Source organism: Mytilus edulis, chromosome 12, assembly GCF_963676685.1.
Source record: "Mytilus edulis chromosome 12, xbMytEdul2.2, whole genome shotgun sequence".
NCBI lineage: Eukaryota > Metazoa > Mollusca > Bivalvia > Mytilida > Mytilidae > Mytilus > Mytilus edulis.
In genome coordinates, this window is record NC_092355.1 from 65,020,244 (window position 1) to 65,092,332 (window position 72,089).

The 72,089-nt window shown below is 32.5% G+C and overlaps 1 long non-coding RNA gene across 1 annotated transcript; it reads left to right on the forward strand.

Moving 5' to 3' along the window:
* Positions 1-27,502: 27,502 nt before the first annotated feature.
* On the forward strand, positions 27,503-30,542 carry LOC139497950 (uncharacterized). The gene is made up of 3 exons (XR_011657772.1): positions 27,503-27,568; positions 28,437-28,505; positions 30,337-30,542. It is a non-coding gene; the product is annotated as an uncharacterized lncRNA (long non-coding RNA).
* The last annotated feature ends 41,547 nt before the right edge of the window (positions 30,543-72,089 follow it).

Below are 72,089 nucleotides of genomic sequence, written 5' to 3' on the forward strand. Positions count from 1 at the left end.
TTGCACCTTTTAGAAAATGATTTTCAATTGTTTTCTTGTCTCTGGTGGTACCTATGTGTTCTAAGAGGGGAACAAACCCTATTAGCGCCTATGTACCCGTTTCAGCGCTACACTGTTATCCTGTTACTTATTCGTTCCTCATTCGCTTATAAAACGTGTGTTATACGTTCCAATTTTAAAAAGAAATATTTTCGTGTCTCTGGTGGTTACTGCCGGTTCTTAGAGGTGAAATAACCCTAATAGAACATATGTACCCGTTTCAGCGCTCGACTGATACCCTGTTACTTATTCGTTCCTTATTCGCTTTCAATACACGTGGTATACGTTGCACCTTGAAAAAAATCGATTATCGATTGTTTTCATGTCTCTGGCGGTAATTACGTGTTTTCTGAGGTGAAAACACCTATTAGCGCATATGTACCCGTTTCACCGCTACACTGACACCCTGTTACTTATTCGTTCCTTTTCGCTTTTAATACGCGTGGTATACGTTGCACCTTGAAAAAAAATCGATTATCGAGTGTTTTCATGTCTCTGGCGGTAATTACGTGTTCTTTGAGGTGAAAAAAAACTATTAGCACATATGTACCCGTTTCACCGCTACACTGATACCCTGTTACTTACTCGTTTCTTTTTCGCTTTTAATACGCGTGGTATACGTTGCACCTTTAAAATAAATCGATAATCAATTGTTTTCATGTCTCTGGCGGTAATTATGTGTTCTCTGAGTTGAAAAAATCCTATTAGCGCATATGTACCCGATTAGTGCTACACTGATATCCTGTTACTTATTCGTTCCTTATTCGCTTATAAAACGTGTGTTATGCGTGGCACTTTAAAAAAGAAATATTTGTGTGTCTCTGGCGGTAACTGTCGGTTCTTAGAGGTAAAATAACCCTAATAGAACATATGTATCCGTTTCAGGGCTCGACTGACACCCTGTTACTTATTCGTTCCTTGTTTGCTTTAAATACGCGTGGTATACGTTGCACCTTGAAATAAATCGATCATTATCGATTGTTTTCATGTCTCTGGCGGTAATTATGTGTTATCTGAGTTGAAAAAACCCTATTTGCGCATATTTACCCGTTTCAGCGCTACACTGATACCCTGTTACTTATTCGTTCCTTATTCGCTTATAAAATGTGTGTTATGCGTTGCACTTTAAAAAAGAAATATTGTTGTATCTCTGGTGGTAACTGTCGGCTCTTAGAGGTGATATAACCCTAACAGAACATATGTACCCGTTTCAGCATTCGACTGATACCCTGTTACTTTATCGTTCCTTATTTGCTTTTAATACGCGTGGTATACGTTGCACCTTGACATACATCGATTATCGATTGTTTTCATGTCTCTGGCGGTTTTTATGTGTTATCTGAGTTAAAAAAACCCTATTTGCGCATATTTACCCGTTTCGGCGCTACACTGACACCCTGTTACTTATTCGTTCCTTATTCGCTTATAATACGCGAGGTATACGTTGCACCTTGAAGTGAATCGATTATCGAGTGTTTTCATGTCTCTGGTGGTAATTATGTGTTCTCTGAGGTGAAAAAAACTATTAGCGCATATGTACCCGTTTTACCGTTAAACTGATGCCTCGATACTTATTTGTATATAAATAGGTCATTTTACCTCAACAAATTTAGAACTATAACCAGACATAAGAATATAAACAATTAAAAAGGGGGAAGGATATCAAAAATCGAATAAGTAACGAATAAGGAATAAGTAATAAGTAACGAATAGGTCATAAGGAATAAGTAACGAATAGGTAACGATTAGGGAATAGGGAATAAGTAACGAATAGGTAACGATTAGGGAATAGGGAATAAGTAACGAATAGGTAATAAGGAATAGGTAACGAATAGGGAATAAGTAACGAATAGGTAACGAATAGGGAATAGGGATTAAGTAACGAATAGGTAACGAATAGGGAATAGGGAATAGGTAACGAATAGGGAATAGGGAAAAGGTAACGAATAGGTAACGAATAGGGAATAGGTAACGAATAGGTAACGAATAGGGAATAGGGAATTAGTAACGAATAGGGAATAGGTAACGAATAGGGAATAGGGAAAAGGTAACGAATAGGTAACGAATAGGGAATAGGGAATTAGTAACGAATAGGGAATAGGAAATTAGAAACGAATAGGTAACGAATAGGAAATAGTGAATTAGTAACGAATAGGGAATAGGGAATAGGTAACGAATAGGTAACGAATAGGGAATAGGTAACGAATAGGTAACGAATAGGGAATAGGTAACGAATAGGTAACGAATAGGGAATTGGGAATTAGTAACGAATAGGTAACGAATAGGTAACGAATAGGGAATAGGGAATAGGTAACGAATAGGTAACGAATAGGTAACGAATAGGTAACAAATAGGTAACGAATAGGGAATAGGTAACGAATAGGGAATAGGGAATAGGTAACGAATAGGGAATTGGGAATTAGTAACGAATAGGTAACGAATAGGTAACGAATAGGGAATAGGGAATAGGTAACGAATAGGTAACGAATAGGTAACGAATAGGTAACGAATAGGTAACGAATAGGGAATAGGTAACGAATAGGGAATAGGGAATAGGTAACGAATAGGTAACGAATAGGGAATAGGGAATAAGTAACGAATAGGGAATAGGGAATAAGTAACGAATAGGGAATAGGGAATAGGGAATAGGTAACGAATAGGTAACGAATAGGGAATAGGGAATAGGTAACGAATAGGTAACGAATGGGGAATAGGGAATAGGTAACGAATAGGTAACGAATAGGGAATAGGGAATAGGTAACGAATAGGTAACGAATAGGGAATAGGAATAGGTAACAAATAGGGAATAGGGAAAAGGTAACGAATAGGTAACGAATAGGGAATAGGGAATTAGTAACGAATAGGTAACGAAAAGGGAATAGGGAATTAGTAACGAATAGGTAACGAATAGGGAATACGGAATTAGTAACGAATAGGTAACGAATAGGGAATAGGGAATAGGGAATAGTTAACGAATAGGTAACGAATAGGGAATAGAAAATAGGTAACGAATAAGTAACGAATAGGGAATAGGGAGTTAGTAACGAATAGGTAACGAATAATTGAAATGAATCGATTATCGAGTGTTTTCATGTCTCTGGTGGTAATTATGTGTTCTCTGAGGTGAAAAAAACTATTAGCGCATATGTACCCGTTTTACCGTTAAACTGATGCCTCGTTACTTATTTGTATATAAATAGGTCATTTTACCTCAACAAATTTAGAACTATAACTAGACATAAGAATATAAACAATTAAAAAGGGGGAAGGATATCAAAAATCGAATAAGTAACGAATAAGGAATAAGTAATAAGTAACGAATAGGTCATAAGGAATAAGTAACGAATAGGTAACGATTAGGGAATAGGGAATAAGTAACGAATAGGTAGTAAGGAATAGGTAACGAATAGGGAATAAGTAACGAATAGGTAACGAATAGGGAATAGGGATTAAGTAACGAATAGGTAACGAATAGGGAATAGGGAATAGGTAACGAATAGGGAATAGGGAAAAGGTAACGAATAGGTAACGAATAGGGAATAGGGAATTAGTAACGAATAGGGAATAGGAAATTAGAAACGAATAGGTAACGAATAGGAAATAGTGAATTAGTAACGAATAGGGAATAGGGAATAGGTAACGAATAGGTAACGAATAGGGAATAGGTAACGAATAGGTAACGAATAGGGAATAGGTAACGAATAGGTAACGAATAGGGAATTGGGAATTAGTAACGAATAGGTAACGAATAGGTAACGAATAGGGAATAGGGAATAGGTAACGAATAGGTAACGAATAGGTAACGAATAGGTAACGAATAGGTAACGAATAGGGAATAGGTAACGAATAGGGAATATGGAATAGGTAACGAATAGGTAACGAATAGGGAATAGGGAATAAGTAACGAATAGGGAATAGGGAATAAGTAACGAATAGGGAATAGGGAATAGGGAATAGGTAACGAATAGGTAACGAATAGGGAATAGGGAATAGGTAACGAATAGGTAACGAATGGGGAATAGGGAATAGGTAACGAATAGGTAACGAAAAGGGAATAGGGAATAGGTAACGAATAGGTAACGAATAGGGAATAGGGAATAGGTAACGAATAGGTAACGAATAGGGAATAGGAATAGGTAACAAATAGGGAATAGGGAAAAGGTAACGAATAGGTAACGAATAGGGAATAGGGAATTAGTAACGAATAGGTAACGAAAAGGGAATAGGGAATTAGTAACGAATAGGGAATAGGGAATTAGTAACGAATAGGTAACGAATAGGGAATAGGGAATAGGGAATAGGTAACGAATAGGTAACGAATAGGGAATAGAAAATAGGTAACGAATAAGTAACGAATAGGGAATAGGGAGTTAGTAACGAATAGGTAACGAATAGGGAATAGGGAATAGGTAACGAATAGGTAACGAATAGGGAATAGGGAATAGATAACGAATAGGGAATAGGTAACGAATAGGTAACGAATAGGGAATAAGGAATTAGTAACGAATAGGTAACGAATAGGGAATAGGGAATAGATAACGAATAGGTAACGAATATGTAACGAATAGGGAATAGGGAATAGGTAACGAATAGGTAACGAATAGGGAATAGGGAATTAGTAACGAATAGTTAACGAATAGGGAATAGGGAATAGGTAACGAATAGGGAATAGGAAATTAGTAACGAATAGGTAACGAATAGGGAATAGGGAATAGGTAACGAAAAGGTAACGAATAGGCAACGAATAGGTAACGAATAGGGAATAGGGAATAGGTAACGAATAGGGAATAGGGAACGAATAGGTAACAATAGGGAATAGGGAATAGGGAATAGGTAACGATACCATCATAACATATATGAGAAGAACATAACCCGTGTCATACCAACAACTGTATTTTGAATAAATGTGTTAACTTCCGATGCAAAGACCCCATTTAAGTGAATCAATATTAACGCCAAAATATGCAATCTTTAATGACCTGACAACAGTATCGTAACTATATCCCTTTTTAAATGTACTAAACTCTAGCTGATGATACTCTCTGGGACCGAATGTCCTTGATCATACAGCATATACTTTTTATTCCATAATTTTAGAGTTTCAAGCAACATTTAACTACAAGTTACCAGGAGAAGTCGATTTAAAAGGCGTTCTTACATCGTTCACCAGGCTTCAGAACACATATAATGTTACACCTGCAGAGATGGCAAGCGGAAATGTACTAGGAATACAAGTTCCAGTTTTAAGTGGTAGGCATTCAAACCCACAATACAAGACTGAAAGGGAAATGTATAATTGAAATTTCAATAGATAATAATAACTAGTCTTACACGATCATTTGATTAGATCATCTTCTGAAAAGTCTTAATATCACCTATTGAGTCGAGTTTAGTCTTTTAGTCGATATTCAAACTTATCAACTGCGGTAAATTGGAAACTCTTTAGACAATTAGCTTACAGTCGATTCATCACTGTGCAGTAGATTTTGAGACAAATAAACTCATCATAGGTACCATGATGAAAATTTTATAATTCCACCAGACGCGCGTCTCGTCTACAAAAGACTCATCAGTGACGCTCGAATCAATAAATGATTAAAAGACCAAATAGAGTACAAAGTTTAGGAGCATTGAGGACCAAAAATTCCTAAATGTTCTGCCAAATACAGCTAAGGCAATCTATTCCTGAGGTAGAAAAGCCTTATTTTTTTTTCTTCTAAAATTCAACAGTTAATTTATAATTATGATTATATCAATGTATAGTATGATGTTGTTTTGAACAGAATAAAAAAGCCACTGAATAGTCTAAGCATAGACTGAGAAAAGCGAATTATATGTACAGCAATGAACTGACTGCAAAAGACACGTCCAAAAATTTACAGACAGTATGAAAATGACTTAAACAATTCACTGTGCTTAAACGGCTGTGGGTAACTTAAGTTACCCACAGCCCAAGATGGAGCCGCCTTGCGTCGGTTAGATACTTCTCTTCTATAGAATAACAATACCACGAATGCATCAATTAAACAACTGAATTTAAAAGTTGTATCAATCGTTTAGGGAAACCCCTAAACTGGAAAGGTGATTAAATTCTACAAAATAAACGATCACAGCACGATTTTAAAAAACACTTAGGCTGTCCGTAACTTCAAAACAACTTGTCCGTAACTTTTTTCATCATACCGATAGAGATGTCCGTAACTTTCAAAGAATCGACATACGCGGATGTAATGTTTAAACTGATGATAGAGATTGCATCGAATACATATTCACAAAACGAAGTAGATGTCTAGTATGATATAATTCATTGTATCGATGGAAGACAAAATTGATAACAATATGAAAAAAAATCACGATAAATCCGCAAAACTCGGGTCTCATTTTGTATAACGTCGGGGCACCCGAATCGCCTAGTTCGGAGGGTTGTTTCCGATCATAGCAGATAAAGTGTTGAAACATCATTGTTCGTTTTTATTTTTGAACACGTAGACTACACAAGTATTTTTTACACATACATGTAGCATTATACACTTACTAATTTTCTGCCAGTAACGACAAGGATAGTGTGAATCCGGGATTTTGGAGGGGAACCCAAATTGCCCAGGCATGCAGTGGATAGACTATACGAGACTTAAGTGCACAAACTTTTTCCGGCTTTTTGAAAAAGTCAAAAACACTTTTCTCTCATCCCCACAAAAAACAAATACCATCAGCATTGACAGTAAAATAAAAGTGGTGTCAATCTGGACACACTGGGACGTTGCGCACGGTGATATTGCGGCACCCTGGCCAAGATTTACAGTAAATGGGAAAACTTAAAAAAAGGACATTTTGTATAAATGAATAAACCTAGTTTTACAGCTAGCTGCATATGTCATTTGTATGCAAGTTGCATTAAATCTCATTTAACTAAATAAAACTAAAAAACACAATAGGTAAAAGTCAGTGACAATAAAAGGAAAAGAGCAGTCAACATAGTGTAACAATTCGACATAGTACATGTATATAAAAATATAAATAACTACGTGAGACAACAGGGTAATTTAATAGTCTAACAACCCCTGATAACATACAAAGAGAGAAAATAAAAACATACTAGGAAACATATTCAAAAAATTATAACACTATAACTAACTGGTGGGATGTATAAATACCGAGCCGCGTCAAAGAGTATTCATCAAAATACACATAGAAAGAAACAGAGGTGAAGGTAAACCGCAAACATATAATTAAACTCAAAACATTAAAGAGTATGGAAAAGCCTTGGTCTGACAAGCAAAAAACGTCGACAAGACGCACACCAGTAAATAAAAGTTCAAACCATAACCAGGATGGAGTACCACAAACCCCACATAAAACTTCTGTCATAGCAGTGGTGTAAGTATGATGCGTTAATAAAATCACATTTGGTGGTGAATGAGTAGTATAAACGGCCGCGAAGGTTACAAATATGATGTTAATTGTCTTCTAATTGTTGAAATTATAATTCTTAAAATTTTAAATCAAAAGTTACCCACATCTAAAAATAAAGTTACGGACAGTCTGCTTAGTTTCGATCAAAAAGTTACGGACATCTTATGCATTTTTTAAAGTTGACCTTGCGCTTTAGTGAACTTTATATTAACAAATTTATGGTAATTGTTAGTCATTTCTTTATTCAATAATCCTATAAATATTTACATTCTGCATGAAGAACGTCGCAAAAGGTACATTTTGTATGAATTAAATATCAACGAGTTTAGAGTCCGCCATCTTGGGCTGTGGGTAACTTAAGTTACCCACAGCCGTTTAAGTACAGTGAACAATTGCTTGCCAATGGATAAAATAAGCAGATAAATAACTACAGTTACTATAGTTTAAATTTCTTAACCAGAAATTCACATATAAGAGTGAACATGTCATCATCAATCTTTTATATTCTTCATAATGCATACCTACAAATAAAAAGTAAAATCACAAAAATACTGAACTCCAAGGAAAATTCAAAAAGGAAAGTCCCCAATCAAATGGCAATATCAAAAGTTCAAACACATCAAACGAATGGATAATAACTGTCATATTTCTGACTTGGTACAGGCATTTTCTTATTTAGAAAAACACTTGACTCATATTTGAGGATAGAAGATACCTTATCTAGATGGTTGTTATAAAATGAGGAGTATCACAAAGGAAGTTTATCTTGGTAATCACTTCAATTAGTTAAATATTGAATCGACGAAAATAAGGAACAACTGTTTCCGAATGTGCTACTTATTGAAGAGTTCACCACATTAAAATTTTCGATCTATTATTATTATTATTATTATTATTATTATTATTATTATTATTATTATTATTATTATTATTATTATTATTATTATTATTATTATTATTATGATTATTATTATTATTAAAGATAGGTATTTCTTTAACATTATTTGCTTTTTTTCTTTAGCATACGATTGCTATGACATCGGTAAGTTTGTCTACGAGACAGGATACACAAGAATAGCTTTACAATGGATGCAGACATCAGTAGATAAAATCAAACATTTGAATTCCGCAAATTCAAGGGAATTCTTAGCAGATTTAAATGAATTCATAACAGAAATTAAGGGACAAGTAAGTTTTCTTATTTATGTTGTCAATGTTCATGGTTAAATGATTCATCAGAATATTAGAGGAGAAACGTTCTTCATTTAACTGATTTTCGTTAATTTCGTGGGTTAAAGTGAACCACGAATTCAAATGTTTAAGAATGTACAAATTTTCTATTGGCTTGATAGCAAACTCACGAAAAACAACGAAATCAAGTGTATACAATGATTCCTTAATGCACGAAAATTGGTATCCACGAAAACAAATGAATCTCAGTACACACGATATCATGAACGATTATTTGTTCTCAATCGATCATATTTTTGTTCTCTTTCCGGATTTGATAAGGTCCAGCAATAATGATATTTGTGACAGGCTTATAAGGCGGGAAAAATATCCTTGCCAAGTTCTTTCAAAAGTTTATGGTTGATACGAGAAATAAGGCTACTATTTTTGGAGTAAAATGTTCTGGAAAATTATGAATATCTATTTTTTAAATTCGTTTGAATAAAAAAAAAAAGAATCTAAGAATTTTTGGTCGGCTCTTCCTCACTTTCTCCATTTTATACTCTGAATTGGGAGTGAATCGTGTATGATCCTATGACACTCATTCCAATTAATAATTGACAGTAGATGATATTTAGTTCCCTTTCTAAGGAATGATGTCAATGCTAATTCCTTGACAGTGTGAAGGTACCATTTTCCAACATCAAAACTGCTGCATTACATGTATTCGGAATTACTGCAAATTAAAAACGTATGTGCATCGTCACTGATATTGATTTTTTAGGTAAACATAACAAGTAAGAGAGAGAGCTTATCAAAGTATTGCTGCTATCAATTGAGAAAAAAAAAGAATAAAAATTTATTCACAATTTTCCAAATTGGATATCAGGTGATTCAGTATTATGATAGTTAAAGGCAACAGTAGTACACCGCTGCACAATAGCCATTTATCAATTATAAAACCAGGTGCAATCCACCATTTTCTACATTTGGAAATGCTTGTACCAAGTCAGGAATATGAGAGTTGTTGTCAATTCCTTTGATGTGTTTTATTATATGATTTTGTCATTTAATTGAGGACTTTGCGTTTTGAATTTTCCTCGGAGTTCAGTATTTTTGTGATTTTACTGTTTATGCAAAAACAAAATCCATGTAACTAACTAAACACATCAACTATAAGGGGAAAACAACGAAACAAAGAAACAACGGAAACACTGAACAACACGAAAAGCAAACACCAAAATATATCAAATGAATTGTAGATAACAAATCTTCAATAGTTCAATAAGACTTAGCGATTGATAGTTGATGTTCAATTCCACAATAGATGTAGCAGAAAAAATTCATGCGACCGTCATCAGAAAATTTGACAAAATAAGAAAGTGTATAATTTTGTTGATTTAAAAGAGCTCAGAAAGAGACCAGAGGGACAATCAAACTCATAAATATCAAACTTAGAAATGGAAAAATATTTATCATAAATAGAAAATAAACTGACAACGTCATTGCTAAAAACTAAAAAAATTAATAAAAAATCAGACAAATAGACAGAACATAGAAAACAAAAAACAAATAATAGTACACAAGACATAATATAGAAAACTAAAGACAAATAAAATAGTACACAAGACACAACAAAGAAACTAAAGACAAATAATAGCACAAAAGACACAATATAGAAAACTTAAGACTAAGCAACACGAACCCCACCAAAACTGGGGGTGATCGCAGGTGCTTAAAGGGAGATATATCATTAGTGCTTTATTTACAGGATCGAATAGAGAGGGTACGAACAAGGATGCGAATAGTAAATTTTAGTGAGTAAAACATATCGAAATGCTGGCATGTTATGTTTATGAATATGAATAAAGGATGGTATGCGTAATGTTTCAAACACCTCTACGGTAGACATGATGAGTCAACAAAGATTACAGTTAAACTGCATCCGGGAGTCTAATATTCAACCTGAGTGTTGACAGGTTATAGAATTATTACAAGAGAAAAAAAGTAAAAACACAAAAATAATGCACTCCGAGGAAAATTCAAAACGGAAAGTCCCTAATCAAATGACAAAATCAAAAGCTCAAACACATCAAAAGAATTGATAACAACTGCAATATTCCTGAATTCGTACAGGCATTTTTTTATGTAGAAAATGATTGATTGAAACTGATTTTAAAGCTAGCTAAACCTCTCACTTGTATGACAATATCACCAAATTTTATCATATTGAAAATGAGGTATGAACAAAACAAACAGACACAATAGATACAAAAGAGGGACGAAAGATACTAGAGGGACAGTCAAATTCATAAATCGAAAATTAACTGACAACGCCATGGCTAAAAATGAAAAAGACAAACAGACAAACAATATAACACATGACACAACATAGAAAACTAAAGAATTAGTTACAAATAGAAAAAAAAAACTGACATTAACACACGACCAACGGGGCCCGTTTCTAACGAAGAAAGTTAACTACTGCGAATCCGATTGCGATTGTCGGACATAAGGTCCATTTTGGTATTATCATCTCTTCGACGTTTTTGAATCTGCTTAAAATAGCATCGAACATCACTGAAATTACATTAATAATTGCTGAATTGAAAAATAAGTTGGTATGAAAATAAATGTTTATGTCATTCCGTTTTATTTACATTTTGACTTATCCTATCACACACCTCAGAATAAAAAAAAAACTAAACATGAAGTTACTGATCCGTGTATTTTTAAATTTTAGACGCAACAGAAGTTGAAGAATTTCAGTCAATGGTTAAAAACAATTCCATGATATATTATGGGATAGAGTTTGATAGAAATGGAAACTTTACGAAGAGATATGAAAATACATGTCTGAACAGGGTAAGTTTAAAACTAAACGTAGCTTTGAAAACAAAACATATACAGGCCACGAAACAGGATGATAAAAGATCTTTCTTTTTGCACAAACATGCACAAACACAAATCCCAGAACAAATGAATGATTCTCTCGATTTATCATTAAAACTATTGTATGTGCCTTTTTTTTACCCTCTCTGCCGTTGTATTTGCCAATAAATACTTTATCCGACTGGACGCTTGTAACGTCACGATCATCAATGCGTTTTTGAACGTTAACATTCGGTGTAATTAAACAGATATAGCATGTTCTTAAGGGGTATTTGTGAAAAATACCAGTCTATAGAATGAATTTCCCTCGCCTTACGGCTTGCGAAATTTAACATTCTCTCGACTGGTATTTTTCGCAAATACCCCTCTTTAACATGATATATCTGTTCTAATTACACCTTATGTAAGAATCCGGGGTTTTGATTGGTTAATAGCCAGTGTATTTTTCACCAATTTGCTGTTATCAAATGAATATCGTTCATTTTTAACGCCGCCGGGGTATTTGCTAAAAGGATATGCCTTTTTTACCCTCTCTGCCGTGGTATTTGCCAAAAAATACTCTATCCGACTGGACGCTTGTAACGTCACGATCATCAATGCGTTTTAGTACATTAACATTCGGTGTAATTAAACAGATATATCATGTTATTGAGGGGTATTTGCGAAAAATACCAGTCTTGAGAATGAATTTCCCTCGCCTTACGGCTCGTGAAATTTAACATTCTCTCGACTGGTATTTTTCGCAAATACCCCTCCTTAACATGATATATCTGTTCAAAAATACCACGACAGAGAGGGTAAAAAAGGTATATCAGTTTAGCACATACCCCGGCGGCGTTAAAAATGAACGATATGCATTTGATAAAAGTAAATTGGTGAAAAAAACACTTGCTATCAACCAATCAAAACTTAGGATTCTTACATAAGATGTAATTAACTTAACAAACGTAATCTTTGGACGATGTTTGTTAAATGAATGCCTTTGTTAAACAAAACATATACACTGATCTTTTGTTTCAGAATTGGAATTTGATAGACATTAATGCATAAGTTACGTTTTTATACTTTAAAAAGCAACTATTCAAGATTTATACTGCAACTAGTTGTGTTTATTTCCTAAATATAGTAACACAGCTATATTGTGTGTAATGTCAATTTCATCATGGATCACTTTTACTACAATCAGGGGTTCCTTAAAGGATGAACATAAGTTGAAATAAGTTTTACAATAGCTATCAATGTATTAATTTAAGTTGCAGTATAAAAATAATATTAGTACAATATCAGAAAAATATAAACTTTTTTGTATTCGGCGCTAAACTTGGGAAGGGCTCTGTAGAACCTCGCCCTTCCCCAGTTTCTCAGCCTCATACAAAAAAGTTTATATTTTTCTGACATTGAACTCATATTGTATATATTTATTTGTCAATCATTTTAGGATACACGTTTTGGTGGAGTTTGTAAATATTTAGGATTTCAAGAATTAACTTTTTACAAGCAACCAATCAAAGTTGAGTACATAAATAAATCTCCAATGATACTGGTCGTCCATGACATCATTAGTCAGAATCTCATCGAGAAATTAAAAGGATTTTCAAACCAGGTAAGAAATGTAATAGTTATGGGCAGGGTAAAAAAGTTTTCTAATTTTACCAAGGTCAGGGCAAACAAAATTACTACATTATGTCTACAAAATTTCCAAACTGCAACTTTCGGATTGCATGTTAATAATGCACTACCAAACTTTTCTAATGGCACATCTATTTGAAAAGCAAGCATTTGAAACATATATTTATACACTTTAACACATACTGTGAATAACTAATTTTGAGTTTATTATGGCTTAAGTTTTGACACTTTATGAGTTCTCTGAAATGTGCGTATATTTATTGTTTAATTGGAAAATATTACAAAAAGCAATATTGAAAATTTGAAAAAATAAAAAAAAATATTCATTTTTCCACCGCTTTAGTTTTTAACAACATTTTGAAAATGTGGTTTGTGATTATATTTCTATAAATGATTTGACTTTCAATCTATTGTTATTCTGGCATGATTGCTTTTTTCTTACGGTGCATGCTGTTCAGTGTATCGATTGCATGGAAATAAAAATAATCAGTACAGAGTTTCAACATAAAGTGTTATTTCTAACAATTCACGAAGTCTGCTTTTTAAGGTAGATTCATGGTATACCGCCATCTTGGATTGCACAATCGCAGTACAAAATCGGTCTAATTATTTGCCTAAATCTGCAAATTTGGAGACAGATTTTCAATTCAATGGTTAGACTGTTTTTTCTATTTGAAGACAAATTGTTAATTAATCGTATTATTCAATATATTTTAACAAATATCAATTTTTTTGGTATAAAATTTTTTTTTTTTCAAATGAGCCATTTAAGGGGAAATAACTCTTTTAGTACAAAATTTATACTGGGCTAATAGGGAAATTTTTTATTTTTACTTGTAGCAAGAAAACAAGTTCGGTGACACCATGTTTTCTTTTTATTTTCTTAAAACATATAATGAAACCTTTCTTCTCACAATTTATTTCAAAATTCTATCTCATAGTTTTTTTTTTATGCACACTAATGTGTTTTTTCATGAACAAACTAACCAAATTTTGGCAATTTTCAACGACCCATAGCTTGAAAAATAGCACGGTGACCCATACTTTTTATTAAATTTTTGAAAGAGCATAATAAAATCTTCATTTTGGCAAATTATGAAAAAATTCTGTCTCAAAAAATATATACTTGTGATCTACCTTAAAGGGAAGCATTTGGTGTCCTTCGGAATGCCCACAATATGGCGATAAACCTTGAAACACCTTCATTTTGTACTAATAAGTTTATAAATTACTATGATACCCCCTGACAAAAAACGATTGGTTTACTTGAAGAGAAAAAAATAAAATCTGTTTTAACAAATGAACATGATGAGGGCTCTACGTTATATGATATGAGTGACGGATATAACCACCCCTTAAAAAAACCAAAAAAAAAAAACAAAATCAAAAAAACAACCCATCTACACCGAAGTTCGAATTGACCCGAAAAAGAGGTCAGAAAATAGTTTTTAATATATAAAACGAATGAAATAATATACAGAAAGGACTATCAAACATTGTCTATCTAAACACTTATTCTATATTTCCAGTTACACAGATCGAAAGTCCTGAGTGATGATTCGCTTTTGAGGCATGTTGATTCCAGTGACAGAACTAGCTCGACGTAAGTCTTCAATTTTAGTGTTAATAATTGATTCTTTATTTCCAGTTACAAAGATCAAAAATCTTTAGTGATGATTCACTTTTTAGGAAAGTTGATTCCAGTAAAAGAACTAGCTCGACGTAAGTCCTTCATTTAAATGTTAACAATTGATTCAAATGTATATTAAAAGTAAACGTAACAATTTGAAAAAAGAGCCAATCTTCTTATTCTTATACTGTATTATTTTACTAAGTTTTGATCTCACTACAACAGATAATCAATTGGGTAAATAAAAAAGTGGATTTCTATATTACACTGCACAATAATGTCAGAGAATAAACCAGCTTTTATGAATATTAAATTTCGGGATTTACCCACTAAATTAATGATAATTGATATCCCAGGAATAATAATAAACTCACAGTGGGTATATTATCAGCAATTTTATCATACCCTTATTTTTTCAGATAATTAACTTTACTCATTTCAAAACTGTTCCATTTGACTCTTGTTGTAGGTATAACTTTATGGATGATATGTCTGATCCTGATATGATTAAGTTTAATGATCTTCTAGAACGTCTGACTGGACTGAGAACAAACATTCGACAAGCTGACCACTTGCAGGTAAAAAAAGGTTGAATACTTATAAATAGATATAGAAAGATGTGGTGTGAGTGCCAATGAGACAACACTCCATCCAAATAACAATTTGAAAAAAGTAAACCATTATAGGTCAATGCACGGCCTTCGACACGTTGTCTTGGCGAACACCGAACAAGAAGCTATAAAGGCCCCCAAAATTACAAGTGTAAAACCATTCAAATGGGAAAACCAACGTTCTGATCTATATAAAAAAAAACGAGAAACGAGAAACACGTATAAATTACATAAACAAACGACTACTACTGTACATCAGATTCCTGACTTAGGACAGGTGCACACATTTGCAGCGGGATTAAACGTTTTAATGGTACCAAATTAAACCTTCTCCCTTTTTCTTAAAAAAAGCATAACAACACAACATAGAAAAACACACGATAACATATCAATTGGCAGGCTTAACTCAATCCAAAAACGTAAATTTAAAATACATGAGTTATCAAAGGTACCAGGATTATACTTGAATACACCAGACGCGCGTTCCGTCTACACAAGACTCACGAATGACGCTCATGCAGATAAAAAATGTTACAAAGTCAGACAAGTACAAAGTTGAATAGCATTAAGGAGCCAAAATCCCCCCCCCCCCCCAGGCTAACGTAATCTATGCCTGGAAGATAAAATTACGAAATACGGAATACATAGAGATATTTCAGACTGGAACACCAACAATCCTATAATAACTCTGAAAAAGTGTTCAGATGAAGTTACTTTTATAGTTGATATTCCGAAAAAAAACCACAATATATCTTAAGGGGATTTATAATTCGACAGAAAACCGCAAAAAAAAAATATATGAAAAACAACCAAAAACAACGAAAAAATGGTAACCAGTCTTAGAACACTACACAGAAAACTAAATGCTGAGTAAAAAAAAAATCGACCTGTTCACCTCCGTGATAAATCAGGCTTATATCTTCTGTACTCTTACCATGCTTACCATAGAAATGATCAATTTTTTTGGAATTTCTCAGAATATCGAGAAACGCTTCTACTCAGCATTTAGTTTTCTGTGTAGTGTCACGGTACCTGTCTATCCCAAATTCATGTATTTGGTTTTGATGTTATATTTGTTTTTCTCGTGGGATTTTGTCTGTTGCTTGGTCCGTTTCTGTGTGTGTTACATTGTAGTGTTGTGTCGTTGTTTTCCTCTTATATTTAATGCGTGTCCCTCAGTTTTAGTTTGTTACCCAGATTTTGTTTTTATGCCCCACCTACGATAGTAGAGGGGCATTATGTTTTCTGGTCTGTGCGTCTGTTCGTTCGTTCGTCCGTCCGTCGGTTCGTTCGTTCGTTCGTCCGTCTGTCCCGCTTCAGGTTAAAGTTTTTGGTCGAGGTAGTTTTTTATGAAGTTGAAGTCCAATCGACTTCAAACTTGGTACACATGTTCCCTATGATATGATCTTTCTAATTTTAATGCCAAATTAGAGATTTTACCCCAATTTCACGGTCCACTGAACATAGAAAATGATAGTGCGAGTGGGGCATTCGTGTACTGAGGACACATTCTTGTTTGTCCATGAATTTATGAGTTTGAACAGCGGTATACTACTGTTGCCTTTATCTATTCCATTGCTTTTTCATATGAAACATTGAGATACAAATATGCCGAATAGACTTATTATGGAACGCCGGAACTGTCTTATAGTGTAAATATTTAATGTGTTTTGTCGATTTGCCTTTACGTCCTGTCATTTCTTCTTTATGTTATGTGCAGATGCCTTTATTTCCTGACACGGCATCTCTTTGTTATGTAAAATTAGTAATTTGTTTGGTCAAACAATTATATGATATGTCATTGCTAAACTTTGTTGTGTAAAATATGCATTACATCATGCTGTAACTACTATATATTCTGTGAATAGTTCGAAACTTTATGATCAACCACCTTTTCATTCTCTTATATTTTATCTATGCTGCGTCTATTCTTCTTTTACGTAAGTCAGTTAATAATTGCGTCCTGTCTCAAGTGTTATTGTTATGTCAAATGTTCCAAAGCTTTTGTTTTGATACACCTTTGTTCTATGTAAATCAGATAATATTATAGTATTTTGACATTATGTTTTGTTTATACATATGTATCTCCAGTGAAAAACCCAATACATCATGGTATAATTCAAATGCGTTTTGCCGAACACTTGATACTCTCTGTGAGCATTCATTACGTCATGTGAAAATGCCTTTTACATTATGTGCAAACAACTAATACGTTTTGTGCAAACCTCGTTTACCTTATGTGCAAACATCGTTCACCCTGTGTGCAAACATCGTTTACCCTGTGTGCAAACATCGTTTACCTTATGTGCAAACACCTTTTAAGTTATGTATAAAAACTACATCATTATGTGCAAACACTATTACGTTATGTGCAAATACTGCTTACATTATGTGCAAACACCATGTAAGTTATGTGCAAATGCCTATTACGTTATGTCCAAACATCAATTACGTTATGTGCAAACACCTATTACGTTATGTCCAAACACCTTAACGTTATGTGCAAACACCTATTACGTTCTGGTAAACGCTTTTTTGACACAGATTAAAACAAAACGCATCAATGATATGCATTTTGAAAATGAAGAAAATTAAAAGTTTGACCTTTCTAACAAACTGTGGATTTTTATATTAATTATATTGATTGGTGTAAAAATGCTATATACATACAATGTATCTAGTTTGATGGGAAATTATTTGCTCTTCGCAAGAGTGTGCGTTATGCATCCATGCTTTGAAAATTTGTTTACTTTACTTGTTGAAAATTATAACAAATATACAGACACGACATTAGTTTTCAAGAGGTGCAGCCGGAAGAAACAATACGACATAAAAAGGAAGATGTGGTACGAATGCTAATGTGACAACTCTTCCCAAGAGACCAGGATGATTTGTTATTACCCTCCAAGTAGGGTTTTCATCTAGCGAGAAACGTGTACTAGATTAATGATACAAATGTAATGACGTCTCCCACGATTCATGTAGCAGCTAAGGAATCCTACAAATGTTTAAGATTTTTTTTTTCATATTAAAAACTGCATTATCCTGTAATCTACACAAATGATGCATACACATATTTTCTGTTTTTGAATGAAAGGGTTATCAGCCTTGTTTCACCTTCACTGGCCAAACTCGAAATTAAATCCCGCAACTTGAAACTCCAGAAAATGACTTTCATTTATCCGTATTTGGTCCGGTAACTTTTCGAACCGTGTCATCAAGAACGATACAAAAAATAAATATTATAGTAAATTGAAATGTTTTCTTCTATTATTTTTTTTATAAGTGATATGCATATCATTTATTTTGTTGTGTATAAGAATAAATAAATAATTTCGTTGCTAAAATGGTCATCTTAACACAATTTTCCTTTTGATTTTCAGAAAAAACCTGACTATCTATAAAAAAAGATGTGGTATGAATGCCAATGAGACAATTCTCCACGAGAGACCAAATGACAAAGAAATAAATAACAATATATAGATCTTCGTATGGCCTTTAACAAAACACCCATACCGCATAGTCATCTAATCTATTTATTTTTCTACCCCATTTAATTTTTCACCAGTTTAAAAAAATGGTTACAGTTAAGTAATTCGCTTTTATCCTGCAATTAGTTAGTTATTGTATACAAATAACAGATAAACAAAATTTTATCCTCAAAGTGCGGTTACAATCTTGAATTGATGCAATCTTGATCGCCTTGAAATCGACGTAACACATTTAGTTTAAATTCTTAAAATAAAATCACCTATATAACGAAAAGAAAACAGAGAAGACTTTAACACGAAAGGGAAGGCTTAAATTCTTCTGTAATTTTCCTGCTACCAATTATAAATTAAGAAAGTCATGTTTTGTATTGTTGGAATTTCGGAACCCTCTTATTCGTCCGTTTAAAGCACCATGAAATTGCCAGCTAACTCCCAGTTTTCAAAAATCTTTAAATGTGCAGTATGTCATTGATACGGTTTGAGTTCTCAAAATGAATCAAGATAAAATAAAAATAACAAGACATTTATGAAAAATATAAAACCCTTGTTATGTTTTATCAATTTTTGAGAACATCTTTAGGTTGAAGATATTAATCAAAGTACTGAAGTACTGAACATCGGATGACCGCAAGTTCTAGTGGACGGTCACAAGCACTTGTCTAAGAAAACCAAATCACATTTCTTTACCTGAACGTGACGTTAAAGTACAGATATATATTTTTTCTGTGCGTGGATGATAAATTCAACCTCATCGAAAAGGGATACAAATCAGTAAACTCTGTTTTTTTTTGTTATACATTATTTTAATATTTGTTAATTACAGTTACAGGTATATATAATTTTTATCCATTTGTATATCATTCTATTGCACTATATTAATTATAGTGCTGTGCAAGTGCATGGTGGACACTCTGCTGTAATAATTCGATTTTTCTGATAGATTGAATTTGAGTGGGCATTCATATTTTCCAGCAAAACATTCAATGTCCCATGCAGAGAGAGGGAGCAAAGACAGATAATTCTGCATGGGAGATTGCAAACGTTCTTATAAATATTAAAGATTTTTTACTCTATTTATGTTTCTAACGAGTTTAACGACATTTTCACATCATTAATTTATGTTCAAAATAATATATTTTTAGGAGTATCCATTTGAAATGAATTAAGAACAAGTGATAAGGAATGTAATTTTGCACATGATAACGTCCGCGTATTTATTGTTATCATGTTTATAGATCGGTTACAATCTCAAAACGAAGGTTACGTAATGGAAATGTTAGGCGACAGCAATACACATTAATGCCCTCACGGTCATCCGATGTAAAATGAATAAAGAAGTTGTTCATTAAGATATCATTAGATAAACAAACACACGGATATATTTTTTATTTCTCTTTTTGATTTCTTATTCAATGACGGAACCAGAATTTTGAAAATGATGGAGCTGCGTTTGTTGGTTCTATAAGCAGTTTGATTAAGAGGGGGCTCTCGGCTCAGTTTTGCCACAACTCCCTGCTGATTCAAACAAACACAAGATAAGAGGTGGCGGGAAAATATCTTCGTCCGCGGTCAATAACATCTGAATAGACACATATATAATGTGTTGACCTTGTCAAAAGTCTATAATTCATAAATGTAATTCGGCGCCTTCTAAAACCAAATGTTATGAATATGTATGCAAGATATGGCGACCTATGAAATGACCCGCTTGGTGCAGATGAAAGAGAACATTACAAAAATAAGGCCGTTAGTGCTTTCGTTTGAATTGTTTTACATAGTCTTTTCGATGCCTTTTATTGTTGACGATGTGGTATGGGCTTTGCTCATAGTTAAAGGCGTACGGTGACCTAAAGTTGTTAATTTCTGTGTCATTTTGGTCTCTTGTGGAGAGTTGTCTCATTGGCAATAATACCACGTCTTCTTTTTTAAATCAACACATTTTCCGTAAAGAAATGAGGTTGCATTTTGTTTTTTACATGTAGCCTTTTTTGCTTCGAATAACAGGACAGAGCTTTTAGTTTCAGTCTATACTAGAACACACCCGCGAAATCGCGGGCATTCAGAGCGTAGTTTAAAGTCAGTGATCGGGAAGGACGTGTGCCTTGCGCCTATAGCGCATATTGACCAGAAATGGCGCATACAGTGCCAAATTTAAGCGCCCACGTGGCACACGATATTTTTCACTTCGTTTCGAAATGTTTAGATATCGTCAAATGAATTTAGGATCGTGTTCCGTGCCGCCATGTGTGTGTACACAACTGTGTAATGTTCCTCCAATAATAGGAGCACCTATATATTTTTGGGACGTTTTTGGTGTTTCCCTATCATAATAATACAATACAATACAATACAATACAATATTTTTATTTTCCAAATTAAAGGGCCCATTAAGAGCATAACATTAATTACAACGTGACATAAACATTACAGAGTGATTAAAGAAACATAAAATAATAATTGAAATTCAAATGCATGAAGAAAGGATCAGTGGTCAAGGGGAGATAATTTTGATATATTTTAGAGTATCTAACTAATTTTCTGATTTTCTTAGTTGCAGGCCTTTATCCAGGAATGCACATAAAATACATAGAAATCTGCTATCTTCATTAATCATGATCCATGAAAAAAGATCATTAATATTTTAAGGAACCATGCGATTTAACGTCTCGGTGTTTTCCTATTGCAATAATAGAACCTTGCGGTCTAACTGATATCCCGAAAAACGTAGTTAGCCATCATTCATGATATATTTGTATATAAACATGATAAACAACTTTGAATTTGTGAAATTTGGCTAGTACAGACGAGATTTAACTCTAATAATAATCTCATTTAGTTTAGCTTGCTATTATTTCGATTGAAGAACCCCAAGACTTTTTAGGAATATAGTTTTTGTCTCCATAAAAGACGCCTAACTGTTCTTGTCATTTTTTTTATCTTTGGCTCGTTTTCACATTTTGTAAACATGACTTCAGCAATTTGTTGTTATGTTCTATGAATTAATGGTACTCTATACTGTTATTCTTGTCACAGTGATGAAGTTATAATAATACAAGTGCAGAGGAAATGCCTGAAATGTCCTCTGATACGGAACGTCTAGAATAAGTATGGTATCGACGAAGACCCAAATTTAATGTACAAAAAACAACCATGAACATGAACAAGGCAACAGTACCAGTTTAAACATTGTAAATAAAGGTTGACTAAAATATTGTTGGGGTTGGAAGAAGTTATTGTATATTCATTGAAATTGAAATTATAAAATCACAGGAACACTATCCATGATTGTATTTAAAATCATAAAGGTAAGTATCAACACCTCTTTGCCAAAATATACTGATATATTATTTTTTTTACAGAAGTCAATTAAAATGGCCCCCTCATTTGACAACATGGCCCATTATTTTTTTAAATGGCCCATTGAATTTATTTTTGAGGGGCCCTGGGCCCATAGTGAAAAAAACCTTCCAGATCACTGTAAAGTATGTTAAGTGTTGTTGGTAGAATTTTGTAAAATACAGAATGACTGGAGAATTTTAGCAAAAGTATCATAAGTCATAGGTTATTTGGGACAGGGAAATGTTTTTTTTCCCTCCACCTTTTTTTACAAAGTTTCCATTTTTTGGTTTTCTATCAATTTCAATATGAACATACATTAAGTATGTTATGAACATTTAAGTAAGGAGCCTGTAATTCAGTGGTTGTCGTTTGTTTATGTGCTACATATTTGTTTTTCGTTCATTTTTTGTACATAAATAAGGCCGCTAGTTTTCTCGTTTGCATTGTTTTACATTGTCATTTCGGGCCTTTTGGAGCTGAGTATGCGGTATGGGCTTTGCTCTTTGTTGAAGGCCGTACGGTGACCTATAGTTGTTAATTTCTGTGTCATTTTGGTTTCTTGTGGAGAGTTGTCTCAATATGGCAATCATACCACATCTTCCGCTTTTTTTGTAATCAATGAATTTTGTAAAAGATTTAATGACTGGAGAATTTCAGAAAAGGTATAAAAAAATTCACATGAATAATTTTAGCGTTTACAATCTGTATATTATGAACATTCATTACTATATAAATAAAGCGTATTTACTTCCAATTCTAAGTTTCCTAATCGATCCATGGTGATCATTGATATAATATACAGACCCTCTCTATTTAATACCCTCTGTGACCGCCGTGGATAGTAAACTTGAAAATGATAGCAGAAAAAAAAAAAAAATTCTGAAAATACACTTCATTCGTAGTATATGTATTTTCAAACACAGGTGCTTGAGGACAGGGTCCTGTATGAGCCCCATATAGTCCCTCCCCCTAATTATCATAAATCTCAAATTTTTCGATATATATATCACTTATTTGTACCATATATATACTAATATACCATATTTATACTCAAAATATGCATGTTTACTATCAACGTGAATCTCGACTATAGAGCGAAAAATCTCAGATTTATGACAATAAGGGGGAGGGACTATATGGGGATCATACAGGTCTGTCCTCAAGCGCCTGTGTTTCAAAGTATTACAAAAAAACGCAAACCGGAAGTCTAATCTGACTTAAAATTTCGTCCAATGACGGGACACTATCCGGATGCCTTTTTTCTCGTTTTTCTCCTAAAATAACTGAATCTGAATAATCATATGAATGAATGACAAATGCGACTATGCACTGTACCTATAGGACACAGAGGCGTGTTGATTAATTTATTGTGGAAAGAAGAGAAGCGACACATAAAATGAGGTCTTCTCGTTTAATAGTATAGAATACACGCCATCTTGAAATAATAAATTGTAACATATAAATTCTGTTTGTTTGCTTCATGATGGGGCTGATATTTAGTGGCTTAAATGCGATAAATAATTACAAACTGTTCTCTTCTGAGGATATTAAGCCATCAAATGCCGGAAATTTAACTATGTGTATTATATTTCAGATCAAATGTTATTAATTCATGGTCGTTTTATTATGCATTTATATTACACACTAAAATTGAAAATTGAAATATCAATCATTAATAAGTGTTTATTTGCATTGCTAATCTGCAATATGCACGATTTGTTTGCTAAAAAATGTTCCTGTACAATGTTTTCAAAAATGCATTAAATGTATTTTATGACTTTTGCCAATCTAGGCACTACTCCAGAGAGACACACCTCGAGAATCGTGTCTATATATTTGTAAATATTTTAATTTTCAACAAGTAAAGTGAACAAAATATAAAAAGAATGGACGTATAACGCACACTCTTTACATAGAACACAAAACTAAATATTTATATAACATTTTTATGTCAATCAATATATAAAAATACTACATTTCCAATACTAAATCAACATCCCGATGCACATATATAACCTTCAGTTCACATTCAGCATCCAATGGATATCACCTTGAAAAAGAATACAACGAAGTCGTTTAGAGTATTTAGAAAGCTAAAACTTATAATTTTCTTAATTTTCAAAATGTATATCACTGATGCGTTTTGTTTTAATCTGTGTCAAAAAAGCGTTTACCAGAACGTAATAGGTGTTTGGACATAACGTAATAGGTGTTTGCACATAACGTAATAGATGTTTGGACATAATGTAATAGCATTTGCACATAACTTACATGGTGTTTGCACATAATGTAAGCGGTATTTGCACATAACGTAATAGTGTTTGCACATAATGATGTAGTTGTTATACATAACTTAATAGGTATTTGCACATAACGCAATAGGTCTTTGCACATAAGGTAAACTATGTATGCACATAGGGTAAACGATGTTTGCACATAAGGGGAACGATGTTTGCACATAAGGTAAACGAGAATTGCACAAAACGTATAAGTTGTTTGCACATAATGTAAATGGCATTTGCACATGACGTAATGAATACTCACAGAGAGTATCAATTGTTCGGCAAAACGCATAGGAACTATACCATGATGTGTCGTGTTTTTCAGTGGAGATACATATGTATTAACACAACATAACGCCAACAGACTATAATATCATGAGGTTTACATAGAACAAAGGTGTATCAAAACAAAACCTTTAGAACATTCGGCATAACAATAACACTTGAGACAGGACGCAATTTTTAACTGACTTACGTAAAAGAAGAATCGACAGAACATAGATAAAATATGAGAGAATGTAAAGGTGGTTGATCATAAAGTTTCGAAGTATTCACATAATATATAGTAGTAAAAGCATGATGTAATGCCTATTGTACACAACAAACTTTAGCAATGACATATAATACTACTGTTTGACCAAACAAATAACTAATTTGACATAAGAAGAAACGACAGAACGTAAAGACAAAGTGACAGAACACATTAAATATTTACACTATAAGACAGTTCCGGCGTTCCATAACTTATCCCTAGTTTATATTTACATGAGCAACACAACGGGTTCTAGTTATGGAGGAGAATCTACCCTTCCAAATCACCTCGGATCAACCCAGTTTTTGGTGGGGTTCTTGTTACTCGGTCTCCAGTTTTGTATGCTGTTTTGTATACTTTTGGTCATTTTTCGTTTTTTTGTCCTAGCATTGTCATTTTGTTTTCAATTGATGAGTTTGATTATCACTTTGGTATCTCTCGCCTCACTTACAAATACAATGACGTATAATTCATTAACTTTTATTATAAAAAAGTTAAAAAGTTAAAGTTTGACAATTAAACGATCGATTTGTCCTTGTGATGATTTGACAGTAGTCATGTGATCAAGAATTTATAGATCAATTTTTTCTTTATAAACATAAATTTTGTGCGTCCGTTATCGAGGAAGTTGAAAACCTAGTTTAATTAAACATTACTCCCCTTTGAAAAACAAATGTACTAGGTTTAGCTCTGGCCTTCCGCGTTTTGATTCGGACACCAGTGATGAGTCTAAGGCAGTCATAATATGTGTCTGGCGCTATACAGTATACGCATATTATCTTTGACATGTGTTTGTACAGTTTGTTTTCTGCTTGTATTATGAAACTGTTTGGACCAATAAAAATCACTAATCCTGATTGTTTAACCGAAAATTCATTCCTCGAAAAGTTTGAACATTACTTATAAAGGAATTGTAATTTTTTACTGCGGTACACAAAAATACGCAAAAATCAACTACCGTAGATTCGGGTGTGGTAGAATAACGATACAATAAAAATAAACTGAGTAGTTAGGCATTTATGTACTGAGACTCGTTAGTTTCATAAGTGAACTTTCAACTCTGTGACAACTTAAGAGAGCTAGGTGTACTGGTGCTTTTTCTATAGTACACGGATATACATTCAATTATCTTTTCCCCCCTTTGTTTACAGTAGTCGTTGTTGTCTTTGACTTTCAATGAAATCTAGCGACATGCCGTTTGTTTTGTTTTTTAAACACTTATCTTAATTTATCATTTGTAAATATATATTATTTGTAAAATATTCATTACTTTAGTTATGTAGAAAATATTTGTTTTTAATTCAGATTGTAAATTACGGTATCGGCGGAGAATATCAGCCACATTTTGATTGGCTGGATGAAACATTGGTAAGATTTGAATTTTTCGAAATAGTTATGAAATAGTCAATGAAATAAAGAGGAGCGAAAAAGTTAAAAGAAAAAAATTCAAAGAAAATTCAAAACAGAAAGTCGCTTATCAAATTACAAAATTAAAAGCTCAAACACATCAAACCAATTGTAAATAACTGTCATATTCCTAGCTTGGGACTAGTATTACTTTATGTAGACCTACTGGATACAACCTTTCTATTTAATGTTTTTTTTTACCCCCAATAATTTTTTTATTTTATTTATGAAGCACATGTTAATCGTTTTGTTTTTATCTATAATATGTCACTCTCTGTATGAATGAGTTCCGACACAACAAATAGTGTGTTAGTTGGAAGCGTCAACAATCTTTCATTAAACCCACACATAAAGAAATGTTTCTTCTTATGCCTGTGATTAGATCTTATTATGCATATTAACAGTAATGGAATACAGAGAGAATATTTAAATTATAATGTTTGCTTTTTTGTGTGTTGTGATGACCTTATGTCTTAACCGTTGAAAATAAAATGAGCAATATCTGTAAGAACATATAAAAATGGTTGATGAAAATTAAATTAACCGAGAAAAGTTAAGGAAACTTCTCAACAAATGCATTTAAAATCGTCAGCTAGCGCCGAGATTTTAATAGTTACATTCTGAGTCAGCATTCAAGAAGGCATGGCTATCATGATATATATGCCACATGTAGTATTGAATAGCATTTATATGATTGTCATGTTTTCCTTGCAAAACCGTAATATTGCTTATAGGTGAAAGACTTATTATCATACTATTTTTGTAAGCAAACCCGTATTGTTTTAAATGACAATATAACATGTGTACAATATATGATAATGCGTTATCTGCACTGTTAAAAATGAATTATCATGAACAAACATTTTAATAAAATAGTTTTAAACTTGTAAACAGTATTTAAACAGTTATCAAAGGTACCAAGATTATAATTTAGTACGTCAGACGCGCATTTCGTGTACATAAGACTCATCAGTGACGCTCACATCAAAATATTTATAAAGCCAAACAAGTACAAAGTTTGAATGAGAAGCAAATATAAAAAAATGCCAATACAGTTGTCATCATTGATTATATTGCAGCTTTCTGGTGTTCTTCATACTGCAACAAACAGGGTTTTGACTATAATACTTTACGTAAGTATAACATTTTACCTAATAACTAACTAAACGTTTTGTGGAGACGCCATTGCCGTTTCTTGTATCACCTCGAAACTCTTGTATTTTATTGAAATGATATTTATTGATCTGTTTATATATCAGTCCTGATATCTACTCGAAAAGTCCATTTAATTACGGAACAGATGTTTTCTGCACCAAATGTGCATTTCGACAGGTGCCACATGTGGAGTAGGATCTCCGTACACATCCGGAGTCCTTGAGATCCCCTCGGTGTATGAAGGGTATCGTGCTGCATAATCTTATTTTTCTATGTTGTATTTTGTGTACTAGTGTTTTCTGTCTTTTTCTTTTTTAGCCATGAAATTGTCAGTTTATTTTCGATTTATTAGTTTGACTGTCCCTCTGCTATATTTCGCCCCTCTTTTATGCCACCCCAGAATTTAAATAACTAGTTTCAGTATTATGATTGATCACCCATACTACTTCTCTAAGGGAAGATGGCATGTTAAGGGAAACGCTGTTGACCATTTTATATGATGAATAGTTAATACAATAGTTTTCTGTCAATTTGTGTTTTCTTTCTGTTCAGGTATTTATTAAATCAGCCAATCACATGTCTGCCTACAAAATTAGACCGTTGGTTTTCGGGTTTTCCCGTTTGAATGGTTTTACACTAGTAATTTTTGGGCCCTTTATAGCTTGTTGTTCGGTATGAGCCAAGGCTGTACATTGACCTATAATGGTTTACTTTTATAAATTGTTATTTGGATGGAGAGTTGTCGCATTGGCACTCACACCACATCTTCCTATATTTACAAAACTTCTTATTTCATTTCAGTACATTATAATTTAATAACTAAATTATGCATTTATCGCATTACAGTTGAGTGACGTGGAAGTCGGTGGTTCGACAGTTTTCCCAGAATTAGGACTTGCTGTGTCACCTGTGAAGGTATATATATATATATGTAAATACAATATATTATTCTGAAAGTATTAAGATAACATTCCAGGGACTCTCTATCAGTGTTAGACGGGATAAGCAATATTTATTATAAAGATTTTAGATGTTATTGCTTTTTATGCTTTCAATTTCGTATCGTATTTTGGTTCAATTATTTTGATGTGAGCTGCAATGACGAGTCTCATGTAAGTATCACTCGAATTTGACATAATTGATCATAAGGCTGGTATCGTTGATGGAAGCCAGATAATTGAACTCTACTAATGTGTGTAACCTATTGATTGAGGTTGTGTACGTTCGTTCCATTTTAGAGTTAAAACAGATTTTATCTACTTTTTATATTTTTACATTTCTTAATTGTTTAATGAGAGGTAAAATTTGCCCAAACGGATATCCTAATTCATACGTCGAACATACTGACAATACCATTATCAAACAAAAAAACCCGACGAACAGACAAAGAACAGTACACAAAATGCAACATTAAATAGTAACAACTGAGCAATATAAACTTCATCAAAAACCGGTTTGATTACATTGTCCTTTGATACTTTTGATAATTTTTACAGTATTAGCGATCGAAATAAAAAGAGCTACAAAGTTATTGTCAGAAGATAAAACCAAAAAAAACATAAAAACAAGTTAACGATTTCCGAGTTGTCTAAAAAGTGCAATTACTGTATCAATAGCCTGATAAAACTTATTTTTTGAGTTTTTTTCCTACATGTGGCAGGAGCATTGGACCTTAAATGATTTAACTACAACCCCATCCTCTGTTCATGGATAAACTCATCACAGATAACAGGATTACTTTTTGTATTTACGCCAGACGCGCTTTTCGTCTACAAAAGACTCATCAGTGACGCTCGAATTCAAAAAAGTTAAAAATGCCAAATAAAGTACGAAGTTGAAGAGAATATAGGACCAACATTAGTGTGACCTACCTATTTAGACTTATCACCAGGTTTGTACTAACATTATCAATTTTTGACGGATGCGAAATGTGAAACTAGATCTGCTTACCCTTGAAGAGCACATGAGATAAACCCTAATTTTGACTTAGTTCGTGTTGCTTAGTATTTTGTTTTCCATGCTGTGTTTTGTGTTGTATTGTTTTTTATTTTTGTCTTTCTTTTTTTGGTCATGACGTTGTTCGTTTATTATTGACTTATCAGTTTGAATATCCGTTCGGTATAATTTGCCCCTCATTTTAAATATGAGTGATAGTTAACCCGCCGATGATCGCATTTAGGCACTTAGGTGTGCCCTCTATAAAAAAAACCATAACGATAAATCCAATATTACTTGCAATAGATTTAACAGCCTTCAATCAATCTTTTTATGTTTAATGGAAGTACATTCGATCATTTGCATTACAGACTATATTGAACTTTTAGTGGTAATGACTAAGAACTTCGTTAGAATGTTTATGAAATGCATTTATATATTCCGTTCAATCTGAATTATAAATGTTGAAGGAGTTGAAAATAATTGGATAAAATTGTTTGGTACATTTCAAACTTAAACTAACCATATTACCGACATCATTACGGAAGACGCGATAAAAGCTTCCTTCATGTTTGCTATGGGAAAATGGGATCAAATAGTTATCAAAGGTACCAGGATTATAATTTAATACGCCAAAATCTCAATAACCGATCGTAACAAACAACACACTTTTCATCAACCTTTCATCAGGTTTCGGATACATCCAAAGATTCAGACATTGATACTCGGTTTTGTAACTGCCGATAAAAGGATTTGTTGAAAGTACATGTATGTTAGATTGTAATTAAAACACAATCAATCAATTTTGTAGGGTTCAGTTTTAATTTTTACAAATTTGGACAAAGATGAACAGGGTGACAAAGCAACATTACATGCAGGATGTCCAGTATTTTTTGGATCAAAATGGATCGCCAACAAATGGATACATAAAAAGGACCAAGATATGAATTTTTTGCAGACCAATCCCTCAATCTGGAAACATTTTTAGTCCATGACTTCTTGGGACGTATTTTTGATAACCATGTTTTGTCACTATGCAATATGTTAAGCTTATAATTCAAGAATAATTCAGTTAACATAAGGATGTCATTTGAAGGTTACCGATAAAATTATGTGATATGAAATTATAAATAAAGAATATATGTATATGCTTATTTCTTCTTAAACAAGACATAAACAATATTGTTCAAATAGCAACATATGTATTCCGGGAGTATTAAAAATTAAAATTTGTAGTCTCTATGAAAATACATTTAACTACGAATTAAGGAAAACATTTATACTTAGAGGCTAAGCATGTTACAAAATTTATGAATAATGAATGCATCTATATATACGCTGATTTCTTGTATCAAAAGACATACTCGATATTACTAGAAGCGAATCACAACGCTCTGCATGTTTAAAGATTCGATCAAAAGAATGTACATGTATATGTTAAACATCCATTAAAATTAAAGATTGAACATTCAAGACTTTATGAGTCCGGCATTTACAGATGCTACACTACGGGTACAGCATAAAGAATAGGATATGCTAACACTTCAAGAGTACCTGAGATCACCCTCGACTTGTTATGTTTTCCAAAAAATAATCAATACCATGATTTTCGTTACCTTTATTACAAAACATGTATAATAACTACTTTGATAGTATTACACGTATTAAGGGATGTAGTTAAGAATCACTGACAGATAAGTAGCAGAACACTCACTAGAAGCGAAATGATGAAACGGAATTGCAATGGTTGCTTGTGTAGTTCGGAGGCTTTAGACTGAAGATTGGGAGTGATATGATTGCTATGCGGCTATATAGATTTACATAATTAAATGCTTATATGGTCAGTTTTGGTTGTTGCGGACAAATAATTTTATTATATGAGTCAGTCTGAGGTATGAAAACTACTGAATTTTGTTTACGATTCAATATTTTAAATAAAAAAAGGACATGCTGGCACTCTAAATTGATGCGAACAAAATTTTTTAGTCATAATATTCAAATATTGCTACCTATTTTCTTATACAATCAATCCTTACATGAAAATATAACTCATTTACTATGTGGCTATATAGATTTACATAATAAAATGCTTATATGGTCAGTTTTGGTTGTTGCGGACAAATAATTTTATTATATGAGTCAGTCTGAGGTATGAAAACTACTGAATTTTGTTTACGATTCAATATTTTAAATAAAAAAAGGACATGCTGGCACTCTAAATTGATGCTAACAGAATTTTTTAGTCATAATTTTCAAATATTGCTACCTATTTTATTATACAATCAATCCTTACATGAAAATATAACTCATTTACTATGCGGCTATATAGATTTACATACTAGAATGCTTATATGGTCAGTTTGGGTTGTTGCAGACAAACAATTTTATTATATGAGTCAGTCTGAGATATGAAAACTACTGAATTTTGTTTACGATTCAATATTTTGAATAAAAAAGGACATGCTGACAGTCTAAATTGATGCGAACAAACGTTTTTAGTCATAACATTCAAATATTGCTACCTATTTTCTTATTCAATCAATCCTTACATGAAAATATAACTAATTTACTATGCAGCTATATAGATTTACATATTAAAATGCTTATATGGTCAGTTTTTGTTGTTGCGGACAAATTATTTTATTACATGAGTAAGTCTGAGGTATGAAAACTACTGATTTATTTTTACGATTCAATATTTTGAATAAAAAAGTTCATGCTGGCAATCTAAATTGATGTGAACAAAATTTTTTAGTCATAATATTCAAATATTGCTACCTAATAATAATTATATATTACGAGTTAGTCTGATGTATGAAAACTACTGAATTTTGTTTACTATTCAATATTTTAAATAAAAAGAGGTCATCGCCGTCAGGCTGGTACAAACATTGCTGTCAATTGTTTTATATGGTCAATTATGGCATAAAAATATAACTGAATTACTTCTATATAGAATAAGATAACTTGTTATAGTGTGTGATAACATTGTGTGAGGGAATTCGACGTTTGCTGTACCACTGTTCACTCCAACACAATTTATGACAATACCACTGCATCAATCTGTATGATTATTTTTGCAGTGTTTTAAAAAATGATTTTACTTTGTTGTCGCGTATTATTTTTGAAACATTCAATGTTTTAAAAAGGCGAATTTTCTGTATAAAGTCAATAATTATGTTGACTTTTGAAGCCCAAACTTTCTACAGCCTTAAATACGCAAATAAAAGATCCAAAAACTATACCAATACAGAACGACATGTTTATGGAATTATAGCAAATCTTTTGGTTTACAAATTTTTATTCGTTATTGCAAAATAATGAACTTAAAATATCTGACATTTTCTCCCTACCCAGTTTACCCCTATTATTTTTTATGATGTGGACTGGTCATTGTTATTAATTCGTACGCAATTTGATTGGATTAACTTGTAATTAGTTTACCTTCAAACTTGTTTATGCTTTTCATACATGACTATTGATAATAAGAACGTGCATGCATGTGTACGGTAACTAAAATGACCTTCAAACTGGACACTGGACGAGTCAATATTATGTTTTATCAATGAAAGTTAAGGTATGAAAGGTAAGAATTGCCACTTCTTCTATTTTCACAAAATTTTCCGACTACACAGATGATAGATTATTTTTTAAAAGCCTATTGTGGAGATAAAAGAGAAAGTTTACAAATAAAACGTTTTGTTCCATTAAACAAGTCATTTTCTTAAGAGAAATGCCGAAATACATTTTACGCACAGCTACGGCAGGTAAAGTTATTATTTATCATAACAAAAAAAAAAGCATTATTCAGTCTCATTAGAATATGTTAATTACAATAACTCCCAAACTTAAGTAGTAGGTATATGAAGTCAAAATATGTCCGATCTGCCTATTTTTGGACATCAAAAGTCAATACGATCGTTTTAAAGTCAATTTCGTCTACCTCACAAAATCTTGTTAGGCACTATAAGAGGTAAATATTGTCAGTTGTTGTGAATGATATCAAAAAGTTTTGTTTTACGAGTCAGTCTGTCTAAGATGAGAAAACTGTTTAATTTTGGTGAGGATTAAATAACATGTATTTGAATAAACATACTTAAACTATTATTTGCGAAGAACAAGAAATTTACTATAATTATTGTTCAATTAAATACAAATGTGTGACATTTTTAAATAACTGTAATCGTCAATATGTCAAGCAGAAATGACCAGTTGGTCAATTAATTTTGATGTTCCTTATCATTTCATATTTTAGGTCAGTGTATCCAAGTTACGATGACAATCTGCGTTAACGGGCATTTACTACAAACAGTAAACGCGCGTTTACTTATTACAAAAATAGAAGACGCGCCTTTTCCCACGTTAACGCGGAGGTAAACGGAAAAGTAAACGCCCGTTTACTCTTTACAAAATTAGAAGACTCGCCGTTTTTGCGTTAACGCGGAGGTAAACGCGAAAGTAAACGCCCGTTTACTTTTAATGTCTACTGCAATTTCGGAGTAAAAGCACAGTTAACGCGGCGTTTACATGAAGTGCACGCGAGTAAACGCCGCGTTAACTTTTTCGGCCCGTCTACATGTAATGCTTGGTCTGCACCCAACTGTATATCATTTGTAAAATATTCATTACTTTAGTTATGAAGAAAATATTTGTTTTTAATTCAGATTGTAAATTACGGTATCGGCGGCGAATATCAGCCACATTTTGATTGGCTGGATGAAACATTGGTAAGATTTGAATTTTTCTAAATAGTTATGAAATAGTCGATGAAATAAAGAGTAGCGAAAAAGTTGAAAAAAAAACTCACAAGAAAATTCAAAACAGAAAGTCGCTTATCAAATTACAAACTTAAAAGCTCAAACACATCAAACCAATTGAAAATAACTGTCATATTCCTAACTTGGGACTGGTATTTCTTTATGTAGATCTACTGGATACAACCTGTCTATTTAATGTATTTTTTACCCCCCCCCCCACCAATATTTATTTTATTTTGTTAATGAAGCACATGTAAATCGTTTTGTTTTATCTATAATATGTCACTCTCTGTATGAATGAGTTCCGACACAACACATAGTGTGGTTTATTGGAAGCTTCAAAAATCTTTCATTAAACCCACACACCAAGAAATGTTTCTTCTTATGCCTGTGATTAGATCTTATTATGCATATCAACAGTAATGGAATACAGAGAGAATATTTAAATTATTATGTTTGCTTTTTTTGTGTGTTGTGATGACCTTATATCTTAACCGTTGAAAAAAAAATGAGCAATATCTGTAAGAAGATATAAAAATAGTTGATGAAAATTAAATTACCGCGACAATTTAAGGGAACTTCTTAACAAATGCATTTAAAATCGTCAGCTAGCGCCGAGATCGTAATAGGTACATTCTGAGTCAGCATTCAAGAAGGCATGACTATCATGATATATATGCCACATGTAGTATTGTTTATCATTTATATGATTGTTATATGTTTTCCTTGCAAAACCGTAATATTGCTTATAGGTGAAGGACTTATTATCATACTATTTTTGTTAGCAAACACGTATTGTTTTAAATGACAATATAACATGTGTACAATATATGACAATGCGTCATCTGAACTGTTAAATATGAATTATCATGAACAAACATTTTAATAAAAAGCAATGTTTTATAGTATTAAACTTGTAAACAGTATTTAAATAGTTATCAAAGGTACCGGGATTATAATTTAGTATGTCAGACGCGCGTTTCGTCTACATAAGACTCATCAGTGACGCTCACATCAAAATATTTATAAAGCCAAACAAGAACAAAGTTTGAATGAGTAGCAAATATAACAAATGCCAATATAGTTTTCATCATTGATTATATTGCAGCTTTCTGGTGTTCTTCATACTGCAACAAACAGGGTTTTGACTATAATACTTTACGTAAGTATAACATTTTACCTTATAACTAACTAAACGTTTTGTGGAAACACCATTGCCGATTCTTGTATCACCTCGAAACTTGTATATTATTGAAATGTTATTTATTGATCTGTTTAAATATCAGTCCTGATATCTTCTGGAAACTTCCATTTAATAACGGTACCGATATTTCTGCACCAAATGTGCATTTCAACAGGTGCCACGTGTGGAGTAGGATCTCCGTACACACCCGGTGCACCTGAGATCACCCCTGGTGTAGGAAAGGTATCGTGCTGCCTAATCTTTATTTTTTTGTGTTATGTATTAGTGCTGTCTGTCTTTTTATCTTTTAGCCATGCAATTGTCAGTTCATTTTCGATTTATTAGTTTTACTGTCACTCTAGTATATTTCGCCCCTCTTTTATGCCACCCCAAAATTTTTAAGTAACTAGTTTCAGTATTATAATTGATCATCCATACTACTACTATCAAGGGAGGTGGCATGATAAGAGAAACTCTGTTGACCATTTTATATGATGCATAGTTAATATACAATGTAATAGTTTTCTGTCAATTCGTGTTTTTTTTCTGTTCAAGTATTTATTAGATCTGCCAATCACATGTCTGCCTAAAAAACTTCTTATTTCATTTCATAACATTATAATTTAATAACTTAATTATGCATTTATCGCATTACAGTTGAGTGACGTGGAAGTTGGTGGTTCGACAGTTTTCCCAGAATTAGGACTTGCAGTGTCACCTGTGAAGGTATATATGTATATACAATATAGTATTCTGAAAGTATTAACATAGCATACCAGGGACTTCCTTCCATCAATGTTATACGGTATTAGCAATATTTATTATAAAGATGTTAGATTTTTTGGCTTTTTATGGGTTTCAATTTCGTATTGTATTTTGGTTTAATTATTTTGATTTGAGCTGCAATGACGAATCTCATGTAAGTCTCACTCGTATTTGACATAATCGATCATACGGCAGGTATCGTTGGTGAATTGTAATATTGTGGTTTCCTAGACACTTAAAAATGTATGTTTCACCACTACGATACTACAGAGAAATATTTGACGATAAAGCTGTGCATGACTTATGAATTGCTAAAATTAAGATCACTACTGTCATGCAAGCCAGATCATTGTACTCTACTAATGTGTGTTAACCTATTGATTGAGGTTGTTAACGTTCGTTCCATTTTAGAGATAATACAGATTTTATCTACATTTTATATTTTTACATCTCTTCATTTTTAATGAGAGATTAAATTTTCCCAAAAGGATATCCTACTTCAAAAGTCGAAAACAAACTGACAATACCATGAACAAAAAAAAACCCGACGAACAGACACAGAACAGTACACAAAATGCAACATTAAATAGTAACGACTAAGCAATATGAACTTCATCAAAAACCGGTTTGATTACATTGTCGTTTGATACATTTGATCATTTTTACAGTATTGGCGATTGAAATAAAAAGAGCTACAAAGTTATAATCAGAAGATAAAACAGAAAAACATAAAAACAAGTTAACGATTTCCGAGTTGTCTAAACAGTGCATCTACTGTATCAATAGCCTAATAAAACTTAGTTTGTGAGTTCTTTTCCTGCATGTGGCAGGAGCATCGGCCCTTAATTGATTTAACTACAACCCCATCCTCTGTTCATGGATAAACTCATCATAGATAACAAGATTACTTTTTGTATTTACGCCAGACGCGCGTTTCGTCTACAAAAGACTCATCAGCGACGCTCGAATTCAAAAATTTTAAAAATGCCAAATAAAGTACGAAGTTGAAGAGAATATAGGACCAACATTAGTGTGACCTACCTATTTAGACTTATCACCGGGTTTGTACTAACATTAGCAATTTGACGAAATGTGAAGCTAGATCTGCTTACCGTTGAGATAAACCCTAATTTTGGCTTAGTTCGTGTTGCTTAGTCTTTTGTTTTCAATGCTGTGTTTTGTGTACAATTGTTTATATGTTTGTCTTTTTATTTTTGGCCATGACGTTCTTCGTTTATTATTAACTTATCAGTTTGAATATCCGTTCTGTATAATTTGCCCCTCATTTTACATATGAGTGACAGTTAACCCGCCGATGATCACATTGAGGCTCTTAGGTGTGCCCTCTATAAAAAAAAAACATAACGATAAATCCAATATTACTTGCAATAGATTTAACAGCCTTCAATCAATCTTTTTATGTTTAATGGAAGTACATTCGATCATTTGCATTACAGACTACATTGAACTTTCAGTGGTAATGACTAAGAACTTCGTTAGAATGTTTATGAAATGCATTTATATATTCCGTTCAATTTGAATTATAAATGTTGAAGGAGTTGAAAATGATTGGATAAAATTGTTTGGTACATTTCAAACTTAAACTAACCATATTACCGACATCATTACGGAAGACGCGATAAAAGCTTCCTTCATGTTTGCTATGGGGAAATGGGATCAAATAGTTATTAAAGGTACCAGGATTATAATTTAATACGCCAAAATCTCAATAACCGATCGTAACAAACAACACACTTTTCATCAACCTTTCATCAGGTTTCGGATACATCCGCAGTTTCAGATATTGATACTCGGTTTTTGTAACTGCCGATAACAGGATTTATTGAAAGTACATGTATGTTAGATTGAAATTAAAACACAATCAATCAAATTTTGTAGGGTTCAGCTTTAATTTTTACCAATTTGGACAAAGATGAACAGGGTGACAAAGCAACATTACATGCAGGATGTCCAGTATTTTTTGGATCAAAATGGATCGCCAACAAATGGATACATAAAAAGGACCAAGATATGAATTTTTTGCAGACCAATCCCTCAATCTGGAAACATTTTTAGTCCATGACTTCTTGGGACGTTTTTTTAATAACCATGTTTTGTCACTATGCAATATGTTTAGCTTATAATTCAAAAATAATTCAATAAACATAAGGATGTCATTTGAAGGTTACCGATAAAATTATGTGATATGAAATTATGAATAAAGAATATATGTATATGCTTATTTCTTCTTAAACAAGACATAAACAATATTGTTCAAGTAGCAACATATGTATTCCGGGAGTATTAAAAATTAAAATTTGTAGTCTCTATGAAAATACATTTAACTACGAATTAAGGAAAACATTTATACTTAGAGGCTAAGCATGTTACAAAATTTATGAATAATGAATGTATCTATATATACGCTGATTTCTTGTATCAAAAGACATACTCGATATTACTAGAAGCGAATCACAACGCTCTGCATGTTTAAAGATTCGATCAAAAGAATGTACATGTATATGTTAAACATCCATTAAAATTAAAGATTGAACATTCAAGACTTTATGAGTCCGGCATTTACAGATGCTACACTACGGGTACAACATAAAGAATAGGATATGCTAACACTTCAAGAGTACCTGAGATCACCCTCGACTTGTTATGTTTTCCAAAAAATAATCAATACCATGATTTTCGTTACCTTTATTACAAAACATGTATAATAACTACTTTGATAGTATTACACGTATTAAGGGATGTAGTTAAGAATCACTGACAGATAAGTAGCAGAACACTCACTAGAAGCGAAATGATGAAACGGAATTGCAATGGTTGCTTGTGTAGTTCGGAGGCTTTAGACTGAGTATTGGGAGTGATATGATTGCTATGCGGCTATATAGATTTACATAGTTAAATGCTTATATGGTCAGTTTTGGTTGTTGCGGACAAATAATTTTATTATATGAGTCAGTCTGAGGTATGAAAACTACTGAATTTTGTTTACGATTCAATATTTTAAATAAAAAAAGGACATGCTGGCACTCTAAATTGATGCGAACAAAATTTTTTAGTCATAATATTCAAATATTGCTACCTATTTTCTTATACAATCAATCCTTACATGAAAATATAACTCATTTACTATGTGGCTATATAGATTTACATAATAAAATGCTTATATGGTCAGTTTTGGTTGTTGCGGACAAATAATTTTATTATATGAGTCAGTCTGAGGTATGAAAACTACTGAATTTTGTTTACGATTCAATATTTTAAATAAAAAAAGGACATGCTGGCACTCTAAATTGATGCTAACAGAAGTTTTTAGTCATAATTTTCAAATATTGCTACCTATTTTATTATACAATCAATCCTTACATGAAAATATAACTCATTTACTATGCGGCTATATAGATTTACATACTAGAATGCTTATATGGTCAGTTTGGGTTGTTGCAGACAAACAATTTTATTATATGAGTCAGTCTGAGATATGAAAACTACTGAATTTTGTTTACGATTCAATATTTTGAATAAAAAAGGACATGCTGACAGTCTAAATTGATGCGAACAAACGTTTTTAGTCATAACATTCAAATATTGCTACCTATTTTCTTATTCAATCAATCCTTACATGAAAATATAACTAATTTACTATGCAGCTATATAGATTTACATATTAAAATGCTTATATGGTCAGTTTTTGTTGTTGCGGACAAATTATTTTATTACATGAGTAAGTCTGAGGTATGAAAACTACTGATTTATTTTTACGATTCAATATTTTGAATAAAAAAGTACATGCTGGCAATCTAAATTGATGTGAACAAAATTTTTTAGTCATAATATTCAAATATTGCTACCTAATAATAATTATATATTACGAGTTAGTCTGATGTATGAAAACTACTGAATTTTGTTTACTATTCAATATTTTAAATAAAAAGAGGTCATCGCCGTCAGGCTGGTACAAAAATTGCTGTCAATTGTTTTATATGGTCAATTATGGCATAAAAAAATAACTGAATTACTTCTATATAGAATAAGATAACTTGTTATAGTGTGTGATAACATTGTGTGAGGGAATTCGACGTTTGCTGTACCACTGTTCACTCCAACACAATTTATGACAATACCACTGCATCAATCTGTATGATTATTTTTGCAGTGTTTTAAAAAATGATTTTACTTTGTTGTCGCGTATTATTTTTGAAACATTCAATGTTTTAAAAAGGCGAATTTTCTGTATAAAGTCAATAATTATGTTGACTTTTGAAGCCCAAACTTTCTACAGCCTTAAATACGCAAATAAAAGATCCAAAAACTATACCAATACAGAACGACATGTTTATGGAATTATAGCAAATCTTTTGGTTTACAAATTTTTATTCGTTATTGCAAAATAATGAACTTAAAATATCTGACATTTTCTCCCTACCCAGTTTACCCCTATTATTTTTTATGATGTGGACTGGTCATTGTTATTAATTCGTACGCAATTTGATTGGATTAACTTGTAATTAGTTTACCTTCAAACTTGTTTATGCTTTTCATACATGACTATTGATAATAAGAACGTGCATGCATGTGTACGGTAACTAAAATGACCTTCAAACTGGACACTGGACGAGTCAATATTATGTTTTATCAATGAAAGTTAAGGTATGAAAGGTAAGAATTGCCACTTCTTCTATTTTCACAAAATTTTCCGACTACACAGATGATAGATTATTTTTTAAAAGCCTATTGTGGAGATAAAAGAGAAAGTTTACAAATAAAACGTTTTGTTCCATTAAACAAGTCATTTTCTTAAGAGAAATGCCGAAATACATTTTACGCACAGCTACGGCAGGTAAAGTTATTATTTATCATAACAAAAAAAAAGCATTATTCAGTCTCATTAGAATATGTTAATTACAATAACTCCCAAACTTAAGTAGTAGGTATATGAAGTCAAAATATGTCCGATCTGCCTATTTGTGGACATCAAAAGTCAATACGATCGTTTTAAAGTCAATTTCGTCTACCTCACAAAATCTTGTTAGGCACTATAAGAGGTAAATATTGTCAGTTGTTGTGAATGATATCAAAAAGTTTTGTTTTAAGAGTCAGTCTGTCTAAGATGAGAAAACTGTTTAATTTTGGTGAGGATTAAATTACATGTATTTGAATAAACATACTTAAACTATTATTTGCGAAGAACAAGAAATTTACTATAATTATTGTTCAATTAAATACAAATGTGTGACATTTTTAAATAACTGTAATCGTCAATATGTCAAGCAGAAATGACCAGTTGGTCAATTAATTTTGATGTTCCTTATCATTTCATATTTTAGGTCAGTGTATCCAAGTTACGATGACAATCTGCGTTAACGGGCATTTACTACAAACAGTAAACGCGCGTTTACTTATTACAAAAATAGAAGACGCGCCTTTTTCCACGTTAACGCGGAGGTAAACGGAAAAGTAAACGCCCGTTTACTCTTTACAAAATTAGAAGACTCGCCGTTTTTGCGTTAACGCGGAGGTAAACGCGAAAGTAAACGCCCGTTTACTTTTAATGTCTACTGCAATTTCGGAGTAAAAGCACAGTTAACGCGGCGTTTACATGAAGTGCACGCGAGTAAACGCCGCGTTAACTTTTTCGGCCCGTCTACATGTAATGCTTGGTCTGCACCCAACTGTATATCATTTGTAAAATATTCATTACTTAAGTTATGAAGAAAATATTTGTTTTTAATTCAGATTGTAAATTACGGTATCGGCGGCGAATATCAGCCACATTTTGATTGGCTGGATGAAACATTGGTAAGATTTGAATTTTTCTAAATAGTTATGAAATAGTCGATGAAATAAAGAGTAGCGAAAAAGTTGAAAAAAAACTCACAAGAAAATTCAAAACAGAAAGTCGCTTATCAAATTACAAAATTAAAAGCTCAAACACATCAAACCAATTGAAAATAACTGTCATATTCCTAACTTGGGACTGGTATTTCTTTATGTAGATCTACTGGATACAACCTGTCTATTTAATGTATTTTTTTACCCCCCCCCCCCACCAATATTTATTTTATTTTGTTAATGAAGCACATGTAAATCGTTTTGTTTTATCTATAATATGTCACTCTCTGTATGAATGAGTTCCGACACAACACATAGTGTGGTTTATTGGAAGCTTCAAAAATCTTTCATTAAACCCACACACCAAGAAATGTTTCTTCTTATGCCTGTGATTAGATCTTATTATGCATATCAACAGTAATGGAATACAGAGAGAATATTTAAATTATTATGTTTGCTTTTTTTGTGTGTTGTGATGACCTTATATCTTAACCGTTGAAAAAAAATGAGCAATATCTGTAAGAAGATATAAAAATAGTTGATGAAAATTAAATTACCGCGACAATTTAAGGAAACTTCTCAACAAATGCATTTAAAATCGTCAGCTAGCGCCGAGATCGTAATAGGTACATTCTGAGTCAGCATTCAAGAAGGCATGACTATCATGATATATATGCCACATGTAGTATTGTTTATCATTTATATGATTGTTATATGTTTTCCTTGCAAAACCGTAATATTGCTTATAGGTGAAGGACTTATTATCATACTATTTTTGTTAGCAAACACGTATTGTTTTAAATGACAATATAACATGTGTACAATATATGACAATGCGTCATCTGAACTGTTAAATATGAATTATCATGAACAAACATTTTAATAAAAAGCAATGTTTTATAGTATTAAACTTGTAAACAGTATTTAAATAGTTATCAAAGGTACCGGGATTATAATTTAGTATGTCAGACGCGCGTTTCGTCTACATAAGATTCATCAGTGACGCTCACATCAAAATATTTATAAAGCCAAACAAGAACAAAGTTTGAATGAGTAGCAAATATAACAAATGCCAATATAGTTTTCATCATTGATTATATTGCAGCTTTCTGGTGTTCTTCATACTGCAACAAACAGGGTTTTGACTATAATACTTTACGTAAGTATAACATTTTACCTTATAACTAACTAAACGTTTTGTGGAAACACCATTGCCGATTCTTGTATCACCTCGAAACTTGTATATTATTGAAATGTTATTTATTGATCTGTTTAAATATCAGTCCTGATATCTTCTGGAAACTTCCATTTAATAACGGTACCGATATTTCTGCACCAAATGTGCATTTCAACAGGTGCCACGTGTGGAGTAGGATCTCCGTACACACCCGGTGCACCTGAGATCACCCCTGGTGTAGGAAAGGTATCGTGCTGCCTAATCTTTATTTTTTTTGTGTTATGTATTAGTGCTGTCTGTCTTTTTATCTTTTAGCCATGCAATAGTCAGTTTATTTTCGATTTATTAGTTTTACTGTCACTCTAGTATATTTCGCCCCTCTTTTATGCCACCCCAAAATTTTTAAGTAACTAGTTTCAGTATTATAATTGATCATCCATACTACTACTATCAAGGGAGGTGGCATGATAAGAGAAACTCTGTTGACCATTTTATATGATGCATAGTTAATATACAATGTAATAGTTTTCTGTCAATTCGTGTTTTTTTTCTGTTCAAGTATTTATTAGATCTGCCAATCACATGTCTGCCTAAAAAACTTCTTATTTCATTTCATAACATTATAATTTAATAACTTAATTATGCATTTATCGCATTACAGTTGAGTGACGTGGAAGTTGGTGGTTCGACAGTTTTCCCAGAATTAGGACTTGCAGTGTCACCTGTGAAGGTATATATGTATATACAATATAGTATTCTGAAAGTATTAACATAGCATACCAGGGACTTCCTTCCATCAATGTTATACGGTATTAGCAATATTTATTATAAAGATGTTAGATTTTTTGGCTTTTTATGGGTTTCAATTTCGTATTGTATTTTGGTTTAATTATTTTGATTTGAGCTGCAATGACGAATCTCATGTAAGTCTCACTCGTATTTGACATAATCGATCATACGGCAGGTATCGTTGGTGAATTGTAATATTGTGGTTTCCTAGACACTTAAAAATGTATGTTTCACCACTACGATACTACAGAGAAATATTTGACGATAAAGCTGTGCATGACTTATGAATTGCTAAAATTAAGATCACTACTGTCATGCAAGCCAGATCATTGTACTCTACTAATGTGTGTTAACCTATTGATTGAGGTTGTTAACGTTCGTTCCATTTTAGAGATAATACAGATTTTATCTACATTTTATATTTTTACATCTCTTTATTTTTAATGAGAGATTAAATTTTCCCAAAAGGATATCCTACTTCAAAAGTCGAAAACAAACTGACAATACCATGAACAAAAAAAAAACCCGACGAACAGACACAGAACAGTACACAAAATGCAACATTAAATAGTAACGACTAAGCAATATGAACTTCATCAAAAACCGGTTTGATTACATTGTCGTTTGATACATTTGATCATTTTTACAGTATTGGCGATTGAAATAAAAAGAGCTACAAAGTTATAATCAGAAGATAAAACAGAAAAACATAAAAACAAGTTAATGATTTCCGAGTTGTCTAAACAGTGCATCTACTGTATCAATAGCCTAATAAAACTTAGTTTGTGAGTTCTTTTCCTGCATGTGGCAGGAGCATCGGCCCTTAATTGATTTAACTACAACCCCATCCTCTGTTCATGGATAAACTCATCATAGATAACAAGATTACTTTTTGTATTTACGCCAGACGCGCGTTTCGTCTACAAAAGACTCATCAGCGACGCTCGAATTCAAAAATTTTAAAAATGCCAAATAAAGTACGAAGTTGAAGAGAATATAGGACCAACATTAGTGTGACCTACCTATTTAGACTTATCACCGGGTTTGTACTAACATTAGCAATTTGACGAAATGTGAAGCTAGATCTGCTTACCGTTGAGATAAACCCTAATTTTGGCTTAGTTCGTGTTGCTTAGTCTTTTGTTTTCAATGCTGTGTTTTGTGTACAATTGTTTATATGTTTGTCTTTCTTTTTTTGGCCATGACGTTCTTCGTTTATTATTAACTTATCAGTTTGAATATCCGTTCTGTATAATTTGCCCCTCATTTTACATATGAGTGACAGTTAACCCGCCGATGATCACATTGAGGCTCTTAGGTGTGCCCTCTATAAAAAAAACATAACGATAAATCCAATATTACTTGCAATAGATTTAACAGCCTTCAATCAATCTTTGTATGTTTAATGGAAGTACATTCGATCATTTGCATTACAGACTACATTGAACTTTTAGTGGTAATGACTAAGAACTTCGTTAGAATGTTTATGAAATGCATTTATATATTCCGTTCAATTTGAATTATAAATGTTGAAGGAGTTGAAAATGATTGGATAAAATTGTTTGGTACATTTCAAACTTAAACTAACCATATTACCGACATCATTACGGAAGACGCGATAAAAGCTTCCTTCATGTTTGCTATGGGGAAATGGGATCAAATAGTTATTAAAGGTACCAGGATTATAATTTAATACGCCAAAATCTCAATAACCGATCGTAACAAACAACACACTTTTCATCAACCTTTCATCAGGTTTCGGATACATCCGGAGTTTCAGATATTGATACTCGGTTTTTGTAACTGCCGATAACAGGATTTATTGAAAGTACATGTATGTTAGATTGAAATTAAAACACAATCAATCAAATTTTGTAGGGTTCAGCTTTAATTTTTACCAATTTGGACAAAGATGAACAGGGTGACAAAGCAACATTACATGCAGGATGTCCAGTATTTTTTGGATCAAAATGGATCGCCAACAAATGGATACATAAAAAGGACCAAGATATGAATTTTTTGCAGACCAATCCCTCAATCTGGAAACATTTTTAGTCCATGACTTCTTGGGACGTTTTTTTAATAACCATGTTTTGTCACTATGCAATATGTTTAGCTTATAATTCAAAAATAATTCAACAAACATAAGGATGTCATTTGAAGGTTACCGATAAAATTATGTGATATGAAATTATGAATAAAGAATATATGTATATGCTTATTTCTTCTTAAACAAGACATAAACAATATTGTTCAAATAGAAACATTTATATTCCGGGAGTATTAAAAATTAAAATTTGTAGTCTCTATGAAAATACATTTAACTACGAATTAAGGAAAACATTTATACTTAGAGGCTAAGCATGTTACAAAATTTATGAATAATGAATGTATCTATATATACGCTGATTTCTTGTATCAAAAGACATACTCGATATTACTAGAAGCGAATCACAACGCTCTGCATGTTTAAAGATTCGATCAAAAGAATGTACATGTATATGTTAAACATCCATTAAAATTAAAGATTGAACATTCAAGACTTTATGAGTCCGGCATTTACAGATGCTACACTACGGGTACAACATAAAGAATAGGATATGCTAACACTTCAAGAGTACCTGAGATCACCCTCGACTTGTTATGTTTTCCAAAAAATAATCAATACCATGATTTTCGTTACCTTTATTACAAAACATGTATAATAACTACTTTGATAGTATTACACGTATTAAGGGATGTAGTTAAGAATCACTGACAGATAAGTAGCAGAACACTCACTAGAAGCGAAATGATGAAACGGAATTGCAATGGTTGCTTGTGTAGTTCGGAGGCTTTAGACTGAGTATTGGGAGTGATATGATTGTTAACCATGTATCAACTTTCTTTGCGCGTACGAACTGAATGTAGACGAATTGATAATTTCGATATGGAGTGCTTTTGTGTAGTATATTCGTCACAGCAGCAGTACATTATTAGCTGCTTTGCTGCCGGTACGAACCCAAAACCGCTTTTCGAGTAATGAAGTTTATTATTTATTCTAGAATTGGGTACGTCTTGACCATTTTGTTAATTTTCGAATTAGTATTTAGATATACGAATATCAACATTTTTTATAATTTTTATGAAATAATTGTCTTGAGATCTTTTATCAGATTTGCCACGTTAACCCCAATTTTTAGAGTATACAGACAAAACGTCTTTAGCGTTAGTATGTTTTGTGCACTGTTGCTTTTCTGTTGATGATCTTGTTTCTGAACTAATGACATCAAATCAAAACATTATTAAGACACCTTTACAACAAAACTGGTATCGTGACAGTGACCATTAAACTTATTTAGTGTCGATTTCAGTTGAAATTCCTTATAACAGTGCTTAAGAAGTGTTTGTGTGTGTGAAGACAGACCCCTCGCTAAAGAAGTTTGAATAATGTTTGAGTATTACATATCAACATATATATAACTTATTTTAACAGTATTTTGTTAACGCCATACGATGGTATTTGATGGCTGATCTGTATTTATAATAATTGTAAGATCTAAACGGATTGTAGATTCGAATGGACAGGGTTGCACTAATATGACAGGAGTGAGGTTTTTTACTTGATTGGTCTATTCTCAATCGATGTATGAAACTGCTTTAGCATTATTTGGTTTTTCCATTTATCTGTGGAAAGACCAATTGTATTTGTTTTGATTTTTTTTCTACCGCCTAATTTTGTTCTTGCGATAAATATTTGTTTCGCAATGTGTCGCTTAGATATTTCTCATATTGTATCGTATAGCGTATGCGCTTTTAAATTTCTCCCTACTAAGACAAACAATTTTCTTTGTAAGAGTTATCTCCCCAAACACTGTTTTCCTTGTAACTACATCTCCTCCGTAACCGTAAAAGAAACTGAACAAATTTATTCTATAAAATTGGTTGTTATATCCTTCGCATGATTTCTCCTGTTTTGACCGAAGCAATATGAACACTCCATATGAGAGTTATTTAAGAAGTGACCTTTGAAAACCAGAAGTTGCTTTTTTTGTACTGATTTAGTGTAAAAGTATATTAAACAATATATTTTGGAAATCAGTATCAAGTAAACTATCAAATATAACCAGAAGTGACACATTTCAAGCCGGGAGTTACAATGTATCTCCCTTATTTACCAAAAAAATATATTTTTGGAATAAGTGTACAATATGCTATCATTTGACGCAGGATATAATATTTCAAACTGAATTTTCATAGTTCTATATCAAAATTGATCTTAATGGGTGGTAAGACCTTCAATTGTTCTCTGAACAATTTTTGAACAATTGTTTTTTTTCTGCCTAAATTTGTTCTTTCGATGAAAGTTTCGGTTTGCAATACATCTCCCCAAACACTGTTTTCTTTGTGACTATATCTCATCCGTAACCGTAAAAGAAAGCGACAAATTTATTTTATAAAATTGCTCCTTATATCCTTCGCAAGATTGTCCTGTTTTGACCTTAGCAATATGAACACTCCATATGAGACTTATTTCCCCTTATGCATGTGATATAAGTGATATGCATTTCCATCTTGTAAACCATTAGTGATAGAGACCTATAATTTTTTAATTTGAGGTTCTTGATCCAAAAATAAGAAAATAAGGTCAAGGTCAGAGATCAAGGTCATTTTTTAAATTTTGATTTTGGCATATTTTTAATTCTTTTCAAAAACCGTATCAGATATCGACATCATATTTTTACTTTATTGTAAGTTGTGACATTTCGTAACACATTAATTTTGGTTGAAAGGGTACGTTAACATTAAATTTGAGTTTTTTTCTCCTCTTATATAAAAAATTAGGCATACAGTGATATAACTCATTGACCATTTATAATTAAGACCTATGGTCTTTTGATTTGAAGCCGTTTGTTCATGCCCTTGAAATTGAACTCAAGGTCATATGTTAAATTGACGCTCTAGATTTTGACCTTTGTTTTTTAGCTCAAATGTATACATGATAAAGCCATGGACCTTTTGCATTATATTGCAATACACTTGACCATGGAAAATCCAACCGGAAGTTACCTTGTGTAAAACCGGAAGTAGCCATTTGTTGAACTTATTTAAAGTCAAAGTATATTGAACAATTTTTTGAATCAGTATCATGTTAATTATCAAATAAAACCTTAATTAGAAAAAAATGTATCGAAACCATTTATTATTGGAATCAGTGTACAATAAGCTATTATTTGACGCTGGATATGATATTTCAAACTGAATTTTCATAGTTCTATATCAAAATTGATCTTTAAGGGTGGAGAGACCTTTAATTGTTCTCTGTACAATTGTTTTTTAATTTAGACTTGTTTGTCTTTTTTTCTTCTACTTTTTTTACTTTCTTTTCAATGAATGTATCATGTCTCTTCGATATCTTATTGATCTTAATGAATCTTCGGTATTTTTTTACAGAAATTTCTATTAGAAAAAATCTCTAAATACCTGTCGGTCTGTATTTCTAATATCATTTCTAGATGTACATTTAAAACGGAGTTTTGCCTATAAAACCGAACACCATTACAAACATAACAAACATTATCTATAAGTAAGAATAATTTTTCATGTATATGTAGTAAACAACAAAGTCAACAGTAGTATACCGCTCTTCGTAACTTATAAATCGAAAGACGAAAACAAACAAATCCGGGTAACAAATTTGTCCCTTTAGTAAAACATGCTTCCTGTCACTTGAACAGACTTAAACAAAGCATTTTTATTTAATACAATAATAAAATGGCATTGTTAAGATTTTTTTTAGTTTTGATTGTCTTATATTGATGGCTGAATCTTCCAAAAAATAGATTGCAACTGAAGAGTTAAAATTGAAAAACAAGTATTGTCCGATTGATACATATAAACGTCAATATAATTGATTTAAATTAAGTTTTTAATAAATCCATATTAATCTGATTTATTATTCATTTTGCAGTTTAATAATCCAGGACGCATTTTCACACTGACAATAACAAATAATTAATTTTGGTAATCAACAAGTTATGGGTTAATGAATTGACCGTGAGGCCAACAGCTCAAATGTTTATTCGTTATTTTATAAAATGTAAACATGAATTGAGTTATTTTAGTCAAAGGTCTTTCCGTTGCATTTGATTTACCGATACTTTTATTGATTCTTAAATGGCTAGTATGTTCATAAATAGCACCTGCCTTATTTTATCAAAACTTTGATTCCTTGATACATATTGGCTTGATAGACCAAATGGTCAACTATGTTAATTATTGACAAAATGTGGGATATGAATTAGACTATAACACATAGAAATTTGGATTGAAATGATTAATCATTGAAGATTTAAAGAACTCTATATGATTTCCTTGCTAGTGTGTTACTGTTTACAAGGGAGTGATCGAACCAAGGATTCCGAGTAGGGAAGTTCACATCGTCCTTTGGAAGTTCTATGGACGACTTATCCAGTTGGCTATCAAATACACACTCATGATGGTTCACCGTTATGAAATATCTGTCAATGATGATTATGAATATGTTTCAATTAGCGTATCATAATCCCGTTCTGGTTTCCAATATTTTGAGATCACTGAATGGAGTTATCATTTGCACTTCCCAGGAGCAATATCACGAGTGTACCACGATGATCTGTCTCTTATTATTCCTCCATTCTACCTGTTTTTCTTGTAGACTTCCAGTTGCTCAGTCTCTAAATTTCTATGTAATGTTTAATAGACTTGTTTATCTCATTGTCGGATTTCGTTTTTGTCCACTGATTTTTTAGGTCAGTTTTTAGTCTGAAGTAGTGAGTTTTGACTGTTTTCTTTTCATCATTCGTCTTATTTTCCATATAACTTTAAATCTGATAACAACTCTTCATACTGACCAATTTGTATACCGGATACCAATGCTATTATAAAACCAGTCTTCGAAACGGATAATTGACTTTAAATATCAAACATTATTTTAAAGGTTTACCTGTGTGTGTATCAGAAACATTATAAGGTCAATCGTTAAAGTTGTACGTGTAATTGTATAGGTTGATGGATCGATAATAAAAGATGGCAGTCTAAAACGTAAGTTATATGAACATGTTTGCACTTGTTTATATAATTTGTAAAGTTATTTGATTTCCGTCACTTTATAATACTTGGAGCAAGCATTTTGGTTTTTCTATTTAACAAAAAGCTAATGATATATATACACAGCGTTCATAAATTCTAACTTTGATAGCTATAAATTAACAAGATGAACACAGGGTTTAAAGTTACGAAAGTAAATATAGTTTGTTTTTGTTTAGGAAAGGTAAGACACAAATAATCACATCGTTCACTTTAAAACTTGTGTATCATGGTCATATACAGTACATTATGTATGTCCATTTGTGTAATTCAGATTACATAAAACATACAAAATTTATATATATTGATTAAAGGACCTTATAATAAAAAAATACCAATTACTGACAGAACATTTCGCAAAAATTATATCGTTCGCCTCTTTTATGACAGTTCGTTTTTAAGATAGAAAATAGAATATAAATGCAATAATTTTTTTTTTGCAATATATGAAATTTATTAGGGACTTTCCGTTAAGAATTTTCCTCGGAGTTCAGTATTTGGGATTTTACTTTTTTGATACATGTTACTTTATCATTAACGCTTTTTAGACCTCAACATGATTTTCTGGATAGTAGGATGCTGTTTATGTACAGTACAATGGATTTGTAAAAATTGATGAGCATCTAAACAGTAAGTTTATTCAAAAGTTCCACACTTATTTATGATTGTAATGTTATTTTGCTTAATATCACTTTGCTTAAAAGTAGATTAGAATGAAAAATTGTGTTTCAAATACAATTACGTTTGGAATGTTTTAATAATTTTTGTCAAAATGATAAATGCACGACTGCCGTCCTAGCATCTAACTGGTGAGTTCACACCCATTAATAATATTAGTAAATATATTATAAGATCAATGAAAGGGATGAAATGTCTGTTATTTCCAATATACACTATTTATGATTGAAATATCAATCCTTAAATATGATGCTTCAAAAATTCTCGAAGCATGTCGTTTTTTAAACTGTGAGAGTGGTTATAGCTACAGTGTGAAGTCGTTGAAATCGTTTCCATGATAAAGCTTACTAATTGAAAGCTCTTGTCAGATCAACATTAATTAATAAGGTTAAATTTTACAATGCGTGCGAGGAAGTACACAGATATCTTCAAATGTATTTGTCGAAATCGAAAATTTGATTTTTTTGTGCATTGAAAAAAGGCAATATTTTAATCAGTTTTCTTTGTCTGTATGGTTTATCTGCAATACACACTTTTAAGATATTGTGTTATTTGTCAAATTATTGATTGCAATGAAAATAAAAAAAATCAATTTCTTAAAATTTGTTTTTAAAAATATGCAAAATGTCCCGGATGCAGGCTGACATGTTTTTTAATCTGTATATGTTTATATTTTTGAGAGGTAAAGGTGACTTTGTATTTTAAACAAATGTTACATTTGTCTCAATCCTTTAATTACAAGAAAAGAAAATATTAAATTGATAAACAATTTTAAAAATTTTGATTTAAGAATTAAATAAACGGTTTCATTACAATCTCAAATATACATTATAAACTATAAAGTTTAGCAATATTTTACACAAATGTTTAAATTTCATTCTTATAGAAAATTAGCAATGCGTGCAATGAATTTAACACAAATGTTAAAATTTCACTCTTATAGAAAACTAACAATGCGTGCAAAGAATCACAGTGATCATCAAATTTCTATTGCCAAAATAATATATAGTTTTATTTGCGTTTAAATGCACAAACTTTAAATATTTTTCGTTGCTTGGATAGAATATACTCTATAATTAAAATACATATATCTTTTATGTGTTGTAGTATAGTAGTAAAGTGGCTTTGAATTAATATAATACAAAAAATAGTTCAATTCATTCACAATACACCCAGGTACTCGCTAGTTTTAGTGTGATATTTACTTGGTATTGCTTTAAATTCGCCTCACAAAATAATAACACAAACAGCAATTTATCCTTTAAATACAATTTTTTAACTTTCTAAGAGTGGGACAGTTGAGAATGAAATGTTCCAGAAAAAAATACCATTACGTTTGAACATAATTAATACTTTGTTTTGTTACAAATGAACATATGAACTTAAATGATTAATCAAATTATAAGCATATTCTGCTGCTAGTTTTAAAGAATATAATGATAAGTCATATCGGTAGATTTCAATTGAAACCGTTATCTCTGTGCAAATCTCTTGTTATTTATCTGGTTTATTGCAACGGTAGACAGTATGGAAACGTAGACACATATTTAATTGTTGCAGTCCTTACATTAAACCTTCTGATACTACTAGACCATGAAACTAAGACATGCCAATATGCACACTTTCAGACAAATCAATATAGCAATAAATGTAAAATTCATCAACGTGATATATTGGACTCGTGTTATATTATCTTGATAATCAAAACAATTGATGATTGTTTTTTCTCAAACAGAAAATTAAATACAATAAAACCTTCCTTAACAACTACCTGTATTGAACGACCACCTACTGTTTAAGACCACTTTTCAAGTCCCTCTCTAGTAGAACTCCCTATTTATTTTAACTGTATTAAGCAACCTCCTGCTACGGCATTAATTTGTTTAAAACCACCACATGCACTGTCTTACACGACCGCAATTTACTTGGAAGGAGTAGCGACTTTCGGAAAAGTGTAATCGTACTGTCATTTTGAACTCGTTCAAATTCGGTCGTTTTCGTTGCGATAGTTGCAGATTCTCTCAAGAATCTAAAATTGTAAACATTCAAACAATCGATGATCCTTGCGTGAATTCGCTAGAACGGAATCGACGGGGTATGAACGATTGATAACCACAAAGTTCAACAATCAGGACGTCTTTTACAGAGTCCAGAACGCATTTGAACACTGACAATAATAAATAATTAATTTTGGTAATCAACAAGTTATGGGTTAATGAATTGACCGTGAGGCCAACACCTCAAATGTTTATTCGTTATTTTATTAATGTAAACATGAATTGAGTTATCTTAGTCAAAGGGCTTTCCGTTGCATTTGACAAATGTTTGATTTACCGATACTTTTATTGATACTTAAATGGCTAGTATGTTCATAAATAGCACCTGCCTTATTTTATTAAAATTTTGATTCCTAGATACATATTGGCTTAAGAGACCAAATGGTCAACTATGTTAATTATTGACAAAAGGTGGGATATGAATTAGGCTATACCAAATAGAAATTTGGATTTAAATGATTAATCATTGAAGATTTAAAGAACTCTATTTGATTTCCGTGCTAGTGTGTTACTGCTTACACGGGAGTGATCGAACCAAGGGTTCCGAGTAGGGAAGTTCACATCGTCCTTTGGAAGTTCTATGGACGCCTTATCCATTTGGCTATCAAATACACACTCATGATGGTTGACCGTAATGGAATATCTGTCAATGATGATTATGGATATGTTCCAATTAGCGTATCATAATTCCGTTCTGGTTTCCTATATTTTGAGATCACTGAATGACGTTATCATTTGCACTTCCCTGGAGCAATATCATGAGTGTACCACGATGATCTGGATCTTATTATTCCCCCATTCTACCTGTTTTTCTTGTAGACTACCAGTTGCTCAGCCTCTAAATGTCTATGTAATATTTAATAGACTTGTTTATCTCATTGTCGGATTTCGTTTTTGTTCCCTGTTTTTTTTAGGGTCAGTTTTCAGTCTGAAGTAGTGAGTTTTGACTGTTTTCTTTTCATCCTTCGTCTTATTTTCCATATACATTTAAATCTGATAACAACTCTTCATACCGACCAATCTGTATACCGGATACTAATGCGTTTATGAAACCAGTCTTCGAAACGGATAATTGACTTTAAATATCAAACATTATTTTAAAGGTTTACCTGTGTGTGTATCAGAAACATTATAAGGTCAATCGTTAAAGTTGTACGTGTAATTGTATAGATTGATGGATCGACAATAAAAGACGGGAGTCTAATACGTAAGTTTATTTGAACATGTTTGCATTTGTTTATATAATTTGTAAAGTTATTTGATTTCCGTCACTTGATAATACTTGGAGCAAGCATTTTAGTTTTTCTAACTAACAAAAAGCTAATGATATATATACACAGCGTTCATAAATTCTAACATTGATAGCTATAAATTAACAAGATAAACACAGGGTTTAAAGTTACGAAAGTAAATATAGTTTGTTTTTGTTTAGGAAAGGTAAGACACAAATAATCACATCGTTCACTTTAAAGCTTGTGTATCATGGTCATATACAGTACATTATGTATGTCCATTTGTGTAATTTAGATTACATAAAACATACAAAATTTATATATATTGATTAAAGGACCTTATAATAAAAAATTACCAATTACTGACAGAATATTTCCCCATTTTTTTTTTATCTTTCGCCTCTCTTTTATGACAGTTCGTTTTTAAGAGAGAAAATATAATATAAATGCAACTGCAATATATGAAATTGTTTTTGGGGACTTTTTGTTAAGAATTTTCCACGGAGTTCAGTATTTTTGGGATTTTACTTTTTTGATGCATGTTACTTTATCATTAACGTTTTGTCAACGGATTTGTAAAAATGGATGAGCATCTAAACAGTAAGTTTATTCAAAAAGTTCCACACTTATTTATTATTGTCATGTTATTTTGTTTAATATCACTTGAGTGGATTAGAATGAAGAATTGTGTTTCAAATACAATTACGTTTAGAATGCTTTAATACTTTTTGATAAAATGATTTAAATTCTCCCTCGCCCTGCTCGTCCGAATTTAGAGCATTTAATCTCTAAATTCAATATGCTATAAACAAGACAAACACAGATATAGGATTTGTTGCTCGCAGTAACATCTTATTTTCTCTTTCGATACAATATTTTATTTTACTTTATTGTACGTTTTTCTCCGATTGAAACAATATATAAATACATTTCATATATTAACCATTGTTCCTCTTTCGCATCGTTTCTTTTCGTCGGCTAACACCTCAAACGCCTGTACGTACAATAAACACAGCAGCACCTGCATATATACCTATGTGATCAACTTCAATTCGACGTAAATGCGATCACCTTCGATACTAATACATTTAAATGTTAAACTTTATTTAGTACCATTTAACCCCATCCGTAAAAACTGCCAAAACTTTCCTCGTGCCTTATGCACCTATTATCAAATTTATAAATAGTACATACTGTTACAAAACCAGTATCCGAATTAGTTATGCTAGTTCCCATCTATAATAATTACTACAAATAGCAAACGGGAAAAACCCTATTTCAAACGAAATAAAATACATAAATGCACGACTTCTATCCTAGCATCTAACTGGTGAGTTCACGTCCATTAATAATATTAGTAAATATATTATAAGGTCAATGAAAGGGATGAAATGTAGTTTGTCTGTATTTTCCAATATACACTATGTATGGTTGAAATATCAACCCTTAAATATGATGTTTTAAAAATTTTCGAAGCATGTCGTTTTTTAAACTGTGAGAGTGGTTATATCTACAGTGTGAAGTCGTTGAAATCGTTTTCAGGATAAAGCTTACTAATTGAAAGCTCTTGTCAGATCAACATTAATTAATAAGGTTAAAGGAGTAGGTCCGGTTAGGGTCGATTTTGGCCTCAAATTTCAGGTTCATCTAACAAAATATTTTTGACACTTTTTAAACACTTAAGTGTTTATTTCATTTGATTCAATTAGTTTTTGTGAAAGATTTTAACTGATTAAGTCATAAAAAACGCTCTGATTCAAGCTTTAATTTGAAAAATCTATCAAATATGCAAAAAATCGTCATTTTTCAGATGGTTTTTGTCAAAAATGAAAGTGGCCGCATCCGTGTTCATCCTCAACCTTTATATATGTTATGTATTATCATCAAATACAACTAACATTTCAATATTATGAATGAACACGAATGCGGCCCCTTTCATCTAAGACGGAAACCGTCTAAAATTAAACTAAAATGCTAAAATTGTGAAGATTTAAGTAATTTAGCATGACTTAATGATGTTAGTACCCGATAAATGTGCATTGTAATGTCAAAAACAGCCCATATTTGTGTAGAAGAAGCATTCCACATTCCAATAAATAGCTTAAAGATTACATTTTCAAAATTTTGTAAAACTGCTATATTTTTGGGCCAAAAAGAGGTCTTACTGAACCTACTCCTTTGATAATGCGTGCGAGGAAGTACACAAAGATCTTCAAATGTATTTGTCGAAATTGAAAATTAGATTTTTTTGTGCATTGAAAAAAGGCAATATTTTAATCAGTTTTCTTTTTCTGTATGGTATATGGTTTGTCAAATTGTTGATTGCAATGAAATAATTTAAATCAATTTCTTAAAATTTGTTTTTAAAAATATTCAAAGTGGCCCGGATGCAGGCTGACATGTTTTTTAATCTGTATATGTTTATATTTTTGAGGGGTAAAGGTTCCTTTGTATTTATACATATGTTACATTTGTCTCAATTCTTTAATCATGTGAATTACAAGAAAAGAAAATATTAAAATGATAGACAATTTTCTACTGTCATAATCATAACAGACTAAATGCACTGATCCAGGGTTTGGTGTTTTAAGGCTCTACCAATGGTAGGAGTTAAAGAACCATGTTTGACCAAAAAAATGGATGTAGTCTAATCTATGAAATATATTCATTTTCTTAAAAAAAAGGGTGGGGTAATATTGCAGAAAAAAAATAAACAAGCGACTGCGCATCCAATTTAAGATTTCAAGCATGTTGGTCATTGTGATTACAATTTCTAAAACATTTAATCATTTTTTCTTCTAATATATTTTTACTAGACTCAAGCTGGCAGCCACTTTTAGCAGCCAATCAAGATAGCAGCCACTTTTTTCCAGCAGCCAATTTTGATGATATGTCTAAAAACCCAAAAACTATAACAGACTCGAACGTTCCAAAAATCTCAAAATCTAAGTTACATGTAATTTAAGAGCGGAATTCGACAATTTCACGACTTGTAGAAATTTTCAAAGGATTTCAGTCCGTTTTAAATACCAATAATGATAGCAGCCACTTTTGTTTTCAAAATTCTAGCTACCAATACAATATGTATTATTTTTTAACGTCTAATTGACCACATATGTTCAGCCTTCAGTGAACGTTGAAATGAAAGCACTCACTAGCTTGGTTTCTAAATCCGGCATATTGGTGTCAATGTGTATAGAAATATCTATTTTTTTCATAACTAATATATGTGCAGTTAGCCGCCGGTTCGATATTCTATATCCAACCAGCTGTGAGCAGTCGGTTCAAAATTCAATTTTTCTGAAAATCATAAAAAAATGAGAGTTAAGAGGAATGAAAAAAAAGTAGGAACTCGTTTTATGACCCCTTCAAGCTGTCGTAAATTCTCGTTGTCCTCGAATATAATCCCTTATTTAAGTTGCATGATCGTCTTTCTGTAAAATATAGTTTTTATTAATTAAACAACATTAAAGACGTATTTTATATATTATATTTCTTAAAACAGTAGAAATATTACCTTCACACTAGAAACATTTAAAATATATCAATAAAAATATTTATGGAAAGCCCAAACCTCTCCTGAAAAATGTATAGTAAAAACCTACCAACTTTGAATCCCAACAATTTCCGAATGGGCCTAACTCCCAAAAATTCCTTTCAGTGTGGCCTTTCCAAAGTTATTACCTTTCATTTGAGTCATGTCCAGTATCGAACTTTACCGTACAGCGCTGGCGAGGCTTACCGAAAGAATATGGGGTGTATACATATTTTTTTCCCTTAACAGTAACTTTGAACCCCAACAAATTCCGAATGGGCCTAACTCCAAAAAATTCCTTTCAGTGTGGCTTTCCCCAAATTATTACCTTTCATTTGAGTCATGTCTAGTATCGAACTTTACCGTACAGCGCTGGCGAGGCTTACCGAAAGAATATGGGGTGTATATATATTTTTTTTCCTTAACAGTAACTTTGAACCCCAAAAATTTCCGAATAAGCCTAACTCCCAAAATTTCTTTTCAGTGTGGCCTTCCCCAAATTATTACCTTTCATTTGGGACATGTCTGGTATCAAGCTTACCGTACAGCGCTGGCGAGGCTTACCGAAAGAATATAGGGTGTATACATATTTTTTTTCCTTAACAGTAACTTTGAAACCCAAAAATTTCCGAAAGGCCTAACACCCAAAAATTTCTTTCAGTGTGGTTTTTCCGAAGTTATTACCTTTCATTTGAGCCATGCCCGGTATCGAAATTTACCGTACAGCGCTGGCGAGGCTTACCAAAAGAATATAGGGTGTATACATATTTTTTTCCCTTAACGGTAACTTTGAACCCCAACAATTTCCGAATGGGCCTAACTCCCCAAAATGCCTTTCAGTGTGGCCTTCCCCAAGTTATTACCTTTCATTTGAGTCATGTCCGGTATCAAACGTTACGGTACAGCGCTGGCGATGCTTACCGAAAGAATATAGGGCGTATACATATTTTTTTTTCTTAACAGTAACTTTGAACCCCAACAATTTCCAAATGGGCCTAAATCCCAAAAAATCCTTTCAATGTGGCTTTCCCCAAGTTATAACCTTTCATTTGAATCAGGTCCGGTATTGAACTTTATCGTACAGCGCTGGCGAGGCTTACCGAAAGAATATAGGGCGTATACATATATTTTTTCCTTAACAGTAACTTTGAACCACAACAATTTCCGAATGGGCCTAACTCCCAAAAATTCCTTTCAGTGTGGCCTTCCCCAAGTTATTACCTTTCATTTAAGCCATGTCCGGTATCGAACTTTACCGTGAAGCGCTGGCGAGGCTTCCCGAAAGAATATAGGGTGTATACATATTTTTTCCCCTTAACAGTAACTTTGAACCACAACAATTTCCGAATGGGCCTAACTCCCAAAAATTCCTTTCAGTGTGGCCTTCCCCAAGTTATTACCTTTCATTTAAGCCATGTCCGGTATCGAACTTTACCGTGAAGCGCTGGCGAGGCTTCCCGAAAGAATATAGGGTGTATACATATTTTTTCCCCTTAATTGTACCTTTGAACACCAAGAATTTCCGAATGGGCCTAATTCCCAAAAAATCCTTTCAGTGTGGCCTTCCCCAAGTTATTACCTTTCATTTAAGCCATGTCCGGTATCGAACTTTACCGTGAAGCGCTGGCGAGGCTTCCCGAAAGAATATAGGGTGTATACATATTTTTTCCCCTTAATTGTACCTTTGAACACCAAGAATTTCCGAATGGGCCTAATTCCCAAAAAATCCTTTGAATGTGGCCTTTCCCAAGTTATTACCTTTCATTTAAGCCATGTCCAGTATCGAACTTTACCGTGAAGCGCTGGCGAGGCTTACCGAAAGAATATAGGGCGTATACATATATTTTGAAAGTAACAGTAACTTTGAACCACAACAATTTCCGAATGGGCCTAACTCCCAAAAATTCCTTTCAGTGTGGCCTTCCCCAAGTTATTACCTTTCATTTAAGCCATGTCCAGTATCGAACTTTACCGTGAAGCGCTGGCGAGGCTTACCAAAAGAATATAGGATGTATACATATTTTTTTTCCTTAACAGTAATTTTGAACCCCAACAATTTCCGAATGGTCCTAACTCCCAAAAATTACTTTCAGTGTGGCTATCCCCCAGTTATTACCTTTTATTTGAGCCATGTCCGATATCGAACTTTACCGTACAGCGGTGGCGAGGCTTACCGAAAGAATATAGGGTGTATACATATTTTTTTTCTTAACATTTACTTTGAACCCCAACAATTTCCGAATGGGCCTAACTCCCAAAAATTCCTTTCAGTGTGGCCTTCCCCAAGTTATTACCTTCAATTTGAGTCATGTCCGGGATCGAACTTTACCGTACAGCGCTGGCGATGCTTACCGAAAGAATATAGGGTGTATACATATTTTTTTTCCTTAACAGTAACTTTGAACCCCAACAATTTCCGAATGGGCCCAAGTCCCAAAAAATCCTTTCAATGTGGCCTTCCCCAAGTTATAACCTTTCATTTGAATCATGTCCGGTATTAATCTTTATCGTACAGCGCTGGCGTGGCTTACCGAAAGAATATAGGGTGTATACATATTTTGTTTTCCTTAACCGTAACTTTGAACCCCAATAATTTCCGAATGGGCCTAACTCCCAAAAATTCCTTTCAGTGTGGCCTTTCCCAAGTTATTACCTTTCATTTGAGCCATGTCCGGTATTAATCTTTATCGTACAGCGCTGGCGAGGCTTACCGAAAGAATATAGGGTGTATACATATATTTTTTCCTTAACAGTAACTTTGAACCCCAACAATTTCCAAATGGGCCTAACTCCCAAAAATTCCTTTCAGTGTGGCCTTCCCCAAGTTATTACCTTTCATTTAAGTCATGTCCGGTACCAAACTTTACCGTACAGCGCTGGCGAGGCTTACCGAAAGAATATAGGGTGTATACATATTTTTTTCCTTAATTGTAATTTTGAACCCCAACAATTTCCGAATGGGCCTAATTCCCAAACATTCCTTTCAATGTGGCCTTCCCCAAGTTATAACCTTTCAATTGAGTCATGTCCGGTATCGAACTTTACCGTACAGCGCTGGCGAGGCTTACCAAAAGAATATAGGATGTATACCTATTTTTTTTCCTTAACAGTAATTTTGAACCCCAACAATTTCCAAATGGGCCTAACTCCCAAAAATTACTTTCAGTGTGGCTATCCCCAAGTTATTACCTTTTATTTGAGCCATGTCCGATATCGAACTTAACCGTACAGCGGTGGCGAGGCTTACCTAAAGAATATAGGGTGTATACATATTTGTTTTTTCTTAACATCTACTTTGAACCCCAACAATTTCCGAATGGGCCTAACTCCCAAAAATTCCTTTCAGTGTGGCCTTCCCGAAGTTATTACCTTTACTTTGAGTCATGTCCGGTATCGAACTTTACCGTACAGCGCTGGCGAGGCTTACCGAAAGAATATAGGGTGTATACATATTTTTTTCCTTAACAGTAACTTTGAACCCCAACAATTTCCGAATGGGCCTAACTCCCAAAAATTCCTTTGAGTGTGGCCTTCCCCAAGTTATTACCTTTCATATGAGCCATGTCGGGTTTCGAACTTTACCGTACAGCGCTGGCGAGGCTTACCGAAAGAATATAGGGTACACTTGATAAAGAAAATGGGGAATGTGTCTAAGCGACAACAACGCGACCATAGAGCAGGCAACAGCCGAAGGCCACCAATGGGTCTTCAATATAGCGAGAATTCCCGCACTCGTAGGTGTCTTTCAGCTGGCCCCTAAAAATATGTATACTAGTACAGTGATAATGGACGTCATACTTAACTCCGAATTATACACAAGAAACTAAAATTTAAAATCATACAAGACTAACAAAGGCCAGAGGCTCCTGACTTGGGACAGGCGCAAAATTGCGGCGGGGTTAAACACGTTTATGAGATCTCAACCCTCCCCTTATACCTCTAACCAATGTAGAAAAGTAAACGCATTACAATACGGACATGGTTCATATACACCCTATATTCTTTCGGTAAGCCTCGCCAGTGCTATACGGTAAAGTTAGATACCGGTAATGGCTCAAATGAAAGGTACTAACTTTGGGAAAGGCACACTGAAAGGAATTATTGGGAGTTAGGCACATTCGGAAATTTTTGGGGTTCAAAGTTACTATGGGTGCTATAAACAGTATAAAAAAACTAGGGGTTATTCCCCGACTAAAAATAACCATGGAGGGAAACCCCTGTTTATTTACTCAATTGGTGAAAAAGTATCATGTTTTTTGTATTTGATTGTAAAAATTAGTTAATTAGCTTTAAATTAAAACAGGTTGAATGATTGAAATAATTTTAAAAATTATATTAACTTTACATGTTTTGAGGGGAGACAACACTGTAAACATCCTATTTTTTTGGCAGTGAAAATTGAAAACATATTTGCAGCCACTGTAACTCTTTTCGGAGCAGGAAACCGTACCCTGAAACAAGATTTTTTTGAAAGGCCAGGTAAAAACCTACAAATTTCATACAGTTTTGATTATGTAAAATGTGCATGGATCATGTCTTCATGGGTGTGCACATGACCTGGTTTCAAGTTTTTTTATGTTCAAATTAGACCTTTTTTTCCCCATGTTCATTGGATGGAATATTTTTAATATATTAAAAGTACACATTATTTTTATTTCATTATAAACTAGAGAACATTCTGATTCCAGTGATATCTAGTTTTATACAAGTATCTTTATTAATCAGTCCACCACTAAGAATCACTTATGCATTGTCCCTCAAAATGTGACGTCATAGAAAAAAACTGTTGATTGCACCCTATGAAGGGGAAAAATGTATACACCCTATATTCTTTCGGTAAGCCTAGACAGCGCTGTACGGTAAAGTTCGATACCGGACATGGCTCAAATGAAAGGTAATAAATTGGAGAAGGCCACACTGAAAGGAATTGTTGGGAGTTAGGCCCATTCGGAATTTGTTTGGGTTCAAAGTTACTGTTAAGGAAAACAAATGTATGCACCCTATATTCTTTCGGTAAGCCTTGCCAGCGCTGTACGATAAAGTTCGATACAGTACATGGCTCAAGTGAAACGTTATAACTTGGGGAAGGCCACACTGAAAGGAATTTTTGGGAGTTAGGCCCATTCGGAAATTGTTGGGATTCAAAGTTGGTAGGTTTTTACTTTACATTTTTGAGGAGAGGTGGGGGATTTCCATAAATATTTTTATTGATATATTTTAAATGTTTCTATTGTGAAGGTAATATTTCTACTGTTTTAAGAAATATAGTATATAAAATACGTCTTTAATGTTGTTTAATTAATAAAAACTATATTTTACAGAAAGACGATCATGCAACTTAAATAAGGGATTATATTCGAGGACAGCGAGAATTTACGACAGCTTGAAGGGGTCATAAAACGATTTCCTACTTATTTCTTCATTATTCTTATCTCTCATTTTTTATGATTTACAAAAAAATGAATTTTGAACCGACTGCTCACAGCTAGTTGGATATAGAATATCGAACCGGCGGCTAACTGCACATATATTAGTGCTGAAAAAATAGATATTTCTATACACATTGACACCAATATGCCGGATTTAGAAACCAAGCTAGTGAGTGCTTTCATTTCAACGTTCACTGAAGGCTGAACATATGTGGTCAATTAGACGTTAAAAAATAATACATATTGTATCGGTAGCTAGAATTTTGAAAACAAAAGTGGCTGCTATCATTATTGGTATTTAAAACGGACTGAAATCCTTTGAAAATTTCTACAAGTCGTGAAATTGTCGAATTCCGCTCTTAAATTACATTTAACTTAGATTTTGAGATTTTTGGAACGTTCGAGTCTGTTATAGTTTTTGGGTTTTTAGACATATCATCAAAATTGGCTGCTGGAAAAAAGTGGCTGCTATCTTGATTGGCTGCTAAAAGTGGCTGTCAGCTTGAGTCTAGTTATATTTTTCCGTATTAAAGAAGTTATCTAGTCCTCACATGCGTATAAAAGCATTTTGAGGGAAAACACAGATACATTGGATTTGACAGTTTGACACCACCATTTAATTGTGTATGTGCTGCTATTCGTCATTCTTGTTTATTAATTAAACGCGACACGTTAGGATAACCTTGGACTGATATGCATAAAACAACTTATCTGAAAGGACGGATTTTTTTTATTAACTTATTTCAAAAACACACGTTTGAGAAGTTATAGGATGCTAGTGACTATAAATGAAATTATCATTTGTTTTCATGTTTAACTTTAAATCATTTAAATGATTACAATTGAAGATCTTACTCCATCGTTGTCGATTAACTTCTTAAAAATGATTATGAATTATTCAAACAAATAAACGACACTACCAAACTATGTATAAACATTAATGTTTTTATGAGTTTGACTAATCCTTAGGTATTTTCTGCCTCTCTTGTACAAAGTAATGATTTTAAAGGAAGTTGTGTGTATGGTTTCAATATATGAATTGCTGAATGACTCAAAACACTAAGACTTGTTCTACCCCAAGATATTATTGCTGGCATTATGACAACTGGTCTATCTTATAAATCAGTCAAGAAGACAAATAAAGGTAACAAGTTAAAACTATGCGAATGGCTTGAACTTATAAAAAAACGATACTGATTGTGTCAACATTAAAAGTGTCCCGTACTATGAAAAATCAGCTGCAGCATCTATTGCTATGGAATAGTGGCATATAATTGTTGTGAGTATATCTTCGTTACAGTAGGAAGCATACGCGTCGCAAAAAAAACCCACTTTAAAGCAAAACCACTATTTATAATATTTTAAGTTGAATTCAATTCAAAGTCAAAACGTTCTTACTTCTAACATCGTTGGGATCGGTTTTAAAATGTTGTTTGTAGAATATGCGGTGCCATGGAAAATAACAAATAATATAACTTTTTACTGTCCTTAGATTCTCTTGTAGAAGAATTTGTCCAAATCTAGTACCACACGCAGTAAGAATCGCATAACAAATTAACAATTGCACATCGAAAAAAATGTATTATTTACATGTAATCGTATAACATGTATAATTCAAACTAATATTGGAACAGTTCGGTGCTTTTTTTTTAACACTTGAGCATTATCCTAATATATTATCAGCAAAAACGTATGTATAAAACCCCGTTTTTAAATTGTTCCTTTAGCAAATTCAATTACTGGTATACCCAACAAACTACACTCGTTTGCGAAGACAAATTAGAAATGAATAAGACATTTTCAAAACAAGATAAGCAAACTATCACATGCAGGTATCTTCTTATAGGTAGACAATAGTGATTGAAACTTGATTGTATAGCTATCCAAACCGCTTAATTGTATCGCATATATTATTTAAGGAATGACTAGAATATTTTTTCTGTCTATGAAGAAATAACATAACAAAATTGGTGCACACTGAATAACGCGAGTAGCGGGTTAATTAACAATGTGCACCACATTTTTTATGTTGTTTGGAATAGACAAAAAAAAATATTACAGTCATTTCTATAATTTAATTCTAAATTCCATTTTAAACCGTAGAAAACCATGAAAAAACGATGATGACGTCACGGTCACATGACTAAATTTTGTCTATGACCTGATAACAAAATAACGTCAGCGAATCAGAAGACCCGTTACGTTCAAAATTAAATTATATTATATTGACAACAATGTATAAAAAACGTGCAGATATAATAGTAAAAAACATTAGAGATTTGGGTACAGCAGTAAACATTGGTCAGGTTGTTGTCTCTTAGACACATCCTGCATTTCCATTCTCAATTTTATATTGAAACATAATCTTAATCCCTATCATAATGAATAACTGGTTCAACTACGAAACACAAAATTGGACATAGACAACGTTAATAGAAAAAAATTACCAAAGTCATACGTATATAATCAATAATAGACTAAACAACAGTAACAGTTGTTCAGAATACACAAGTACTAATTCATTTTCATATACTTGTAAAAAGAATAAAGTTTAAATGAATGCCCTTCCTTTTTTGATTCGAAACATATAAATTCACGTGCGGACAAAACACGATTATTTTATAAAATAAAATTCTAATCAATTCAAAGATACGGCCGAAATACTAAATTGTAGATACTGACAATCAAGTAATCAATTTAGTTCAAATTAATTATACAAATCTGCCTTATGTAAATGGTGATATCTACTCATTGGCAATCAAAAATCGACATTTAAAGTTGGATAGTGTTCAAAGTAGTGTAGAAAGTTTGTACACATCTGTAAATTGTAAACTCATTTTGTCTAATACTTTTAAGTATTTTGTAAATAGATTCGAGGGACACACTGCAAATTTAATCAGTTCATATGCATTTCAAATTTATAATGTCTGCTTGAACTTTTTTTTGCATAAATAAGATAATATTCTATTAGGAAAAAATTGCACCATTATCTTTTAACTATTTCTCATTGATATCAATGAAACCCCTGCTTACTGTATGTGTACTATTGAGCATTTCTCCTTTCCCCTTCCTGAAAAAATACCAAATTTAATGTACACGTATTCGACAATTTTAGTATGTTGATCATTTCAATACGTATTATTTTAAAAGCAGCACCTTTTTATACAGTTTTAAATTAACGGTACAAATCGTCCTTCACTAGATGTGCATTTTGACTATACACATCTGTTTTATTGATACACGCGGCAACATATTTGAAAACGAAAACGAGAGCTAATCAATAGAAAAGGACATACAGTATCGCTTCATTCGGACAAAGAAGATAATATGTGCATGTGGGAGATATCTTCTTTAATTTCAAGCAATTTTCAAATTTAAATACAACTAATTTCAATAAAACAATATCCGTTATATCCGACAAGTATAGTCGTACCGGATACTGAGGTGTACATACAATTGCGGACTTACATTCCATAGCAGTTGTAACGACCCATTTGTGGTATCAATTTTAGTGCCCCATAAGTGTATTTCGACAATACATGTCTCTACAGTAATGTTCGAGGTAAACAGAAAATGAAATACAACTATTGAGAACCTAATAAACTAGAAGAAACGTAAAGTAATAAAAAGTTTGAAGAAGATATCAGAGGTTTACATGAGGGAGATACTCCAAGGCTCCAAGTGCTTCAAAACCGTCGATTTAAAGTCAGGATATTATCAGATTCTAGTAGCCAAAGAAGATAAACCAAACACAGCCTTTTCCAGGGGGGGGGGGGGGGGGTTTCTGGCAGTTCAAGAGAATGCCAATGGGTATGTAATATTGCCCTGTTTTTGAACAATTACTGGAGACAGTTTTATCAGGTTTGACCTGGAAAGTTTGTCTAGTTTATTTAGATGATATAATTGTTTTCTCAAACTCATTTGAGGAGCATATGAAGAACTTGAAAGAAGTTTCTTAAAGATTAAATTTTAAAGCAGTTAATTGAACATTGTTGAAAGCTGAATCCAAAAAGATGTAAAGAAAGAAGTTAAATTTTTAGGTCACAATGTTAGCGAAAGTGGAGTATTTACTGACCCAAATTAGATTCAATCAGTTTAGGACTGACAAGTGCCCAAGAGTATAAAAGATCTGAGAAGTTTTGCAAGGATTGACATCTTATTTAAAAGAAAACATTTTGAAGTATGCTGATCAAGCTAAACCTTTAAATAAGGTTACTGAGAAAAACCAGAAATTTGGCTGGACAGACGATTGCCAACAATCCTTTGAGGAACTGAAGTGCACCTTTTTTTAGCCTACCCTACAAGGGAGGATTTATTTATTTCAGATACCGACACAAGTAATGTTGGTATGGGAGCAGTGCTCTTCCAACTCCAAGATGGAGTAGAAAAAGTAATATGTTACATTAGTAAAACTTTCAGTAGGTCTGGAAGAAAATATTGTGTTACCAGAAGAGAGCTGCTAGCTGAAGTTATCTGTATTAAACATTTTCCATTATTTATTTGGTAAATACTTCAAGGTTTGACGTGATCACGGTGCATTAAGTTAGTTAATTTTAAGATCCAATAGGTCAGTTAGCTCGTTGGATCGAGGTCCTGGCATCACTTTTAATTTTTTGAAATACTAGTGCTTTTCTACCTCAGGCATATATTACCTTAGCTGTATTTGGCAACCCTTTATGAATTTTGGATGGATCTCAATGCTCTTCAACTTCGTACTTTATTTGGCTTTTTCGGATTCGAGCGTCACTGATGAGTAGACGAATCAGGCGTCTGGCGTATATATAAAATGTAGTCCTGGTATCTATGATGAGTTTATCATATGATTTTAAAATTGAACACAGAGCTTGAAGGTCCAATAATAATACAGACGCCTAAAGTCGACGTCCTTGCTATAATAAAGAATGTCCTCACTGTGCTAGAGCAAAAATAAATTATGATTTGGTTCCAACTCATAAAAATGGTTGAAAAATGTAATGATAATGTCCCTGTTAGTGGATCTTGCAGAAATGTGTATGATGTTAGTGACAAACAATCAGTTACAACAACTAGTATTAGCTGTATAAATGAAGATAGGCCAATATGACAAGTGACGAAACGTGCCACAAAGTAAAAAGTCATGTGATTCATAATGAATTTAAAAGTAAGGGTCTAGATAAAGACCCTGTTGTAATCCCTGTTCAGTCTAAGATATAAATAGTTTGTACCAGATCTAAGGATTATTGTTGCAGTCAAAATGAGAAGTACGACCCAGTTCAAGAGATAAATTTGAAAATGTTTCAGAATCTCAATTATCTGATAATGTAATCAGTATAATTATCCAATGGAAAATATATGAAGTTTAACCATATGGGCAGATGTATCCCATATGATTCCTGAAATTAAATTTTATTGGTCAAGATTAAATTCTTTAGTTCTCATCAATAGAATCTTATATAGGGAAAGCTATATAGGAAATATGATCTATATATTGTTCTTCCAGCTAATTTTAAAAAGGTTCGTGTTGAACCAAGTTCATAACAGAGTGACCGGTGGTCATCTTGGTGTAAGAAAGATTCTATCAAAAATTAAACTGAGATATGTTTGGTATAAAATGAGAGAGGATGTTAAATTTTGATGTGTTTACCTTAGAAGCTTATATATTTTCTTAATGTAATAACTTGTGTTTTAGGCGTAATCATCTAAATCCCAGCAGTGCCATAGTGTATTTACAAGAGGAGCCATATTTTATTGTTTATTGGCGATCTATTACCATGATTACACGAGATTGCCTGTGAACATAACAAACGTTTTGATTGGATTATCCATTGACCAGAAAATTATAAATATAAGGTTGACGAAACAAAATTTTAATTTATTCTTACCGCCTGCAAGAGCAGTCGGATTTAAGCCGTCCTTATATTGCATCACTATTGTATGCAGGACATATGTGTTTGTAAACGAAAACTAAACCTTCTTACACATGACAATTGTTTGTTTTGAGGAAGACGACCTTCGACCTACGGGAAAGTCCCGTCAACTGTCTATCGATATTATACTATGAGAGAGGTTTAGCAGAGAGAAGTATTATAGATGACGGTACATTGTATATAAATATAAATGTATTTTTTATGATGATTTGTACATAGATATAAGAAGATGTGGTGTGAATGCCAATGAGACAACTCTCCATCCAAATAACAATTTAAAAAAAGTGAACCATTATAGGTCAATGTACGGCCTTCAACACGGAGCCATGGCTCACACCAAACAACAAGCTATAAAGGGCCCCAAAATTACTAGTGTAAAACCATTCAAACGGGAAAACCAACGGTCTAATCTATATAAAATTTAAAAAAAAACGAGAAACGAGACACACGCACAAATTACATAAACAAACGACAACTACTGTACATCAGATTCCTGACTTAGGACAGGTGCAAACATTTACAGCGGGATTAAACGATTTAATGGATCCAAACCTTCTCCTTTTTTATGAAACAATTGCATAACATCACAACATAGAAAAACACACATTAAGATATCAATTGGCAGGCTTAACTCAATCAAAAATCGCACATTAATACACTATAAACGAATAAATTCGTTCTGCGATATCTGAATGCAAATGCACAGTTAATAAAATATTAGGGACAAACATCCAAGGCCAAAAAGCAAACAAACAAGTTCAAACAAAGCCATGGCAAGTCACCATGGCGAAATATTAAACATTTCGAAAATATTCACTTTAGAAAAAAAAACGGTTTTTAAAAAAATACAGATAAATCTTGAAGTTTATACAAATGTAGTAAGAAGAAGGGAAACCAAATAATCTAAGCTGGTATATAGACAAGATCCATAAAAATATAAAAAAACAAAAAAGCATTATAAACAGTATCAACAGGTCGAATTAACAAGAAAATGCGATTTGAGAGTACTCGCAGTTACTGACAGCTAGTTTAAAGCCAAAAACAATTAATAATAAAACAAATCATGCATCAGAGACTAAATTCAACTAAAATTTAGATTTTAAACTAAGATTTAGTTTTTTAATGTCATGAACAGTCAAAGAAGACATGACTTGTGCAATTTCAAAAATAAATGTATCGACAGGTATCAGGATAGTGAGGATCGACTTCTATAGAGATAAAAATTAACGTCGCTGTGTCTCTATACATCCCGCCTCAAAAGAAGATACAATTTAGTTATGTTTTAATTTGCTAATGGGAAAATCGATAGTAGTGCCAATGTAAACTATATTCAGATAAACTTATAAGTTTGTTCAAAGGTTCGATGAGTTTACACGCGTGATTTCCTCGCTTTAAGTATAATATTACCATAAAATTTAGGATGTGAAATACCATTTTTAATAAGTTTTTTTTTACAGGTATAGCCAAATTTACTAATCAAATCTTTGTATCTATGAAAGAATTTAGTATAAGTTTAAAGTAATTTATGGTATCGAAATCCCTGACACAGCAATATCCCAGTGATGCATTGATTACGTTCGTTAAAATCTATGACATCCGAACACACACGGGCAAACCGAACTAGTTGAGATGTATAAACACCATATGATGGAGCCAAATGCACATCGCCGTCTAAAAAAGGAAAATCAACATGTTTGATTATATATATATAGCATGTATAGATGTTACATAAAATGCATCTGAACTTCATAGGTGTAATGGGCGAAATCGTTGCAATATAAACAGTGCACATATTTTTTATTTACTTTTTAAAATTTTGAGGTCACGTAAAATTACCTTTTTTAAAAGATAATATTACATATCATGCCTTGTTTTCGCACTAATAAACATAATCTATATATATTTATTCAGACATTCTGTGTAACTTTAATATAGATAAAGTTACACCTAAAAGGTAGTTGTAAATAGCCAGATAACAAGTGCATTTGACATACACTCTGTTGAAATAAATACAGTTGTGTATAAGTCGATCGACTATCATAATTACCTAACACACCTATTAAATGGATATTTTATTTAAATCAAGGTAAGTTGACTAGCTC